This window comes from Liolophura sinensis, chromosome 10, assembly GCF_032854445.1.
Source record: "Liolophura sinensis isolate JHLJ2023 chromosome 10, CUHK_Ljap_v2, whole genome shotgun sequence".
Taxonomy (NCBI): Eukaryota; Metazoa; Mollusca; class Polyplacophora; order Chitonida; family Chitonidae; genus Liolophura; species Liolophura sinensis.
Window position 1 is genome coordinate 19,743,456 of NC_088304.1, and position 61,045 is coordinate 19,804,500.

A 61,045-nucleotide genomic window follows, 5' to 3' on the forward strand; every position below is an offset into this window, starting at 1 on the left:
GACCAAACCTATCACTGATCCACTCATACAGCCACCAGGATGTGATGGAAGCTTTATTATGGCGATCGCTCTCTTCGATGCCTCCTCTTGGTTCACATCTGTAAACCATGCATTACTTCCAAGAGTTTCTGGGAAGTCTTGAAATGGAGGAGAACGTTGTCTATTCTTGATCGTTTTGGTGTTAAGTTAACGGTAGTCTACGCAAAGTCCCAAAACACACAAGAATGAATGAATGATTATGGCTTATCATCACATCGGGAACTTTCCACTCATATAATGGCGACGAGCACACAAGAGACGAATATGATGAATTGGACACAGACCCCATTACAACTTCCGTTTTTAGGTAAGGACGATTGTAGTTCTGTGAATTTTAGGGTATAAAGTGTTTTTTTGCTCCCAAGCGTCCATTTTTGGTGCACAGGTGCATGCTTGGTATTGAAATGCTGGAAAATGTCTAAACTTTGAGGAGGTATGAGCTTTATTGATGAAAGTTTGAAATTCTGGGTGAGAGGACACAAGGTGTGAGGTAGTGATGAGGCTGCGAGTGACTTCCCCTTGGCGTTGCTAGGCACGCCTCCCAGCTGCCGGCATGGAAAGGTCCAGATTTTGACGGTCAACCTATGTCAAGATTTTTATGGCTTCTTTCTCACAGGCTGGGCCAGGTATGCGCCAAAGCTTATTGGCCACGGAATGTTTGGGACTGAGCTACAGCGCTAAACGTTAACATTGTCGCTTATGGAAAATTAATGGGGGTCCGAGGCCAATTACGTCTACATGTAGGCCCTAGTCAGCCATCTTTTTTCTCAGATTCTGGATATAGTCTCCTACTTCATAAAACGGACGGGGAAATCAAGCAATATCTCTTTGGAATAGGAACTTGGTCTTTTTAGAACTCGTCCACTTGAATACCCTTCACGCAACAAATCGCACAATAATTTCCAAATTAAACCCAATACATGTACCCCGCTGTGAAGAATGCCTAGAAGTCTTCCGGTCTGTTCCTCAGAAACAGTACGGCTATTTAAGTCGAACTGGCCGTGTCGCCCATAATTAGGTGTATTTATCTAAGGGGCTCTCATAAAACGTGACAAATTTATTTATAAGCGCAGACAGTTTATATTAGGCACACAAAACAGCTGGGTGGGTAACAGCTGGTACACTCCGTACCATTATTATCACTGTACAATCAGGCACATAGTGTGAGTGAACTGATGCAGGAACACAGTATTATCTCTCTGTACAATCAGGTACATAGTGTGAGTGAACTGATGAAGGAACACAGTATTATCTCTGTACAATCAGGTACATAGTGTGAGTGAACTAAAGTGTGAGTGAACTGATGAAGGAACACAGTATTATCTCCGTACAATCAGGTACATAGTGTGAGTGAACTGATGAAGGAACACAGTATTATCTCTGTACAATCAGGTACATAGTGTGAGTGAACTGATGAAGGAACACAGTGTTATCTCTGTACAATCAGGCACATAGTGTGAGTGAACTGATGAAGGAACACAGTATTATCTCTCTGTACAATCAGGTAACTAGTGTGGGTGAACTGATGCAGGAACACAGTATTATCTGCCTGTACAATCAGGTGCATAGTGTGAGTGAACTGATTCGGAACATGGTATTCTCCCTTTCTGTACAATCAGGTAACTAGTGTGGGTGAACTGATGCAGAACACGGTATTCTCTCCCTGTACAATCAGGTACATAGTGTGGGTGTAAGGTATAATGTATCACACTCAATTAAGGAAATGTGAATGAAATGAAGGGAGGAACACAAAATTCTGGACTTGCATGCCTACTTTATTTTGAAGCACTTCAAAATGTCATTTAGACCATGTCCAAGGTTGTCCAGCAGGCCAAAGTCTTTGTACAATACATATTTTATAGTAAAATAAACTTATAAAGTTTTTACATGTTGTAAACTGATCTGGAAATTAGTTAGTAATGGTGTCACTGCTATTATTTTTTTTAAAACCACAAGACATAGTTGATCCTCATTTCACCAGTTTCACATGACACATTTACTTATTTATTTGATCGCTTTATTACACTGTTCTAGGTTAAGACTGCAGACCTACAACTGCAGTGTACAAGGCTTTAATTTTAGCCCCTATTAAACTTAGACATGACAGGTAATATTGACATCGCTATTCAACAATTTGATGGAATTATATAAGAGGTGGCTAAAGTAAATATACAGTACCGATACCTGTGTTCTACTAAAAAGCTCACCAAGCCTTTGCTCAAGGTAAAATGCTTATGTATACCTACCTATTGGGAGTATAGTACTTATTAAACAGTTGTAGTCATATGCACATTCAACAAGTTTCATGACCCTCAGAACTCTGTCCTAAATTAACGCCATATGGTGACACCATTTACGGAGAAAGCTTTTTTTTTTGAAAGTGGCCTCTGAGAATCAACTCTGCTTCTCAGCACTGGAGCTGATTCCATATAGAGATTTTTTGAGAAAACTTCAGGGGCCCGTTTCACAAACTGCACGTAGCACTACGTGCACGTAACTTCCATGGCAACCTTTACTGGGGGTTATTACGTCGTCACAGTAGTGATGTGAAAGTAATGCTATGTGTGTTTTGTGCGAAGGAGCCCAGAACCTCAAACTGTGACACATTTACATTACCATGTGTTAGGTGTTCCCCATTTGAACTCCCGAGTTCCAAAAACTACAGAAGTTATAATTCTTGCCACTCCAGGAGTTGAATATAACTTTTGAGACTTAATTTCAATCAAACCATGTTCCCAATTTAAAACATGTTGATGAACAGTACCATATTCATTTCGTTTCTTGCATAATAAAACATGGTGATTTTCCATTGGTGTTTATGCAGAACTTTGACATGTTAATGTCCAGGGGCTGATAAACTCTTGTCCATGAATTTCCTCTTTACAAAGCACATCCACCACTGGGGAAGAAAAGACATCTGTATTAGTACAACTGAAAACATGACGGAAAGACACCAAACTCAACAAGTTTTCATATATAAGACTGCAGTCTCTCTGACAGGTACACAACAGCCTATCAAATGCCGGACAAACCACTGACTTTTGGCAAAAACATATATGCATGAGCTGGACTTGTGATTGCATTGGCGAAAGGCACCTCGGTCATTGTGCTGTACTAGCCTGGCAGACCACCAGGCGACGAAAACCCCATCATTACATACATATCATAGTAAATGATTTATCTGATGGGGTTTTAATGCCATACTTTCACTAATAATAAGAGTCATTATGTTTAAGGGGTGAGAAAACTTTGAAGCCCAAGAACACAATAACTGGTCTTTGCCAGGAACCTGACACACTTCAGAGATTTGGGATGTACACAATACAACGGGAGAGCATTTGTTGTCACTGGTGAAGGGAGAAACAACGACAGCAGTGATAGCAATGTGTTTGAATGAGTCATTCAGCAATATCTCCATATCACAATACAGGATTTCAAGAATTATTACAACAAATTATGGCCAATAACAAGGAGAATGAATGAATGATTATGGTTTAACGCCACATCGGCAATATTTCAGCCATATCGTGGCAAATAAAAAGAAGAGATCATATTACAGTGTACAACGGACTAACTAGGTGCAAAAGAGGCTAGTTTGGGATTTAATAGCTTTCAACCATGTTCATACTGTTTACATAGCATATGCAGAGGTAGAAGTGTTTTTTGAACTACCTGTCCCTGACACAATTTGAATCCAAATCCTGTTAAAAACATGATTAAAACGATGTTTGTTTTCACAGCATCCTGATGACAGACACACCTAACCAATGAAGTGAGGAAATTTGTTTTTATAGATGATTGTATGTATACTTAAGACTTGCTGTAATCTTCTTCGTTATAGCAAAAGGCCTTATAGTTCAAACACTTGATAACCAACTTCACTGGCCTCAATTTCAGTCAATATACACGTACTATGTCGGCTTCTAAAAACTGTAAATGTGGACCATTACAATTTTCCTTTCAATGCCTGATAAAGAATCAGTCAAAAAAGGTGGTTTGATAAAGACTGGACAAGTTTTCAACACAATAAATAAAAAATAAAGATTTTGTACCTTGCTTGGTGTATCAGTAGCTGGGTCAAACACCAGCTCACACAGCCTCAGACCTGTCTCTTGTCGCAACTGGAGAAGGTAAGCTCTCATGTTGTCTGCAAATAACAAGGTCAGCTTTTCAGAATTGAATAAAAGAAGTGGCATATTCCACAAGTTATTTGACAGAACACAATGCTTAACTTTGTGTATGGATTTATGGCACACATGTAGACATATTTATTTATTTATTTATTTATTTGATTGGTGTTTTAAGCCGTTCTCAGAAATATTTCACTTATATGACCAGCAATATGGTGGAAGGAAACAAGGTACATGTAGCTTTATTTGTGTTTCCTGGGCTTAAACACATTATTTTATCACGTAGCAATATGGCATCTCCTTTTACTACGCCACTCCCACTGCTGAATCTTCAGCTCTTACACCATTCTGAAGACACTAATCATGACACCTTACAACATGTATGCACGGGCTTTATTTATCTTTTCAGGGGATTATACTCTCCTCTACTAAGACACTAATCATGACACCTTACAACATGTATGTATGGGCTTTATTTATACTTTCCTCTGCTGAAGACACTTACCAGGACACCTTACAATATGTATGTACGGGCTTTACTTATCTTTTCAGGCGATTATACTTTCCTCTGCTACATGCACACTTTAAGTGTACATATTAACATGCACACTTTAAGTGTGCATATTAAACTACACCACAGTGTATAAACACATGTAAGCCAAACAGACTTCAACCTAATCAGGTCTGCGGTAGAGAATCCATGCATCAAATACCACTAAAGTTATCCCAGTGTTTTCAGAGAAAGCTTTTATGAGAAAATAAAGCAGAATATTCCTTCAAAAAATGTTTTTATTTATTTATTTATTTGATTGGTGTTTTATGCTGTATTCAAGAATTTGGCACTTATACAATGGCAACCAGCATTATGATGGGAAGGAAACCGGGCAGAGTCCCCAGGAAACCCATGACAACCCTGCAGGTTGTTGGCAGACCTTCCCACGTATGGTGGGAGAGCAAGCCAGCATGAGCTGGACTTAAACTAAACAACGTGTGTAATTTTTTGGTCACAGAAGAAAACAGACAATAATGTCTATATTACACAAGTTTTGACAGCAACACAATGTTGGCTGTTAAACTGTAATGAATGCTAGGCTTTTGCTTCTCACCTTCTTCGCTCCTGTCCTTAGGCTTGAGATACATGGCATTCAGAGGGAATCCCCTCTCCCCTGGTATACAGTGGTTTGACACAGCGAGTGTGTGCATCTCCTTCTGCCCATTATTTTTGGATGAACACTGAAAATAGGGTCAATTAGTTCTCCACTTTTTTGAGATGTTCTGAACAGCTTTCATCTCTACATCTGAAGGGCATTAATCTTCGTGTGAATTCTTTTATCTTTGTGTGAACAGCTTTGACTTTTCTGCATACCCTCAGCTACATGTCACTTTTGTGTTTGTGTGAACAGCTTTGACTTTTCTGCATACCCTCAGCTTCATGTCACTTTTGTCTTTGTGTGAACAGCTTTGACTTTTCTGCATACCCTCAGCTACATGTCACTTTTTTCTTTGTGTGAACAGCTTTGACTTTTCTGCATACCCTCAGCTACATGTCACTTTTATCTTTGTGTGAACAGCTTTGACTTTTCTGCATACCCTCAGCTACATGTCACTTTTGTCTTTGTGTGAACAGCTTTGACTTTTCTGCATACCCTCAGCTACATGTCACTTTTGTGTTTGTGTGAACAGCTTTTACTTTTCTGCATACCCTCAGCTTCATGTCACTTTTGTCTTTGTGTGAACAGCTTTGACTTTCCTGCATACCCTCAGCTACATATCACTTTTGTCTTTGTGTGAACAGCTTTTACTTTTCTGCATACCCTCAGCTACATATCACTGTTGTCTTTGTGTGAACAGCTTTGACTTTTCTGCATACCCTCAGCTACATATCACTTTTGTCTTTGTGTTAACAGCTTTGACTTTTCTGCATACCTTCAGCTACATGTCACTTTTGTCTTGTGTGAACAACTTTGACTTTTCTGCATACCCTCAGCTTCATGTCACTTTCGTCTTTGTGTGAACAACTTTGACTTTTCTGCATACCCTCAGCTACATATCACTTTTGTCACTGTGTGAACAGCTTTGACTTTTCTGCATACCCTCAGCTACATGTCACTTTTGTCTTTGTGTGAATATCTTTGACTTTTCTGCATACCCTCAGCTACATATCACTTTTGTCACTGTGTGAACAGCTTTGACTTTTCTGCATACCCTCAGCTACATATCACAGTTGTCTTTGTGTGAACATCTTTGACTTTTCTGCATACCCTCAGCTTCATGTCACTTTTGTCTTTGTGTGAACATCTTTGACTTTTCTGCATACCCTCAGCTACATATCACTTTTGTCACTGTGTGAACAGCTTTGACTTTCCTGCATACCCTCAGCTACATGTCACTTTTGTCTTTGTGTGAACATCTTTGACTTTTCTGCATACCCTCAGCTACATGTCACTTTTGTCACTGTGTGAACAGCTTTGAATTTTCTGCATATCCTCTGCTGCTTCATTTTATTAAAGAAATTGATTCCCGTCCCTGATTGCTTTATTTCCATGTTAGGGTCCGTTTCTGTTAACAATTTTGACGTTTAGGGGAACATCTTTGACCTTTTTGGGAACAGCCTTGCACAAGGTAAGAAACACATACTGGTATCTTGGAAAAACAAAAAATAATTGTACCACGGAAAATATAAAAAAAAAACACTACACAGCTAGGGCCAATGAGATATCCAGAATCGTGTAAGAAACACATGTAGTAGCCTCGATATGGCTAAGACGATGAACTGAGAGCCAACAAACCACTGTTAGTTGGACCGGTGGCACACGTATACCAGGAAGCAGCTCAATGAAATGAAGTGCAGACATCAGCTGCATGTACCTACCTTTTGCAATTTCTTGAGACATTCTGAGATGTACAGAGTGATGTAGATCAGAGTTCTGTCCCCTTCACTCTACAAACCAAAGCAGGGTGAAATGTACAATGTACAATGTACAGGTGGATGACTTGTGCATGTACATGTACAGTAAGTAACAAAAGCATGATTCTAATATATGTATGAATATATGCTGGGTTTTCACATGTACGTCGTGCTTAACAATTTTTCAGTCTGATGATGAAAAATTGTCACCAGGTGTGTTTACCTACATGTATACTATCTCTTCTCGTGGCACAGTGAGTTCATGCCAACAAGGTATCATGCCCAAGACACCAGACATGACACCCTAACCAGTCACATTATGCTGACACCGTGCTAACCAGTCCAGGGACCCATTTCACAAAGAGGTGAACGTTTTGTGAAAAGGGTCCCAGTTTCCATACTTTAAACTCTCAGTGCTGAGTGCCAAGCGAGGCAGCCACAAGTATCATTTTTACAGTCTTTCGGTATGACTCGGCCCTGCATGATTTATATAAAACAGGTCATATTGACTTGTCTGCTTATGCACTGGATTGAGCGTGTTCCAGATTATTCCACACCTGTGATACGAGACTCAGGCAAAACCAAAACTGGGAGAGGAAGCACCAAATTTTACCAACTGCCTGTAAGCTGCAGACAAATCAGCTGATAGCTGGATTCAAACAAAGGATCTCATTACGCAGGGAAGGGCCTTATAAATATGTTAGCTGGACGTAAACTGACTGACCCTATAAAAGAAAGGCCCTACTCTTTAGAAAGTTTTTATAAAGACATTCACAGAAATTTTCTTTATTTTTCTCCCCTTGTCACTTTCTTTAAAACCCTATCTACATGTATTTTTATACATGTGTTATAATAAAAAAAAGAATTTCCTTTCAACCAACAATTCTTCAGACAATCAGGTTACACCCAACACAGAATTTGTCAATGATGGCTCAATTGATCATGCATAGCAGGATTTTTGTACTGTATAGGTACCGGTATTACACAATCTCAATGATCTCAGCTGCTGAAAGGGGTGTACTTAAGACAAATAAACCAGGCAGCATGGGCCTTTAATACATACTGTACTTGTACTGAAGGACTGACCTGATTTATCTATTTATTTCATTGGTGTTTTAGGTTGTACTGAAGAAGATTTCACTTTTCAGATGGCAGACAGCATTGTGGTGGGAGGAAACCGAGCAGAGCCCAGGAGGAAACCCGTGATCATCCGCAGGTTAATGGCAGACCTTTCACCGCATGTCCGGAGAGGAAGCCAGCACGGCCTGGACGAACTTGCAGCAACAACATTGGTGAGAGGCTCCTGGGTTACTGTGCTTTAACGGCATGCAAACAACCTCAGCTCACAAGGACTGTTACCACATTAAACTTACATGCACAAACACGAACATAAATTACAAAAGAACTTACCTTAATTTCATAATTTCTGAAGAAGACATTTGCTTTGAAGAAATACAAGGCCTCATCAATGATATCCATCTGACTGGCTGCGAATAAAAAATATCACAATATTTTTTATGTAATTCACTTGTGTTCACTTGTACATAGAACCAAGTCACAGGAGGTCTTGTGAGTTAACGTCTTCATATTCAAAAGGCTGAGGTGACTGAGCTAAATGGGTGAAAGCTGCGGTAGATTTCAGCTGGTTAGTGAAATTAGAAAATCATCTCATACATCTATCTCAAAACATGCAAATTTTGTTAGCATAACTACTATTGGACAGTCATGTAAAGGAAACCACCAAAATTAACAATCACACAATCTCACTTTTACATTAATGCACGTACGTACATGTATTTTATATACACTTTCAATCTACACACACATGTAGGCACTTAGCAAGATTTGTAAAGTTCACAGCCTCCCAAATTTAGTGAGTTACAGTAATGCCAAAGTATTTTGTTCTTCTTCAACCTTTTCGCATGTTTGTAAGGTGTTTATTCAAGCATATTCTGAAGGCAACAGTCTGTAAAGACTGATAAAATTATACTTTTTGTGAAGTCCTGAAACTGGCCAATCCAACCAATGTTGTTTTGTCTCCAAAATCACATTAAAAAGTGCATAAATTGCACTGAAAGTTGCTCTTTCATTTGCAGAAAGGTTATGGAATTAGGGCACATAGCACTGCATTAACAAGATCTATAAAGTTTACAGGCTAAATATCATCAGATACCTTCTTTCACTTTGAGAGAACAAATGAATGTGTAACATTTACCCTGCACAGATTTAGTTAGAATTTGAAACCATGGTGTCTCATTTCCAACTTTCCCTTATTTTCCCTATCTCTCCCAAGATAATTTTGCAAACATAAGGCATCTCAAAGACAATGAGACACCCCCCTGGCTACACACGTTACCCTGTATGTGGAGGTTCGTAAGAGTGCCAACAAAACATACTATTTATTTACTTGATTGGTGTTTACGCCATTCTCAAGAATATTTCACTTATACTATGGCACATTATGGTGGGAGGAAACCAGGCAGAGCCCGTATAAAACCCACTACCATCCACACACTGCTGACAGTCCTTCCCACGTACGGCCGGACAGAAAGCCAGCATGAGCTGGATTTGATCTCACAGTCACTATATTGATGAAACTTACTATCTTTGGGAGCTGGTCCCTTGAACTGTGTTCTGAGGGGTAGAAGCGCCATGTTCCCTACCCTCAAGTTGGCCTTCGTGAATTGGGAGTGGTAGGCCTGGAACCAAGAACATAACAAAATCATAATCTGCTATCGAAATACAGTTAGCAAGTTAGTAATAAAGCTGACAACTCATGCAAGCTTCTGAAGCCTAAACTTGTCGGACATGTGAAAGAGATTTGACTGTGTCAAGGCACTCATGCACTTTCTGATTTTTTGGATAAACTGTATTTTGGACAATAAGAGGAACCCATGACATCATTAGTTGGATATGAGTAGAAGATTAACCAAAGAAAGACATACCGGTAAGATTACCTGTCAAATAATATTGAATAAAACTCGAAATACAAAAAAAGGGGCCCAGCTTACCAGTCCAAACTGTCCAGTGTTATCATACTGACCCAATAAATGTTCACAATTTAGTGCTTATTTTCAAATAATATTATACTGTAATATTTAAATTTTTTTTGTCCTCAGACTAACATTAAGTCCTGTTGCTTAAAATAAGCAAATAATTGTGATATACTTTAGATTTTAAAGATTGGGATCAACATGTTTAAAAATATATATTTAATGTAGGTTTAATACAAGTTTATGGTGGGTTCGTCTAAAAGGTTTACGGAAAATAAATACATGTATATAATAGTCATTGATTTAATTTAAGGGGGGGGGGGGCAAATGGGGGTGGGGTATGGGTTACAGAATCTAAATACAGAAGGAAAGGGACAATGTGTTTTCAAGACTTACCAACGATGTTGCCTGTTTAGTAAAACATAGATACATGTAATATTAAGAGACTTAGGTGTGAACATAAGAAATAATGAACTAAAGTCAATGGGAAAAAATGTGGTCTATATCCTCTTCTTCACTGTCCTGTCAAAAATGTTACAAAAATCAGATATGGAATATGTTCTGTATGAAAATATGTAAGAAAGATTTAGTCTCTTATAGAAAACACAAGTTTCTTGAACAGCTACTATATGAGCTAATTTGCTTTGATACTTTGGGGAGATGTGAAATAAACAAGCAACTGTTCAAGAAAATCAGGATCTATTCGTCAGAGGTATCCAGATATACACTAAACGACTTGACAAACAAAAACAGTGGGAGTATCACTAAGTAGACAACACAAATTCAAATTAATCCATGAAGTGTGTCTGACTAAAGTTGGCATTTCTTCACTTCTGACTGGAAATAAATTTCAAGTTGGTACAGGATATGTTGGCAAATCTTCCACTTATTCACACTATTAATAAAGTTACAATGTTATTTACATGGCAGTTTTGTCCTGAACCAAACAGCTGACTCCTGTCAAAACACTATTTGTTGCAGGACATTGTCCTTGTCCAGCTGCTTATTCCCAAACTTGACTTCATGATGTCTGAAGGTGCATATATTCACTGGTAACATACTCATTAATATGGATTCACATGGTTCCAATTCGTCTTATTCATGAAAATGGGCCACCGTCTGGATGCGACTGTGGAAAGTTGTAAAGCTCAGCTGCCATTGTGTGCCCACTATTCTCAAGAAATTTTGTTTAACAACAATCACATACAGAAAATAAACTCCCTTATTATTCACCCCATTTTTATTTCACCTTTCTTCACTCTGTGAGATTGCTTTACCATTAAGTTGAGCAAAATTTTGTTCGACAAAGGATGGCCCCAAACTACCGTTTTGCCACAGCATTTTGTCACGGCATTAGCAACAAAAATTATTGGTCAAATACTTCTCCATGACTTTAATTTATCGCAAGCACAACACCAATCAGTCATTTTTAAGGCTGCATCATTTCAAGATTATTTGGTAATGCTCAAATGTTTTTATATGGAGTACGCTCAGACGTTGGTTTAGGTCCTTGGACAAAATAAAATTGCCAACCCAAACTTCAGAATAGTCCAAGATTGCTCAGCTGTAATGTTCTAATAGAAATAACCGAGCGCTTTAAACTGACTGACAAAAACGTAAGCAATAAGTGTGACTGCAAACCTAAGGCCATAAAACTGTATTTGAAACATGATCTTTCTCTCAACAAATAGTCATGGCAACTGCATCTGGTTTTTTTAATGGAGCACGCTCTGAAGTTGGTTTTGAACCATCCTTGGCGGAAACAAATTTTGCCAAGCCTAATGTAAGAGCAATCTCGGGACTACTTTCTATTCATCACTGTATGAGCTATTTTAACTTTCATCTTTCATCAATGTATGATATCATGGATTATAGTTTGTATACCTAAATAAAGCAAATAACAGTATGAGACTCTGACAAAAGGTGTGACAATAAACACTTCCTCATCTCGAACTGTGACAAGTGAGTGAATGATTTAAGCCGACCCCGCCCACTGGATATACACAGAAAATTAAACATAAAGGCCAAAATAAGGCAACCCCTCGTAACAACTGAAAGGACACACGTAACGACCACAATTATGCATTCTTACCGGCATGATCTTTGGTGAATTAGTCCCACAATTTAGTTCTGAAACTTAATTATTTTGTCTCACTTGGGCTTATCCCGGCAGTGAATCAGACAGTCACGTGATCGTCAAAGATCCCTTCTCACGTTACTAATTCTCAGTAAAGGAAATTCTTTTATCAACATTAAGTAATTAATTGTTGATTTCTATGCATGTATTCTTTGGGGAAGCAGTTATTTTTCGCTAGTGAAAGCATGACATTAATCGTTTGGTATGTTGACAGGATTTACATTGAGCTAAGAGACAGTCACGTGACTTTCAAATTCACCGGAAGCACATGGCGATGTTGTTGATGAAAACCGAAAGGGAGAAGAAACTTCAATCAAATTTGAAGCCCATTCGTTGTTCTTAAGAGGAGCGTCATGCCTAGATACGCTCAGTTAGTCATGGGGCCAGCCGGCAGTGGCAAGGTATTGGGCATCACAACTGTCTGACATTTACTTCAGAAACTTGAAAGAAAGAACTAATTTTCATTTCACAGTGCAATGTATTGATAAGCTCGATCAGTCATGTTTCTGTTGTATAATTCTGGGACCAGTTTCACCAAGCGGCGTACAACATTTTTTTTATCGTACATTTGTCGTACGATATTTTGTACATCACTGTTACCATACCATTGCCCTATATTAGCCCCGAAAGGATCTTGATCCAGTTGGCTACTTCAACTCCTCTTGTTATATTTGGCTGGCGGAGTATCGTAGCCACAGGGGGAACCAGTGGTAAATCACACACCGGTTCACACCATGTCTGCTAAGTGCTCTCTAAACAATGGCTGCTGTCCAAAAGAGGTGTCAACTTTAGCTCTTACCTCTCAGCTCGCCTGCACACGTAATGCTACCCCATGTGCGCACAGATGCTCAACAGGGAGCGTATACTGTGGAAGCCTTTATGGCTATAATAAAGCTATTCTAGATTGAGTGGCGTTGGTGACGTGGGTGTGGAAAGCAGATCTTTAGGTTGGTGCCTTTTATTTGCGTGAGACTTGTTCAGTAAAAAGGATAATCGGCTTGGACCTTCGTTTAGTACAAAATTAACATTGTAACATCAAGACTCCAACGACACTGGGCCAGTATAAGAAAAGTTGGAGTCTTTCAGGGCTAGTCCCATATAAGGGATTATCGTACATGTGCAACATCGTTGTGAAACTGGGCACAGGGCTGTTCTGTGGACAAGGTTCGGGAATTTGATAGTTGAGGCTGCCGTCATGTGGTAAATTGATGTCAGTTCATTGAAGAACCAGTTTTCACAATAAGCATCTGAAAAGGGGCTCATTGACTAACGAGTTAAAGGGATACCACGTAAGGCTCTGACGCTAGCGGCTAGGCCAGTATAAGAAAAGGAGTACTCTACCCAGCTACTCGACTCTGCTCAACTCTAACTTTGTCTTTGCAACTCCCCATTTTTGAATCTAAGGTTGTTGTCATGTTAAACCCCAAGCATACATACATGCATACTTAGATTTGTGCAGTTTTTAATCAAGAAGTTCAGTACGATTAAATTCTAGATTTTCAACTGCAACAGTCGATCATCTCTGTAATTCAGTATTTGAAAACTTTGAAAATAGGCCTACACAGATTTAAAGAGATATTTGGCAAAAAATTGAATGGATCAGAACAAATCTAATGCAATTTTTTATATAGTTTTAGAATAGCACAAATAATTACCTTTCATAAAATATCCCTAAAATTAAAAAAAATTACTGTATGACTTTTTCAAACTTTAGAATTGTTTTAGCACTATATGCATGTCAAACAGGAGTTTTGATATGTAGTCAAATGCATTGATTGGAGCTATTTGTTGTATTTAAAAGCAGAAAATTTGATTTGATTAGTAAATGAGGATTTTTTTGGCAATAATATCCAGCATAGTCTCTTTAAGTTTTGAATTATTGTTGGATAATGATAAATAGTGCGGGGCCTCTGTGGCTCAGTTGGTTAGCGCGCTAGTGCAGCGTAATGACCCAGGAGTCTCTCACCAATGCAGTCGCTGTGAATTCAAGTCCATTTCATGCTGGCTTCTTCTCCAACCGTACGTGGGAAGGTCTGCCAGCAACCTGCAGATGGACGCGGGTTTCCCAGGGACTGTGCCCGGTTTCCACCCACCATGCTGACCGCTGTCGTATAAGTGAAATATTCTTGACTACGTCGTAACACACCAATCAAATGAATAAATAGTGCTGATATACAAATTTTTGTGAAGAAAGTGTGAATACTTGTACGACAGTATTTTGTTTTGAGCTCAGATAAAATCAGGGTATGTATTAAAGGCGTGATCTGGATTTGATGCAGATTTTGAAATGAAACTGTGGTTAACTAAAATAATTCTGTTTGATTTGCAGTCCACTTATTGCTGTACAATGCAGAAACACTATGAAACTTTAAAGAGGTCTGTTCAAGTGGTCAACTTAGATCCAGCTGCAGAGGAATTTAACTACTCCGTCTTAGCAGGTATTGTCTCAGTACTATCAGTCAGTCAGTGCAAATCTGACAATTCTTGATGATGTGCACTGATTGGTGAACTATATGTATTTATTTATTTATTAACACCTCCATCCTCAGGTTCAATAAATACATGCAAGTCACGCTTGATTGGTCACAGCGAATTTGATTGTCTCAATGTGCATTGAGCTGCGACATCTCGGTTGTGCAACATCACAAAAATATACTGTAAAGTAATTAATTTTTCACGTGAAACTAATTTTCGCGAAATTCGAGGTCCATAATTTACCGTGAAAAATAATTCCAGCAGAAAAAATTCCAGTTCTATTATAGAATGATATACAACAGGTACTCGTAGTAGTATTAATGAAATGAAATCATTCTTAACGCAACTCCTGTCAGCCCAGCAGGCCAACTAAATTTTAACAGCAGGGAGGGAAAATTAGGCTTTATACAGAATACAAGACAGATATAAGACAAAGTGGGAATTCATTCTTCTTTAGTTTGATCAGTCTTCAGTATGCCGGTGAAGGGAAGGAAAAGTAGATACCAACACGTGCTGGCTTCCAATGAATGTTGCTTTAATACATGCTGTCTTGTTGGCTGTGTCTGTCATGTGGACCATTGAGTCAGCTTCTAACTAATTGTGACTGTGTACAACAACACAGTGGCCGTTTAACAGCTACTTCAATGTTAGTGGTTTCTAATTGTCTACGAAGGACGATTAAAACGGAAATCTAATCATGTTGCTTGATAAAGAATGGATTACTGGCGACGATCATATTGAATTCATCTGCTTTGTGATGAACTGCTGGAAAGGTGACATATCACTTTGTCTGTTGCTCAGAGGAGCAAAAAGACGTGAAACCTGTTTGAATATACTCTTCAGAGTAGGTGCAAAAGTAACCTTCTTACATAGTGATAATCCATTCCCAGTTGTTTTCATCTCTGATCCAGATTATGAGGATTAGCGACACCCCATGAAACAAAAGAGGATTAAAGCTAACCTTAATAATACCTGTTTGACGTGCTTGAGTTATTTCGGCCATATCATAACAACTGAAGGAAAATTAAACAGATTTTTTCAGCATTGGCTTGCTTAAATACGCGAAAATTAATTCCCGTGAGCATATTTTTTTAGTAAATCCATGAAAACAAATTCCAGCGAATGATAAGTAGTTTACAGTAAATTTGACTCTTCAAACTTTTTGAAGGATTCTTCATTGATGCATATTCATACATGTTGTCAAGTGTTGTCTTTCTTTCAATGTAGACAGGCATAGTGCATATAGACCTTTTGCACACTTTTTCAAAAAGTTTTTATCAGTATCCTGTATGTTGGAAAGTGTTATACATAGTCCGATTGACTGGCCGGCCGATGATCTTTTAGGCTGACAGCTGAGAAATGATAAAGGCGTATCTTTAAGGTCATTTTTATCTCTCAAGAAGAATACTTGTATGAGTCAGGCTTAATCTTATAGAGTACAAGAAATATTATATTTCAAGAATCTTTTGAGGTAGAGGCTAGAAGCGAGAGGTAGATTAGGACCTGCCTTAGAGTGTGTTTCTACGGACATGCAGTTGCAATTAGTGATCCAATATTTCCTCCAAGAATGGAAATTAGATAAGTAAAACTGGAGTGTTTTCACTGACTGGGTGCAATTTCTTAACACAGGCTTTAACGCAGAGTGAATGGAACGTGTCTCAGTTTTAATGCAAGGGACAAGGATTTATTGCTGAGGTGGCAGGTTATACAGTTAAACGCATGGGCCTCTTCGGGAACGGTTGATCCTGGGTCAATCCTGGGTCGAGTCACACCTAAGACTGTAAAAGAGGAAGTTGTAACTTCCTCGCTTGGCGCTCAGCATGAAGGGGATACTGCAGCAACTGGTAAACCTAAGGACTCGTTCATTGTCGCATGACTGAAAAATTGTTAAGTACGATGTTAAACCCCAAACACTCACTCACTCACTCACTAAATGCATGGCCTGTAACCGATGAACGACACAGTGGCATGAACTAATGCAAACGCAATCGCATGTCTGCAGAAACAAAGCTATAATGTGGAAACTACCCTGAATGACCTCAAATTTTGTCCATGACAAACTTGCCCATTTTTCCTGATTTCAAGGGTTCTATTGAATTTAGAAAGGTGTTTTGAGGTTTGCTTGGAACATAGGATGGTATTCTACCAGAAAATTGTAAGTTTCAGCACCAAAAAAAAAAATTTTATGACATTTATTTGCCTCTTAAAATGCGCTTTTGCTGCGAAATTTGAGATCATTTAGGGTAAGTGGAAAAGGACAGGTGGCTTTTATCTTATTCTTCCTACTTACAGATGTGCGAGAGTTGATCAGTGTTGAGGATGTGATGGAGGATGATTCGCTACGCTACGGGCCAAATGGAGGACTGATATTTTGTATGGAGTGAGTATGTTGTTACTGTAAACTACTGTGCTCAAACTTTTACGCTCAAGAAGAAAAAAAGTACATCTATAGGTAGCTTCCTTGACTCCTGCCCTTTTGTACTTTGCTCCCTCTCTGCATTGCACTATTAAGGCATTACAGTCTATCTTCATCGTTTTTCTTTGTTCAGTACTTGTTCAGATAACATTAATGTATCCAGTACCTCCAGTAATTGGACTAGCCTAATTGTTATGGAAAGCCTTGGGAGAAACTATTTTCGGAGTTTCTGGTAGGATCATTGGAGCGGATAAAATGTTTGGCACAGGTTATTTGACATACATCGAAAAGTACTTGATTATTTAAACCTAGTTTAATCTGGTACATCCTATGTTTGAACTGGCCCCAAATTAAGAGATCCTTTGGGGCGGTTAATATGTCTGGCAAGTATGTTTTTTTGATTTGATTTATTTGAGGGGTGTTTCACGCCGTACTCATGAATATTTCACTTATACGACGGCGGCCAGCATTATGGTGGGGGGAAACTACAACCATCCGCAGAATGCTGGGAGACCTTCCATGTACAGCCAGAGAGGAAGCCAGCAAGATCTGGACTTGAACTCACAGTGACCGCATGGTGGGAGGCACCTGGGTCATTGTGCCGTGCTAACCACCTCGACCCCAGAAGCCCCCCCGGCAAGTTTGATCTGCTTTTAATCCTGCATATGTGCTCTGTAGTTGTTCTGACTGATATCTCCAATATCTGAGTAAGACCCATTTTAGTGGCCCCTACGGATGACGCCCAGCAGAATTCCATTTCAGTGTATTTCCGGTGGCAGCCTAGATTAACTTAGATATGCTCAGATATTGGTGTCTTGTTTGTTTGAGCTCCAGGCCTTAGGCTCCCAGTGTAAACATATTCTATGTGTTTATTCTGAAAGTTTAACCATTTTAAGATGTGAGTTTTATCAATGCCTTTATTTCACTGTCTTTCTTTCTTTCAGGTATTTTACACAGAACTTTGACTGGCTGTATGAGCAGATAGACGACATAGATGATGATTATATCATATTTGATTGCCCAGGTAAGAGACTGGATGTTTGTATAATGACAATATCTCTCAGGATCTGTCAAAATGTGTAACTTTGGGCAACCATGGGTGACGTCGTAAGTTATTTACCATGATAATCAATGACCTTGACCTGTGTTTTTCAGGACAAATAGAGCTGTACACACACATCCCTGTGATGAAGAACCTGGTTGACCAGCTACAGCAGTGGGATTTCCGTGTGTGCGGCGTCTACCTTATAGACTCCCAGTTTATGATTGAACCCTCAAAGTTTGTGTCTGGCATGCTGACTGCTCTGTCTACCATGGTCAACCTAGAAATCCCCCACGTCAATATCATGTCCAAATTGGACCTTCTGAGCAAGAAGGCTAAGAAGTCTCTGGACAGGTAGGTTGCTTTCTGTAGGTGGGGAGTGCTCACATGTATCTCACACAGAAAGCTGTCAGTGATGAAGTGAAATGTACATCTCATTCAGCAGGTGACCTTCATGGCTGTGAAAAAAAAAAAACCAAAAAAAAAAACTGATTATAATTTAATTCAAAAGCAACAGAATTGACGTTTTGTTTTTCTATAGAGGGCTAACTTAGCCTTGTGGTTAGTGTGGTAGCATAGCATAATGACCCAGGAGCCTGTCATCAAAGTGTGTGATGTACCAAGTCCAACTCATGCTGGCTTTCCTCAGGGCTTTGCCCATTTTCCTTCCACCGTAGTGCTGGCAACCATTGTATAAGTGAAAATATATATATATATATATATATATATATATATATATATATATATATATATATTAACAAATGAGTGAAGAAGTAAAACACCAATCAAATAAATATAAAATAAAAGATATAATATAAGTAAATACTTTTCCTGGGCTGTGAACTCATACTGTATTTGTCTCAAATTTTAAAGTCTATGCATTTATCGTTTTCGGAAAATTTGATTTACCTTAATAGAAATATATTTTAAAGTTGATTTGGAAGGTAGGCTGACACTGAAGAAATGTGAGAAGAGGTTTCCAAAAGTAATATTTTCTGACTTTTATTGGTCTATAATTGCATTTTTTCAAATTTTTGGGACAAAAATACATGTGGTTATATTAGCAATAGCACTAGGGCCGGTACAGGTACATACAAATTGTTTGTCTTGCATCCTGAACTTGACGTTTATTTTCTGAAATTCGTTGTGGATCAAGACCTGATAGAATGTCAAAAGACAAAATTTGGCTGACGAGAAACTGATAGAGCTTAACAGAAAAACCGTCTGCTTCATTTTCACAGATATCTCGAGCCTGACCTTCTCAGTTTGCTGAATGAAGATCTTGATGAGTCGAATGTGTCAAAGAAATTTGCCAAGCTTAATGCTGTCATAGCACAAATGGTAAGCTCAGTAAATGGACAAGTTAATTTACAGCATTAAATCCTCGTGCTGCTCTCTTTGGATAAAGTCTCTGTTGTGTTTTGTTTTTTTTAGTCAGTAGTTATTACTGTATTTGAAAGGCAACTGAAAGAGTTCAAATTAACTGCTTATATTGGAGACATTTTCATTGGCTTAAATAAAGACAGGTTAGGAACCAAATGCTATTAATTTTTTCCTGTGTTTATGCCTTGAAAATTTTAGGTGCATTTAGTTACACCTGCCACTGAACCAAATTATATAGGAAAGTGGTTTTTTACTTCAAGCTTGATATTTCAAAACTTTATTTTGCATTTGGGGCCCTCCATGGCTCAGTTGGATAGCGTGATAGCACAGCATAATGACCCAGGAGTCTCTCACCCATTCAGTCGTTGTGAGTTCAAGTCCAGCTCATGCTGGCTTCCTCTCCAGTCGTATGTGGGATGGTCTGCCAGCAACCTGCAGATTGTTGTGGGTTTCCCCCGGGCTCTGCTGTTGCTGGCAGACCTTCCCACGTACGGCCGACAGTGTAATGTAATAATACGGCTATGTTGTGTGGATTATTGGGGATTGCCCAAAACTTCATTTATCATCCTTCTACCACTTCAGTGGCCTAATGGTTAGGTGGAGGGTCTGTCTCAAAGTAGAGAGACCTCGGGATCAAACCTCGGGAAGGTCATACCAAAGACTTTATAACAGTCCTTGCTGCCGCCTCGCTTGGCGCTCCGCACTGAGAGGTTAGAAGGATGAAATAAGACCTGCATGGACTCACCCTGCCACAAGAAGACACAGTATATATGTATTCCTCATCATCATATGATGAAAACTGTTTAAGTACGATGTTAAACCCCAAGCATACATACATACATACGTACATCTTTCATTCTTCAGTACATCACACAGGTTACTATAATAGACTAAGTGCTGGTTCAGTAAGTCATTTCAGTGAGGCAGCACTATAAACTTCAACATACATGAGATACAACTCAACTGGTCCTTGTCAGCTGGTTCCAGATGCGGATGGCCAGATGACTTTGGATTGAACCACCATACACATTCACAACTGGAGTATACACAAGTACTTAAGACACAACGCAATGCTGAAGTTGAGGTAAGTTGGGTTTTGAGCATCCTTGCATGTGAATCTGCCAGCAATTAGACTGACCTGCTACAAGAACACATGGATATGATGTGGCTAAAATACTGGTGAAAACTGTTTTTAATCATTGTATTTTTTGTTTTGTTTTTTTTCTGTTTTGGACAGATTGATGATTACAGCCTGGTGAAGTTCTTCCCATTGGATCAGACAGATGAAGATTCTGTGTTAGACATCAGTCTGCTGATTGACAATGCCATACAGTATGGAGAGGATTTGGAACCCAAGGAACCTAAAGTAAGCCAAGCAATAAAACAGTAAGGTGAACTATAAAACAGTGAGCCCTAAAGACTATAAGGTAAACCTTTAAACAGTAAGCCAAACCATAAAACAATAAGGTGAATCCTAAAGCAATAAGGTGAATCCTAAAGCAATAGGGTGAACCCTAAAACAATAAGGTGAGCCCTAAAACAATAAGGTGAATAATAAGGTGAACCCTAAAACAATAAGGTGAACCCTAAAACAATAAGGTGAACCCTAAAACAATAAGGTGAATAATAAGGTGAACCCTAAAACAACAAGGTGAGCCCTAAAACAATAAGGTGAATAATAAGGTGAACCCTAAAACAACAAGGTGAGCCCTAAAACAATAAGGTGAATAATAAGGTGAATCCTAAAACAACAAGGTGAACCTTAAAACAGTAAGCCAAACAATAAGGTGAATCCTGAAGCAATAAGGTGAATCCTGAAGCAATAAGGTGGACCCTAAAACAATAAGGTGAGCCCTAAAACAATAAGGTGAATAATAAGGTGAACCCCAAAACAATAAGGTGAACCTTAAAACAGTAAGCCAAACAATAAAACAATAAGGTGAATCCTGAAGCAATAAGGTGAATCCTGAAGCAATAAGGTGGACCCTAAAGCAATAAGGTGAGCCCTAAAACAATAAGGTGAATAATAAGGTGAACCCCAAAACAATAAGGTGAACCTTAAAACAGTAAGCCAAACAATAAAACAATAAGGTGAATCCTGAAGCAATAAGGTGAATCCTAAAGCAATAGGGTGAACCCTAAAACAATAAGGTGAGCCCTAAAACAATAAGGTGAATAATAAGGTGAACCCTAAAACAACAAGGTGAACCTTAAAACAGTAAGCCAAACAATAAAACAATAAGGTGAATCCTGAAGCAATAAGGTGAATCCTGAAGCAATAAGGTGAATCCTGAAGCAATAAGGTGGACCCTAAAACAATAAGGTGAGCCCTAAAACAATAAGGTGAATAATAAGGTGAACCCTAAAACAATAAGGTGAACCCTAAAACAATAAGGTGAATCCTAAAACAATAAGGGGGACGAGAAAACAGTAATGTGGTTGACATTAAACATGGCTAAAACAGGTAAGTGGACGCTAAACAGTAAGGTTGACCCTAAAACAGTAAAGTGGACCTTAAAACAGTTGGTGGACTGAAAACAATAAGGTGCACCATTATTGTGTCATGTGGACAGTGTGCATGTGGCTGTTTGCTCTGTCTGAAGACTTGTCTTCCACCAGTATGGTGGACAACTGTGTACATCACTCCCCAGGGAGAGTTCGTCAGCAGCTTGCCAAAGGTCAGCGGCGTACCCCGGGTACTCTGGTTTGTTCCACCCATAATACTTATCACCATCATATAAGCAGAAAGTGTGGCATAAAAAAACAATGAGTTATTTTAATATATGAATTACAGAATGATAAAAGTTACGGTTGTTTTCTCTTCTTTGAGCTCTGTGGTGTATTACCACTGATTTCTGTCTTTTTATTTATCCAGGATTTTGGCGATGAGGAAGATCCAGATGACAGCTGACCCCACACCGAGGATGCTGTCAGAAACAACATGTGTTACCATGGTTACCCCTGAAAACATGTACTGTATCCCATGAACAGGCGGTCATTTATTGTGCATATTAGTGAAGAGAAGGACCCTAAGGACAGTTGACTCCATTTCTTAGGATGCTGTGAGCATCAACACACGTAACCATGGTGATCCATGATAACATTGTGACTGCTTAGCAGTGTCATTAGCTCTCCGGCCATATGTGGGAAGGTCTTGCAACAACTTGCGGATGGTTGTGGTTATGGTTGTGGCTTCTCCCAAGCTCTGTCAGGTTTCGGGGCCTCTGTGGCTCAGTTGTTTAGCGCGCTATCCCCTCCAGCCATAAGTGGGAAGATCTGTCAGTAACTTGCAGAAGGTCGTGCGTTTCCCCTGGGCTGTGCCCGGTTTCCTCCCACCATAACACTGGCTGCCGTTGTATAAGTGGAATATTCTTGAGTGCGGCGTAAAACACCAACCAAATAAATAAATAAATTGTAGGTTCATCACTAGAGTCCACTGTGATGAAACTCTTTCAGTCAGTTCTGGTAGCTGTTTGTTTGGACTGACCCCTTTCATTATGGCACTCCAACATGGTAAACAGTGGCTTATGTTTTCAAAGGTGGTTAGAACATTATTTCTGGCAAAATTTCCTTTTTCCTAGTGAAGAGATGTTCATTTTTGTAGCTTTCTATCCCTGACCTAAAATAGGCCTCTCAGCTGGTAGGAAGTCTTTATTTACATTTATATTTAAAAGTAGATCCATGCACCGAGGAGACTTGACGTTGACTGTAATTCAGTTCGCCGTCTGATTCGTAAGATGACAGTTTGATCATTTGTATATTTATGCAAATAACACAAAAATATTAAAATTTTTCCATTTGGGATGGAAAACTTATAACCCCAAATAATTCAGTATTGTTGTTAATGTACAGGAAATTCTGCTTGGAAATGTCTTTCTCAGAAGCCATTGTTTTATCACTTATGATGATTGGCTGGATGTAATAGATCTTAATGCTATATGCTTACGTATGCTTGGGGATTTTGCTCATACTTAGCAACGTTTCAGTCATATGGCGATGAGGAGTAATTTGGTGGAGGCATAATATGTCTACAGGCAGGGAAAGTATATGCCGCCAAAGTGCTTCCACCAGTGAAATACCCTGCCGAAGACACCACACATGACACCCCACCCAGTGACATTATACTGACACCCTACCCAGTCGCATTATACTGACACTGGGCCAACCAGTCATGTTTCCTTGTTCTAACATCTCAGTACTGAGTGACGGCTGCAAGGTACGTTTTCAAAGTCTTTGGTATGGCCCCACCCATGTTTGATCCCAGGGTCTCCAGACTTCAAGGTGGGTGCTCTGACCAGTAGACCACAGAAGCTATCTCTTAATGTTATAAAAGGTGTGTAAATGCATGTACACTGCAGTTAAACCCATTGTGATATAAATGTTGGGGGTTTTTGTCTTTCCTTTGGGCAATAACAGTTCTGAAAGCACAAAATTGTGTGTGCCAATTTCCTTATAAGGAAATCTTTTGCAATCTTGGTTAAGGATAATAGCTTGAGTTCCATATTTGTGGACACACAGAATTCCGGGTTAGGAGATACAGTATATCTTGGTGGTAATCCAAGACTGAAGCATGGTTTCATGAAGCACTCTTAATGTTACGTTCACTTAACTACCAAGCAACCAATACTGTAGGCATTACGTCGTCATGGTAGTTGTGAGCTTGTAACGTTAAAGAGAGCGTTATGAAACTGGACCCAGGAGTTTTTTTTTTCAGTGATTCTTAAACTATTTTTCAGGCAAGACACAGATCCATACTTTTCTTTTACGTTAGATATAATACCTAGCAGTGCCTGTTGTACCTTTTTTGGTACTTGTATGATTAACGGCAGCCATGCAGTAGTGCGAGAATTTGTGCATAAAGCTGTCATGAAGGTTTGCACTCTAATAGTGCCTTGTAGTTTATTATTTTGATGGAACACCGCAAGCTTGTTGGCCATTGGCCATTCCATCAAAAAAAGTCCTTAAAGGTTGAAGATTTATAGTCTACAGTTATTTCAGCAGAAGCTTGCCACAGACTCGGTAACACAACGAAGACAGCGACGACGAACTACAGCTCATTATCTTCAGTATAATAATCCTTTAATTCATCATAACAATCGGTCAATCAGATTTGTGTGGGACACACCTGTGAGATAATACAGAGGTGTTTGTAACAGAGAACACAACTATACAGATGACGTGAAAGTACATCACAAGTGTTACAGGAATGCATATCACAACAGAACCTATAGGAGGTTCTCATGGATTATGAGAGCCCGTCCAAAGACAGCTGCAGTTGCAGAATTTTCTACACGACATTTCAGGCCACAATTACCATGTACCTGAATTTATTTGCATGAAGTTATGCTGTAGGTTTTAACATATACAGTGTATATGCATTGAGAAACTTATCTCAACCTAAAACAATTATATATATATTATGGACACTGGAAATGGTATGTTTAAGCCCAATATAGATATTCCAAGGGAAAGTAAGAAAAACAACACGTATCTGACGTGGTTATATGTGAAAAGGCTTAAAATTGAAGAGGTGCATGTAAATCCATCCTCTTCGCTTTCCCACAGTCATCTGCAAGTGCTATCTGGATTTTTTACTAGAGATTGGAGTCAATATCATGTCATCCAACAATATTTTGAATAAATTTGATAAACTGCAGGTTTACTCTGCTTCTGGTAAAAGCTACTATTCATTACTGAAACAGACCATCCCAATAGAGGAGTCCCAGTTCAACCGCTCTAATCCCTAAAGTTAAATAAAGTCTTTGGTATCATGTGACTTGTTGAAAATGTTAGGCAACTATTTTTTATCGCACTGTAACATTTGATTACTGTAACATGGGTGTGTGAAAAAAAAGGTTTCACACAAGGTACTTCACAGCAGATGAAAAATGGCGAATTTTGAGGAGCTGAACATTTGTGAATTTCAGGAGTCCTTAAATAGGAAAGATGAGTCATTTGTGCCTCCTGAACACGGTAAGACAGGTGATTAAAGATTCAGCAGTTGCTTAAGAATTTTGCCAAGTCACATGATACCATGAGACTGTTTTTACCTTTAACGACGAAAGAGCTTGAACTCAAAACCCATTACAGAAACAAACAGCTAATTGCATTCAATTTTCGAAGGACACTTACAAACTACATGTACAGGCTACATGTTTTATTTACCTGTCCCTTCTGTCTTTGTGAGTCTGCACAAGTCTTATCACAGACTGTCAGCAGATCGCAATGTAGTACACAAGCACACCCTTGCTTACTACATGTACAGTAACACATTTCCTCAGTCAAATATTACGTTAAAAGTATCTGCAGGTCTTTCATTATACTCAAATCTGCAGGTCTTTCATTATACAAGTACATTGTCAGTGTGTTTTAGATATTGTTTTAAAAGGGCAAATACAAACCTGCATTCGTTAGTGTCAGTTCATGTCCTCATGCAAGAATAAGCCCAGTCCTAACCTACATGTACCTGTTGACATTTCGTGGGAACACAAGATAAAACTGATTATTAGGCTTTCACACGAGCATAAAACACAACAGAATCAAACGGCAGTGGCATATTATAAACATGTAAGCACACGCTTTACAATTAGAACTGGACAGGATTAAAAAAAAAACTGTGTACTATATGCTCTAGGTTAAGATAAGTATTGATAACAAATGTGACTGATTAGGTGCATTGAACGCATGTGTACAGTAGTAAAAATCACAAACCAATAGAAATTTGTTGCAGGTTGACTGACAGATGACATGTAAATACAAAGAACAATACATGTATGTTCACATCTTGCAGGTTGCTGCCTTAAGAGAGTCGCACTGATGAAAATTGCATACACTTTAATCATTAGACTTTTTTTTTTTTTTTTTTTTTTTTAAGATTTTTTAAGCTGGAAGTGTGTTACCTCCAACAGGATTAAAATCTTGAAAGTTCTACACAAAAGTTTTATTACAGTTAATAATAAATGAAAGACAGACAGACTGCTGTCAGCATGGGAATTCTGTTCAGCAAATTGAACCTGTCATAAAACTAGTAGGTTCAAAGATATTGTTGGCAAATACTGAACTACATTATCAAATGTGGCAGGGTTTCTTAGAATTGTAAAATATTAGTGGTCATAAATGTATTCATCAGGGCTTCTATGTCATGTACCACACAAAATATGAAAGATGGCATTTGCACCACTGACAAGTTTGAACATAACCCACTTACAGCATGACCTAGTACATGATATGGCTCTCTGATGCCACCTACCAACAGAACAGCAAGATTTTGAAATCTGGGGGTCTCAGTTATTTCTCCTATCTTTATTGTATCAGTTACATGTTCATATCCATGAATATTCTAGAATAATCATTCCAATTTCATATTCACCCTAATTTTGTGCTAAGAATTGTGACCTACATGCATAATTTTACATCATCTTCAAACTTCATCCCAATTGTTTACCATGAATTGTTACTGGTACCTTTGTTTAACCAATCTCAATTCATATTTTTGAAATGATGTCATAGCCGTTCTGAGCCAATCATCTGCATGCTCTTTAGTCATGTGACTAGAGTACTGGAATTGAAAAGAAACCAAATTTAACCCATAACAGATAGGCCTCAGAATAAAATTTGAGCATGAATAATGAAAAAAATGTAGATTTTATGTAAGAAGTGGACTTTTAGCTTGTTGGTTCTCAGTACCAACAAACCACATGCATGCCAGAGAAATGATTGGCTGCCAGACATACATGTAACAGTTCTACAGCTACACTACAGCACTGAGGAAACAAACCACATGTATGCCAGAGAAATGACTGTCTACCAGAGATACATGTAACAGTTCTACAGCTACACTACAGCACTGAGGAAACAAACCACATGTATGCCAGAGAAATGACTGGCTTCCAGATATACATGTAACAGTTCCATAGCTACACTACAGCACTGAGGAAACAAACCATGTCGAAAGATCAATTATCCCCTGGCATATCCTACATACAAAGCAAACAGACGTATCAAAATGCGCATGCACGCCACAATGGTGTTATCAATGTGTATTTATACTTTGTAGCCCACAAGTACACACCCAAACACTAACCCTTCCCTAACTACACTAAAAAAACAAATCTAAATGTAACCTTACAAAAAATGTATCACCTTCTTTCGATGGCAATTTTTCATAGCTTTTCTCACAAATCTTCTCCCTTACAGCATTAGAAAAAGCTACCAGAAACTGGTTTTGCAACAAAGCCAAAAAAACATAAAATAAAATAAAACTGAAGCCTGACAGCACTTGTCCCCTGAGTAGACAAGAACAGTCAAAACCAAAACAGAAATAAATCACATTTTCAAACAGGTTCAGCACATGACTCTTCATCCAGCCTTTTCATTTCTGTTTTTAAAATTCATATATTTGTGTATATTTAACCAAAAGCTACAGTCCCAGAGTTTGGATTGCTATAAAATAATACTAATTCAAATAAAATAACTTTATTTCCTTAAAAATTCTTAGTTTTGATACGGAGAAGTTCCATACTGACCCAACCATTTATTTTTTACACAAAGGGGGTATATGACATGCCGACTGCTTGAAAGTGGAGAAAAATATTCAAGAGTAGTACAAAACTGTCAAATTTGCACATGGCCCCTTTCTACAGGATTCTACATTCCATAGGAAAATATCTACGCCATTTTCTAAAGAAAATACACACATATATACATGTATAAATATTAAAATACATGTACAAATATTAAAATACAAGTATTGATTGACCCCCCCAGTGCTAGTACTTGCGCCATACCAGTACTTGAAATATACATGGATGTCCATGCTATTAAGGCTTGTACATTAGTTTAATTAAAAATTTAATTAAAATTTAATTATCAAAAGACATCTTCGACTTGATTCAAAGATGTTCTTGGCATCTTGAGGTGCCCAGGTGTGATGTGTCAAACTCTGGTTGTCAATTCAAAAGTCTCATTTACCTTAGATTAACATCAATATATATTCCCACTCATGGACTGGTTCAAACCCAAAAGTCACTTGCATTTTACATGTATGTACCCTGCAATGCTTTCATAACCAACCTGACAATAGCGACAGTGTAATAATGGAGATGTAAAATGTTTTCTGTGATGGACATGTTAAACGATGAAGGTGTCAGCTGTGGCGTCCACGCACCGCTGTATGACGAACGCGCTTTGTGGACATTGTATCAGGGGTGGTGCTGTCAGCCTTGCGTTTCACACCCACCAAGCTGCGTAATACTCTCACCGGCGTAGCTGAAGAGTCAGTATGACTCCTGGTTCTCACTAGACTTTTGCTAAAGGGGTTCAATCGCGTCTGTGCCACGTTTGATCGCACATTCGAAGCGGATTTAGAGCGCTGATGACCTCTGACAGTTTGACTATTGATCGCCATGGGGGATTTATGTCTCGCCACTCGGCGTCTAAGCTCTGAGGAAGAGTTGTTGATCTGCTCCTTGCCCGTCAGTTGCAAATTTTCAGGCGAAGTCAGACATTTCACTCGACTCCTACTAATTTTATAGCTTCCCACGAATCCTTTAGGAGAGTTTCGTGTTTTCACAGAGGTAACAACGCAGTTCTGTTCACAGTTTTTGTTTTTCAGCACCTTACCTATAGGAATATTTCCTACGGAGTTCGAGCGCTTTCTGTCCATCTCAGAAACACTGACTTCTGCCGCTGGTGACAATGGCTCCTCACCTCCTTTTGTAGTCAGCACGTTTGTCAAACTCAAACTTCTCTGTCTGAAATCAGGCAAATCTTCTATGTCTCCTTCAGCTGTTGCGCCCGGCGCTTTAAGAGCTTGCTGTCCTTTCAGCTTCTTCAGTTTGCGCTGCGTTGCCCTGTTAGTCAACCATTTTGCCCAGCCACACTTCCCACTGGAGGAGTTCGAACAGGATGGCATCGACACCTCCCCGAGAAATCGCGACTGTCGAAATTCGGACGTGGTCGGCAGAGCCTTGTGTTTCGGCTTGCTCTTCTGTTTCCCAGACCTCTTGTGTTTCTTCATCAAGTACTCTCTAATGATGGTTACATTGAACCTCTTGGTTTTGCTGATGATCGGTGGGTCAGTATCCCGGAGCTTTGAGGCCATGCTTACCGTCACACTGTCTTCAGGCTTTTTCTTCATCAGGTACTCTCTCACTATTTCCACCTTGTCACCTGGGTTGCCAGGCAACAGCATCTTGGGTTTATGCCTGACCTCGGGAGAAGGCGGTGACGTTAAATATTCACGAACAATCTTCACAGCAGGCTTGCCTGTAAATGGATTAATTCTCTGCGGGGAGTCGGGAGTTTCTAAAAAAGGTGAGGCTAAGAGAGGAGAGTCGAGACACGTTGATAATTTCTGTGGAGATCCACCTAGCTTCTTTACCTGCAACTTCTGAAGTTTACTTCCGCTTCCACACCCACTAAATGCCGTCACATTGGCCTCTGTGTCTTTACACTCCTCGTCCATCTGCAAACTGGACGGAGGGGTGCTGGAGAATGTCATGAAAGATGGCTGAGATCTCAGCAGAGGAATCGTCGGTTTGGAATTCAGCGGCGATTTGAAATTCATTTGCAAATTCTCCTCCATGATGGACCTCTCGATGTCATCCAGATCGCCATTGCCCAACTGAACACCGCTGAAAGTTTTAAGTGGCGACATGCTGCTGTCTATCACGATCTCTGAGCCAATGGCAGGCAGACACGAGTTGGACACTATACTCAGATCTCCGTCCACTTCATCGTAATCCTCCTCCATTGGCTCATACATGTACGGCTGGATACCGTCGCGCTTCAAGGAGGCACTCTTTGGTGTTGGAGGTAGGTTGACTTCCACTGCGTTAATAATAGGTGTAGGAGCATTACGATCTGGCTCAAGGTCAATATCTGGGCTCTCAAGGTCATCTGAGTCAGGAGTCAAAGGTAAAGATGGGGACACATTTCCATTGGCTCTGTCCTTTGGGCAGTTCAGATTGATCCTTGTGAGGTGCTCTTCGCGTTTTTTGCGTAGCTGGAGCCAGCGACTAGGCCCCAGGGGGTCAATCATGACCACCATGGAGCTTGTGTTGTCAGCACGCATCATCTTTGACTTCCACTTATGCAGGGCCAGTCTGACCAATTTCTCAGACACATTCACCCAGTGGTTCAACTCGACACTCTACAACAAAACACAAATGTTGCTTAAGTGGAAATAAGTTGATCTTTATGAGTTAATGCGCATGCCATTGATATCACCTTAAGTTTTAACCCTGTAAACATGCACAGTCAGATGCACACTAAAGCCTTAAAATGATGCTTTTGATGCCAACACGTAAGTTTTCCTGATAAGAAAGTAATCAAAGTTCATCGTCAGTTTATCAGTAGTTGGTACACACAAACACTTCAAAAATAGTCTATATCACACGCTTCTCCTCCAAAAAATACGTGGATTACACCCTGAGAGGTAATAGGAGATCTACAGAAGGCAATAGTATTATGCTGATAAGTGAAGAGTCTAAGTGATGGGGAGTGGTGAACACATACTGGGTCTGACACTATCTTCTTCTCCACCTCCTTCTCCACCAGCTGAACAGTAAGACAGGCTTCTGCGGGGGTCAGCATGTTCCACAGTCCGTCACTCCCCAGGATTAGGCAGCGGTCTTTGCGGGGGAACAGGTGACGCACAGACACGTCAGGCTCAGGGGACACCACAAACTCCTCTGTCTTAAAGTCATAGCTCCATAAATCACCTGAAGAGCACAGAAATCAAGATGTGAATACTACGATTAGCAGCATGCATTTATATAAGGAAGAAATGGGAAAAAAATAAATAAATAAAACAGCCGATGAAGGCTGCAGAAAGCTGTCTCCTGGCCAACTACTTTGGTCATGGTTTACATTGTGTCCGTGTAACTCTAGAGTGTCACGTCACAACAAGGGATTTTCAAGTTCCAACAATGCCATATCACAACGAAGCCGGTCTTATTCAAGGACGTCTTTTCCCCATAAAAGCACCATCTATAAAAACCAACTTTTTCATAAGGGATCACTGCTGACAGCAGTTTTTTTTTCCTGCAAAAAGATTTTTGCAGGAATTCACCAGATTACACTGCATCGTGATATTAGAACTGTCTTCAGTTTCTATTAATGAACAGCTGAAGGGAGATCACTTTGGAAACACTGAAGAGCCAAAAGTTATTTCCCCTATCTCCACAAAGCACAATAAACTCCAACTGTGATAATCCCATAACCCACCCAATGTCAATATTTCAAATCTTGAGTTGAGTGAGTGAGTGAGTGCTTGGGGTTTAACGCAAATCTAGCACTGAGACCAAAATAAAAACTTGTTCGTTCAGAACTTACCCAGAGACCTAGCCACAGCCAGAAATGGAATCTGGTCAATGGGAGTGCTGCGTCGCACCGGGCCCTTGTGGGCATTTTTGGGGCGGTTCCACACCACCCGGTTGACACCAGCCTTCCTCATGACACTGCCTCCACTCTTCTCAATACGTTTCCTCTCATCTGGACACTCTGGCTTGTGGTCCTATAAACGCAGAATATTTAATAGCTTAGAGCCGACTTGATACATTTATAAGTACATGTTGATGGCTCAAAATGCAGAGTGATTCTACCATGTTTTGCTATTCACATGACAAGGTTTGATTGCAAAATATGTGCTAGTGTGTCCTGCTGAAGAGAAAAAAATTTCACTTGTCATAAATCTTCAAAATGTTTAACCTCTAGAGCACTTTTTTGCAGTGGAATTCTGTGCGAGCTTCATAAAAACGAATTTGTTGAGGATTTGGGCCAATCATAAGAATTTTATTATGTTGTAGTTTACATCCATACGTAAACTCAGTGTTTACACCCATACATAAACTCAGTGTTTACATCCATATGTAAACTCAGTTAACCAGAGGTTGATACTCTCCAGGCCCTCAAAAGGGTAGCTCCTTTACACATACAATACAAAGAAACTGAAAATCGAATGGAAGAATAAAAAAAAAAAAGAAACACATTGAGTGTGGGATAGCATGTCACAGTACTTTTGAGCATTTGATTACTTTCTTAAACTTTCATCAGTGACTTAAATCAGTAAATAGTGGATGCTAGTTTCACGTCATTATGAGGAGAGTTCCTTGGAACTGACAGACTATGACAAAGGCTTCTTGTACTGTTCACTTAGAGGACTTATCAAGATTATTTGAGAATTAAAAATTTATTGATGGATCTGATTCACAGGAAAACAGCTGTGCCGTCACATAATTTTGAAAATGGACATTTAGTGACTTGTACACATTTAAATGGACATTTAGTGACTTGTAAACATTTAAATAGACATTTAGTGACTTGTAAACATTTAAATGGACATTTAGTGACTTGTACACAACAGTGGCTTTGTTATCATGAACAAGTACATGTACCTTCATCCACTGAAGTTTCTGAAATGTAGACTGGTTCTCAGAGTTGTCATATCAGCATTAAGTGCAAGTCTGATATGTGTAATTTAAAAATTCTTATCAGAAGACCCCAGAGAGTTAGACAATTACATATATGTGGTAATCTACAGGAGTGCAGAGCTTCCGGACAGGAAGCTTTCGCCACAATGGCTAACAATACTTGGAGTGTGTTACGTTATGTGATTGGACAGGAGGTCCAAATGAACATGAACAAACCACTCAACCACAAACAAAACAGGAAGTTGGACACTTAAGGGGATAAATGCATAGACAATCCAGGTCATAACCACGGTATTCATCTGAGTTTGCCTATAATATTCTATATCTATGCACATGTATATCTGAAGAGCACCTGCTGTCCTTGGAAATTGTCAGAGTGACTTCCCTTGGTCCTTGTCTCGCGATTTAACTCCACTGGGACAAGATAGGGCTTGCTTCCTGAATTTAATTTACTGAACAGAATATTTTCTAACTTTGTAACAAAAGTAATATACTTTTGAGCAGGCGTTTATTTTTGCTTTTGAACAGGTGTGTGCGTATCACACTACCCTTACTGAACACCTGCGGTGTGATTTTCACCCATCAATTCACACTCCTCAGTCTACCCTCAGAAGCCTGTTTTAAAAAGCCATTTCCAACTTAATAAGAGTTAAAAATGCCTGATTTGCACACATGTGGTTTTCAGAACATAATAATGCTTGCTGCCGTGGTATATGTACGGCGTAAAATACCAATCAAATAAATAAATAAATCAAAGAAAAGACAACATATGAAATCACCTGAATTATTCAGAAAGAGGAGTGGAAACAGGTCTAAATATATTTGGTAACATTGCTAACCCACACACATACTGCTGTATGGTTAAACGGCAAACCATTAAGTGGAAACAGCTCCTTTCTCCAGGTTATAGAGACAGCTTGTGTCAGATTGATCAAAACTGATAACCTGGCCGCACTTCCAACTTTCTCAAAGTGACCGATTTTACAGCTACATCTCAGTTACATGTATGTAACATCACAAAGAGAAAAAGTTGTCCTTTTTTATTTATTTATTTATTTGATTGCTGCGTTGTGCCCTAGTCGAGAATATTTCGCTTAAACTATGGAGACCAGAACTGTGGTAGGAGGAAACTGGGCAGAGTCCAGAGGAAACCCATGACCATCTGCAGGTTGCTTTTTAAACTTCATGTGGGATACTTTATCCATTTATATATACATTTAGACTGGGGATGTCTTTCCAAAATTCTGCATTTTGCCTTGTGTAATAATTAACCCATATGCTTAATATATACTGGCCACAAAAATCTACATGTGTGATGGTAGTGAGAAACAAACAATTAATTATCAATGGCCTAGGGGACACACTAAACCAGAACAAACCTTTGTGAGCCTGACAGCAGTCATGGGGGCATTGGCGGTGTTCTGTTGGCCCAGGACTATGGCAGAGTCTCCAACATGGCCTATGTACAGTTTGCAGTTCTTGATGAAGGCCACGCTGGCTGTGGTACCCGAGGTGCTGGCGAACCCTGATGATGTCATCGGCCATTTGTCTGAAGAAATAAAACATGTTAAATGATATGAAAAGAGAATAGACATCTAATACATGTAAGTATACACATCTAGCATCACTCAAGTACATGTATATATTGCAATTTCTAACCTTAAACTTTGCCCTCCTACATGTAAATCTATGAAGGGTTAAGAATACAACTGGTCAAAGGAAACTAGAACCCAAATGGGTGCACTTGCTATTCTTCTATTTTACTTTTCTTGTAACTAATGACAAAATTGTCTTCTAGTACAATCCATTGGTCTTCTCCATCCACAAAGAGTCTATCAGTTATTCTGTCTCATGGAGAACCCGGCCTGACTGTAATGAAGTCAATGTTTTTCAGCTTAAGAAGAATATATATATATTTTTTTTCTTAAGCTGAAAAACACGACTTCATTACAGATCTCTCAACATTTCTAAGCCACTAAAGGGCTGATATGACTCTTTTTTTGGCATTCTGTTGCCTAGAAAATATTTCTCTCCATCATGATATAACCTACACACGACTTGCTTTCATAGATGAGGTGCCACTTCTCGTAGTATATCACACTTCAAAACTAATATCGGGTTAAGTCATAGTCACTGTCGTGTAGCAATGGAGCTAGTTCAGAGCAGGCCTATTAATTTCTACATGCAGAGTGCAAAAAACAGGTGAATATAAGCACTCCACATTTCCAACGCTGCGTTTACTGAGGACATGTGTATAGAAAAACGCCAGCATTGCCGCAGTATTGTAATTCACAAGTAGAAACACACTTTACAGTGATATCTACAATGGGATACATAATTATCTAAACATAGCTTGGATACTAAAAACTCACAAATCTGAACTTCATTGTCAAGGTTATTGTGTTCTTATCTTAGAGGGGTGAAGTGATGGCTGGGTGGAGGCACAATTTCCCTGTATTGCAACAACTATGACTTTAAATACCTTAGCCAGCTGTGATAAAGTTCAGAGGGCCCCCAGTTCAGTGGTTACAAGTATGTTCAAACACCAGTTACATGGGTAAGTCCAAGAAAAGGGGTAACTAAAGTGAGACATACGGGGGTCAATTTATACTTTCTTGAAGGCCAAAAATCCTACTGTCTTCTAGCACTAACCATGGGTGTAAGTGAGACATAAATATCAACATAAATCTACATAAACGTCAACATAAATCAACTTAAATCTTAATGTGTGACATACAATAAAGGCACATGACCAGATACCAAGTTGTTAGTGTAACATGGACACAAAGATGCAGACAAAAAGTAAAAATAAGAATCAGCAGATGTTAATTAAACACTTTTCTCCTCACAGGAATGAGTAAATCTAAGGAATGCATGTATGTATACGTGTAACCGTCCAGTGGTCCTCCAATCAATCAGACAGTCAAGATATATGAGCCAAAGGCTATATATGCACATGTAGCTGCACAGTGACATGACCGATAGCTACATATGTTCAACTGTTACAGTGACATGACAGATAGCTACATATATTCAATTGTTACAGTGACATGACAGATAGCTACATATATTCAATTGTTACAGTGACATAACAGATAGCCACATATGTTCAAATTGTTACAGTGACATGACAGATAGCTACATATATTCAACTGTTGCAGGATTATGGACAACTTCAAGCATTTGAACCACATAAATTATGTGATAATGGGGAAAATCAGATTTCTCTAATGAATGCAAATTCCAGGGTCAAAATGATTTTTTATACTAAAACTGGCTTATTTTTTTGTCTCCAAGGCGAACATTAGCAACACTGGGAAATGCTATCTACATGTATGCATGTTTATGTGTAAGATTTACTTATTTCACTGATGTTTTAGGTCATACTCAAGAATACTTCACTTATATACGACAGCGGCCAGCATTGTAGTGGGAGGAAACCCAGAAGAGCCCCAGGGAAAACCCACGACCATCAGCAGGTTGCCGAAAGACCTTCCCATGTACGACAGGAGAGGAAGCCAGCATGAACCTGACTTGAACTCACAGCGACCACATTGGTGAGAGGCTCCTGGGTCATTGCGGTGTCCTGGTATGCTACCCCCCTCGGCTATGGAGGAACCTTGCCTGCCCCTCTGGGGGTCATAAATTACGCAGTACACCCAAGTTCTAAAATTTAAATAAAAACAAGAAAGAAAAAAGAAATGGTTTGAGGAATTGGCCCCATAAAAGCCCACATCAAGAGAAATTGGAAAAACCTTTTTAAAAAATGTGTAAATTTTCATTAACTTGATGATAGTAAGGTGTGATTTAATAGTGTTTTTCCATGGATATCCAAATAACATATTCAGCATATGAAGCATGTGAAGGCCTTGGGGAAGAACAGTTTCATTGTAAATTGATTGAGCTACCTTCGATAAATAAAGCTGTTACTATTGCATATAATATTAGACAATTCCACCATTTACATGTATCAAGTTTCACCCTAATTACTGGGCTCAAAGGAGGGCCCAAATTCAAAAGCTGTATTTGACTGAGTTACTTTAGGCCTCCTGTTCAACGGAGGCAGGTCACAATAGATAGATCGGTCAATACAGCTCAGAGGGTAATCTAAAAGACTAGCAGTCAACCCCGATTTGATGTCATCAAAGAGCAGATAAATCTATTTTAACACGGCTGACTTGCACCTTTACAAGCAGAAGGAGACCAATGGCATTCACGGACTGACCTCAATGACCACAAATATTTGTCCCTGAGTGATATCCTGAGTGATCCAGGCTTCTTCAGTAAGGTTATTTGCCCTTACATCACCTTACAAGTTTTTCACCAGCATAAACTCACACGTAGTATTTAATTAAGACCCTCTGCATGTACCTGAAATTACCTAAAATTTGATCCATGACTAAGTTGCTCTTTTTTCCAGATTCTGGGAGTTATATTAATTTTAGAAAGAAGCTTTGAAATGTGTCTGAAGGTAAGATGATATCCTACTGGGAAAATGTAAATTTTAGCACCAGAACTAGTATCTCAAGACATTAACTTGCCTCAAAAAATGCTCTTTTGTGGTCGAATTTTTAGGTTATTTAGAGTATATGTACTTTACAATGTATAATACATGTACATTGCCAGCAACCTGCTAGAAAATTTTCAGGGACTTTAATAACTCAAGTCAAATTCATCAGACAACATTCTTAAGAGTTTGGGCTTGTAAGATAATGTCTACTGTGTGCATATCATAATTACCCTCTACATATAAACGTACTCAAGTCTCTAGGTATTAATTATCATACAACTGGAACATGTACAGTATCATTTTAACAGTATTTATAACAGTGTTTGATTGGTTTAATTCGACTGTTTTGGATGTTTAATGCTACCCTCTACATATAAACGTACTCAAGTCTCTAGGTATTAATTATCATACAACTGGAACATGTACAGTATCATTTTAACAGTATTTATAACAGTGTTTGATTGGTTTAATTCGACTGTTTTGGATGTTTAATGCTGTACTTGAGAATTTTTCATTTACTTGCCCCTTTCTAAGTCTCTCCCACAGGGCCACAGAAAATGTGAAAACCATGCATGCACATATGTACATGTAAGTGTAAACAAGGAATTTTCCATTACTATGTACATTTTCATTGGCCACTACTCTCCCTCAGTACCCAATACTCCGTGTCATTACACGCAATCAATGCACATATAGAAAAGAATAACACAGCGAGCTTAACATGTCCAAAACAGAAACCATAACTTCAGCAGTATAGTCTGATTCAGAGTAGAATAAATTAAATCAAACCTTTTGTAAGAACATGATTTGCACATTATGGCACACCATTGTTCAGGGATACCGGGTCAATACATTTATTTATGGACAAGCTATGAAATATCTGTAGAGAGACAAAGCCATGTATTGCACTGGTCAAGCTATATATAGACCTGATGCAAGCAAGGCAACTGGCAGACAACCAGCAAATGACCAAGCTGCAGAGGTGGAATGCGTGCAGATTCACAACACATACAATGCTAGCAAAAGCAAATCTTAAACTGATCAATACAGATACATGTATATATCAAATGTACATATCACATGTACATATCGATATTTCATTGCAGTACTGAAATGCTAATGCTAATCCTGTTAATGGAAACATAGGTCAAGTTCAATGTACAGCATACTGGTACCCTTGGATGGTACTGTTACTTTTGACACTATTGTAAGATTTAAACGGATACACATCACAGGTAACCACAAAATTAAGACGTCAACATTTTCAGCGAAATGCCATCAATGTTTTACTGCATTCAAACTTATTGTTACTTATTGCAATAAAAATATGTCATATGATACATTGTACAGGTATTTATTGTTATCTTTTGAAGATGATGTTATGAAAACCCACCATGGATGACAGCAAGTTTATATGTTATGTGACACACATTTCACTAGCCAATAGCCATACAATTGTCAGTTCTGTATATACAGTAAGTTATCTGTGTTAAGTTATACAACTATCACTAAAAGAGCATTACCTCTGACTTTAAATGACAAAGCTTTAAATGTAAAATACACTGCACATGGCAATGGGTACACGGGTAGCATCGTAAACATAGATCACTAAAAGAGCATTACCTCTGACTTTAAATGACAAAGCTTTAAATGTAAAATACACTGCACATGGCAATGGGTACACGGGTAGCATCGTAAACATAGATGTCTGATGATTATGGAGAATAATTTATTCTCGGCAAACATCACTATCCACTAGTCTAAGGTCGGAGTAATAAACGAACCAATAAAAACACTGAGCCAACTTAGCCCAAACTGTCACCATTTTATACAAGCTAAATGCACACAGATGCATGTGTGTGTATACATAATATATATGTTATGTCTTCTATGGAAAGTAGTTTCCTTCCACCGTAAAGCTGGTCACCGTTGTATAAGAGAAATATTATTGAGTAAGGCATAAAACACCAATCAAATAAATAAATCTATGGCAAGTACTTCAATCATTCAACGAATCCTTATTAAAATGATTCATATACATGTACACCAATATATCTGAGGATAATATTTTGATTTTTAAACTGTTATATCTTTGGTTTATCACAAAATCCTTCGTTTCATGTTAGATATGTGCACATAAATTATAACGTAAATACATGTAACTCTTAACAGAAAATGACGTGCATATAATGTAATCCTGTGTACATGTAGATGTAGATCTGTCTTTCATTAAGGCTCAAAACAATAAGTTTATGTTATCCTGAGCAGATATACCTGGAAAATAACATGTAGGGGGTGTAAGGGAGGGTCATTATTTACAATAAACATGTATAAGCAGGGAGGCAACAGAAATGCAGGTATCCAAGTGCCTAAAATACTTAAATCTGTTCTGAGAATCTGTATTTGCTCCTGAAGAAACATTAAAAAAATAAAACGATTATACTTTTAAGTGCTGAATAAGATCTAAACTTCTAGATTCAGAGTTGCATAAGACACTTGAGGAAATGCATTTAGAATCTATTAAAATTTGATGAAACAGAACCTTAACAATACAGGTCAGTCTCACATTAGCTTGGACATCAGATCAGTTGCTATCAGAATGATAGAACGGCTATGAGGTACTCTGACAGAATAGCTTAAGCGCTTTTATCAGGAGCTTTTCATTTATAAATTTTAACTTACATGTAATGTCTACAAATCAAAAGCCTGTGCATTAGAAAATGGAAGCATGCAACAAAAAAGTGACAACTTTCTGAAGAGGACACTGCCTGTTGGATCCTGTCTACAGGTAGCCACATTCAGCCCATTATGACAGGACTAGCTCCCTCATTGTCCTTGATGATTTTTAGTCTAATCTGTGAAGCAGTTCACATCTGAGAGAAGTGCACACGGCTCGCAATCTCAAGTCAGACTAGCATGTCAGCCGTTATCACATGTATTTATAGTCTACCTGGCTGTCAGATCCGAAACATGTCCTAGCTTGTTTCATTCAACACGGATCATGTGACAGCTGGCAACGGGTCAAAGCGACGTCATCGACATTCAACCTACATGTAGGTCAAAGTTCAACTACAAATACATTCAGACCTTTCCTTTGCAACAATCGATCTAACAAAGTACACGTCCCCACGTTGATCAACAATCGTTCACAAACACCAGAAAGCTGTTATGATAAGACTAGTAGTGAAAGTCAATCATAAGCATCCGATCGTACGACAGTGAAACCGTTATAAAAGGATCCGGGTAAAAGTAGGTCAACTCTAGCTACATGTAGCTATCGCTCGCTGAGCATGGAGCCTTCGTGCGTAGTAAACGCTGCGCGCGTAATTTTTATCTGAGGCATACACAATGTAACACTTCTCCATTTCAAGACATAGCACACCACAAAATTGAAAACCCCATTGACTGATAGGGGAAACTGATGCATTTTTGTGTGAATAAAACGTTTATTGACCCCTGGTTGATTTCGCCAGCGGGTAGCAGCGATCGACTCGCCTGTCCAGTCGACGTAAACACTTCTGCCGAGGGCCACAAAGATCTAAGCTTTTGCACGACCACAAAGATTAATACATTGTCAAAATACACTTACCACGCTCTTTCCACATCGCTTTATGGGTATCCAAAAAACCCGCTTTAATTGCTTGACACACATTTTCGTCGTCATCCGTCCAAAACTCGTCGTATTTTGTTATTTCTTCCAGTAACCGGTCTCGAGCAAACTTGGCTGCTTCTGCTCCACCGTGTCCGTCGAAAACACCGAAATATCCAAATTCGACGACGCCCTTTTCATTTCTTTCAAAATGTACAGCATATCTATCTTCCATATATTTCCGTCCACCTTGATCACAACTCTCAGTAACTCGTAAATTCATCCCTATTTGAGACATTTTGATGAGAGACGCACGATCGCGCCTTCTCCTACAGTGGGAGTTGTAAATTTCACCCGCTCTATGAACATCTCAAGTCTGCTCTGATTGGCTAGTTCGAAGAACGTGACCTCTGATCAAAGTCTGCATTTCTTACGCCGTCCTTCATTGGCCCAACTGATGTTAGTCTCAAATATCTCACCCGATCTAGGAGCGAAAAGTTGTGACATAATTTCAAAGCGGAACATGCACAAACATGTATACCTTCAGGTATAGGCGCAGTTCACACTTGCAGTCAAAACAGTTCACTCACGTCAGCCTTTACAATGAAGCACAAAGAACAGTACTTAGCGACTCTCAAGCAGAGATATGCGATATATTCCGGTCTCTCTTTCGTCAGAGTTAATTCTAGACATGGGACTAAAGACATTGGACACATTTTTTCAACTCGTTCTGTCTGTCTGGACAAATGTATAATAGAAGTCTATTGTTAAAAGAAAACAAGGGCTGTGAAAAAGTCTATATAAAAGAAAACAAGGGCTGTGTTTTAATTTGTGAGTAACGAAAACTTCAGTTGATTAAACCCCGGCCTTGTGTTAGATGGATCCAAACCTGTTATATTCTATTCGACACCAGGGCCTAGGATCATGAATCTATCTTAGGCTTAAGTTAGAATTTCAATCACTACATTTCTTATCTTCCATTCCTTTATTTTTGCTAAAAATTGTTGTAGAATAACTTATGCAGAATTTGCGTTGCCAGGCAATATTTTGATTTTGTTACATAAGAAATAACAATTCCTCCCCGGCCGTAAGTGGGAAGATCCTCCAGCAACCTTTTGATGGTCATGGGTTCTCCCAGGCTCTGCCTGGTTTCTTCCCACCATAATACTGGCCGCCATCCTATAAGTGAAATATTCTTAAGTACGACGTAAAAAACCCATCAAATCAAATCAAATACTTCACATTGTAATACTCCACTTTGTTATATGCTTCTTCTCCTTTCAGATGAAAACCAAATTCAAAATGTATTTAATTCCTTAAATTTGACAAAAAAAGAAAAATTTGTTGTGAACCAAAGCAGTCGTATTTTCTGAATTCCGCTTGATTACGTAACTGAGCGGTACGTAATACCTGCTGTGATTACATACACATTTCTCTGTATGCTAAATGTTTATTGCCTTCTGCTACCATTTGTCTGTATAGACTGCACACCACTGCTTACTCTGCTTACTCTTACTTCTAACGCAGAAAATCAGGTTTTGGTCAGAACTGTCAAAACAAACCACCAATTTACGCTTTCATGTTGAAGCTCTCTATAGGTTTTTAAATTTTACATAATTATAGCATCTAGATTAAAACTAATTTGCAAACGAATTAATGACGATTGTTTTGTCACACAGGAGGCTTCTCCAGACATTCTGGTCATTTTCTACTTTTGAGACAGTCGTTTGCCCAAATCTTTCGAATTTTTGGAAAGTTTTAACTTTAAATGATCATTTATGACAAATCTAAGATGAATATTAAAAGTCTGTGGGTGTTTGGTTAGTTTAAATGGTAACTAATAATTCCTAATAGCGAATTAGTCCGTAATAAGGAACAGACTGATTCGTTAGATCGGAGAAAATGCAAAACGTCATCAATCAACCAATGATTGTAAGGGAATTCATGTCTTCATATATACATGTGTATCATATATATATATAAGCGGTGGACGAGGCTCGTGTGACTTTTTGGACAGTCTGTATAAACGTTTGTAAAAGACAACTTGTCCTCCACCAATACGGGATGTATATCTTTTTATGTCTCAGAGAGTAAAGTTCATTATCTTGTCTAAAATTAAAATAATTATGTGGTTTGTTTATGACAATACAGAATCTGGCTAAACGCTTGGCACAATTTTGTTTTTGCTGAAACGTGTATAGATAACAGGGCACGTTTTCTTGGCCTTTAAAGAGACAATTGATTATGATACCTTATCATTCAAATTTGAATTTATTTAATGTCGAATTAGTTTGCTCTGAAAATCTACATACAAGGTAGAAAGCAGCATGTAAACCATCGGAGCCACGGAGGCCTCGCCCATAAGATTAGTTCACTGATAGGGATTACCTGCATGCATGCTGCGAATAGACATGCCTCCGTTAAATGTTTATTGCCTCCTGCTATTATTTGTATATACATTGTGTAAACCTCTGCACATGCTGACCTCATAATTATATATGTTAACACAAAGACCGGCCTTAATCACAGCACCGCAGTGGAATCATTGGAATGATTTTATAAACATATGTATTCAAGCAGGTTTTGCAAAGAACTGTTAAGATAAAGCACCAATTTTCATGGTACATTTATATGATGTTTAATATTTGACACAAGATCTAATCACATTTTGACTGAAGCTTAGGCGCGATAAGTCTTAATTAAAATCAATTTGCGAACGAATTAATGATTAATTTTGTCAGAAATGGAGAAGGAGTTTTGGAGATGGAATGCTTTTATTTCTCGCTTAATTTTTGACATAATCCTTTGAAGAGGTTCATAGATCTTTGATATATTTTCTAGATTTAAAGATATTAGTAAAAGAAATTCAAAGTGTCAAGGGGGACTCCGTGGCTCAGTTGATTAGCCCACTAACACAGCGGAATGACCCAGAAACCTCTCACCAATGCGGTCGCTGGGAGTTCAAGTCCAGCTCGATTTTGCTGGCTTCCTCTCCGGCCGCATGTGGGATGGTCTGGCAGCAACCTGCGGATGATCGTGGGTTTCCCCCTGGCATTGCCCGGTTTCCTCCCACCATAATGCTGGCCGCTGTCGTATAAGTGAAATATTGTTGAGTACGGCGTAAACGCCAATCAAACAAATAAATAAATAAATCAAAGTTTCAAAAACTTTAGAAATTTGTGAAAGTTTTAACTTTAAAATGTCACTCAGGCTCAGGATATTGAAACTCTGTGGTACCGTTATTTTTTTGTTTAGATACAGTGACGTATAGCACATGCATGGACAACAACATTTTTAAGATGCTAAAAATTGGCAAAATAATATAGCGTTCTTAAAACAGCTCTGATTTTTGTTTCACAAATTTTTCTTTATTTTCACTATAATGCAAAAGTTAGAAACATTTTGACATCAACAGTCCCTTAACTCTCAGAATATATTCACGTATATGCCTATAACTGTGTGTTAGATGACTATTTTGGGCTACACACAAGTAGACAAAATGGGGATGTCCACGTATAGTGAGTTGGGTTATATTAGACTTTAAAGCTGGTACGCGTTGCTGCCTGGCTTGGCGCTCTGCACTGATAGGTTTGAGCAAGAAAGCAGAACATGGTGTCAGTATATTGTACAAATAGAGACATACAGATGACAGGTTGGGGTGTCATGTCTATTTCAGTGGTGTCAGCACTTAATCGATAGTGGCCTGGGGCCGGTTTCATGAAGTTTACTTAGTGTTAAGTTGTCCTTAGCTATGTGCACTTTATATCTCTACAACGTACTTTGTCATGGTAGTTAAGCTCTTACTTAGCCAAGTGAACTTCATGAAACCGGCCCATGGTCTCGCCCTGCCACATTGTATATCCGCAAGTATATATGTAGCATGGTAGGCTAATAAACAAATTTAATGTATTTTGACATAAACTCAAATGACTATAGGTACGTTGTTTGGAACAAACAGTAAAGGGTACAAAGCAAATGGTGCGTGTGAAAAGGGTTCCTAATTGAGGAATAGGCCTCCGGCAAACATATATGAGCATAAGTATATTGGGGGATGATTTTTGATCCCTGTCTCTTCTGGGGTAAAAACAGCGGACACCATTAGAAATAGACACAGCACTTGCAACACAGATGTGGCAAAATAATTCTCTACAATGTTCGAGCTTAAGTGGCTTCTTTTTTTTCCACTGCGCAATGTATAATGTAACAGTGCATGTATGTAGGCCTACAAGGATAAAATGGTATGCAAATTTTAATATTGCAAACTTTCATTTGATCATGTACATATTACACCAGATCAGCTGCTGTCTTTACTTCAGAGGAGCTTTAAGTTGTGAAACAGCGTTGCATGCTAGTATGTTTTAATTTGACTAATTTGACTAATTTATATCAAGCGTAAATACATATACTTTGTACCTTTCAAAGGACAATACATGTTATGATATAAAGACTGCCATATGTTTGAATAACAAGTTTGTATATTTACATGCACATGTAGTTCTTGATTTATTTAGGCTTTATGATTATAGAATTACATGTATAATAAATTTATATACTAAGGTGAGTTAAACTTTCGATATTATGTAGGCAAGATTAAATAAAATCCTCAGTAGTTATGTCCCTTTGATTGTTGTAAAACCAAGTGCACATTCTGCAGTTGTTGAATCAGCCTGCCGAACTCGTCTGAACGCGGCTTATGTAAATTATCCTATCTTCATTCCACGTGTCGATTTCGACAAGTCGATACGACCAGTCGCGTCGTGTGAAAGCGGCTTTAAGACACAGCTTGTGCGTAGCCTTGATTGGTAACAAGAGGATTTACGGTGCATTCCTTGTGACTGAAAGCTTCAGCTAATCAAGTACACTTCCATAAAATTGTCAGTACCTTATTTGTTTATTTATTTATTGGTATTTATTCGGCCCATTTACAGATAAGTATGATATTTATAGGCAAACAGAGAAAGCTGGTTAGCTGAATATTATTATATTCAATGGGACATTTTTGCAATTTCATCAGGGATTTAGTCTAAATACTCCTCTGTCACGCATATTTGTCGCACATAGTTTTTTTTTTAGAAATTACTTTAGTTACTTATTTATTGGATGCTGGATCATCAGTTGAATTCCGTTTCCACACATGCTCCAAGTTTTATAATTATAATTGTTCTGCGCAGAATGGTGCGCAGATCGCTTATTTTACTGCGGTTTCCGAATACACCGACGATCAGCGAAGCGTGAAGGTAAAATAATTTGTCAACAACATATCTGACAAATTTTATTCATTAACTAAACTGTCGTATGCATTAAGGAAATTGTATGCGGCTTCAATATTTAGCAGGTTAGATTTGTTTTAATTTGGCGTTCATTTTTGACACGATGCAATGTCTGTACAGGGTGAGATTGTTTCGATGTGCTCGCCGTGTGGTGGATTTTTCTGACCGGTAGCACTTACAGACGAAACTTATTGTTATGATTCTATGAATATACATGATTTCCCAACACTGCAACAACGCAGAATAACACCTTTCTGCTTGGTTGACGATGTGTGACAGACGTGTCGGCCTTCACACCTCTAGGTGCCTAACTTCATTTGCCGATTTTGCCATTGTTGACATGAAGTCCTGGGATAGGGAAAGACACTGATGGAATTCTCTGTCTATTAAATGTCAGAATATCAGAATGAAAATGCTGGCATCATTGCTACAGCTTTTGTTCCTGTCCAAATTTAGATGTTCATTGGTGTATCATTCATTTACAAGGAAGAATTTCTGTATTTAAAAGTTAAGTTTAAGGGTAGCAACTAGACAGTAAACCAACGTACTACAAGAGAGAAATTGAACAAATCTACACACTTAGCTGCACAGTGCAGATACAGAGTAGAATCCAGCTGCCATGGAAAGAAAAATTGCTGATTAATACTGAGATAGGTATGGAACATACCACCTGACAGCTTTTAAGTGTTAGGCAAAGCAATATTGCAACCCCCATATCCTGTGCTTGTATTCAGGTGAGCCGTCATATGAAGGTGAGAGATAGATTGGTAAATTTCGCCCCACTTACACATTTTCATTGTCTTACATTGTTTGCTGTAGGGCAATCACATGGAAATACTACTGAAATGACATTACATGTACAGTCATAGTCACAACGGGTGATTGTGTACCTGTATCAGCATACACAATTTATGATGGCCTTGAGGCGTGAAAAACGTGCATTGATGATGGATGCAAAGTTTGCAACACCAACCTGGATCAATGGAAAGTAAAATTTACACACAGATAAACTGATCACAGGATAATAAAGAACGGCATAAGGATTTCACAGGAACAAAATAAACCTGAAAGTGACTTTTCCCAGAGTGAAGACTAGCACTGTTAAACAGTTTATTTTATCAGCAGCTACATGTGCATGTAATATTACTTTGCTAATCCAGGCCAGAAATAATATCTGCAAATGTACATGTGTCTTTTGATTGTGTAAGCATAGCGTTGTGTTGTTTTGCACTGTATGTACTTACTGTAGCTGTGTCAAACCACCTAAAATAATATTTTCAAGAAAACTTTGTGCATTTAAAACAGTTATTTCAACTGGTAGAGTAATATTGAAAATCAGCACTGTATGGACACCTTGTATTTAGCACTCTTAACATTGGAGAAATACAACAAAATAATATGAAAACACTCTAGTGAAACAGTCGTTGTGAATGGTTTCAGAAAGGGCTGTTTTCTAAATTCTGGCTAACCAAGCCCCCCCCCCCCCCCCACTTCCCACCCACCCCTCAGTCACTATAAACAGTACCTGTTAAATTCGGTATCATTTTCAGATTTCGACTGTTGTCAGATTTTGAGTAAATGCTTTTTGCTGTGAAATGTTACATCAGCAGTAGGACCCTCAGTGACATGAATATTGACTATCCTGCCAGGACCCCCACTCTGCACCCTCATTCACCTGACCAGGTCATTATGAATGATGCATGCTTCAAAGACTGCACGATCAATACCCAAGGATATACTAAGAAATAATACTGTCTATACAAAGTCTCAGTCCTGTAAGGTGGACTTGGAGCTTCTCACAATGGGAGAATTCGTTTTCATTTTATTATTGCCTGAGTATAAAGAAATAAATGGTTTCATGAAAATGCGTATATTCTTCCTATGGGTAGCTTTTGTGTGGCATGCAAAATTCCAAGTCACAATAACCTTTGGTGCAGTTGAATTTCACTAGTCATCTCTATTTTACAAGTCTGACTATTCTCAGTTTTAAGGGTTGGTATACATGTACACATACAGCTGTATGTAAGTATGTTAAGTTTGGTTTGCATAATGCATTAAAATTTTTTGCAATAATTTCTAAAGAAATGGAGTTCCTTTCAGATTTCTCCAGCTGTTTAATCTGGAAAAATCTGAAGTCTTTGTGAACAATTTCTGTATTCCTTGTAAATCTACATGTAGATATATGTTAGTCAGGTACATGTATGTTGATCATCCAGCCTTTCAGCCCTGTGTAACAATAATAAAAACGACGGCAAGGCATTACCAGGTAAATGTAACAAAGGTTTCACAAGCTTTGGATCCACATGCCGGGATCATTATGTTGTGAAACCTTAAGTACATTTACGTGGTGATGCCTTGACTTCATTATTATTATTGAACCCAGGTACAAGTGTGAGTCTTAAGCAGTATATAACTGTTTAATAATGTTTGGTGATGAACAAGTTTGTCAGTTTAGTAGATTTTAAAGTGCCTACCGTTGATCAGCCAGTCAATCTGAGTTTTAGTAATGTGTGATAATAAATGAGTTACGGCTAATAATGTGTGATGACAAATGAGTTAAAGTAAGTGATATATGATGACAAACGAGTTAACATTAGTAATATGTGATGACAAATGAGTTTTAGAGGTTAATAATGTGTTATTAATGTATGATAACCAAGCAGGTAATCAGGTGTAGTAATATTTAAATTATAATTACCAACAAGTTGAATTCTCTTTTATAAATGTGTAATTGTGAACCAGCTCATCAGGTTTAGTAGTCACTCTGTGATGCATTTTTTAGCGAAGTTATCTTCATGAAACCGACCCATGGGCTGGCCCTGCCACATTGTAAATGTCTATGTATATATGTAGCATCATAATAGACAAATTTAATATATTTTGACATAAACTCATATCAGTATCGGTACAAACAGTAAAGGGTACAAAGCAAATGGTGCGTGTGAAAATTGTTCTTTAAGGAATAGTTCCGGCAAACATATATGAGTATAAGTATATTTTGGGGTAATTTTTGATTCGTAATGTATGATGATAAATGAGTTTTAAGGGTTAATAATGTGTGATGACAAACAGATGGTGCTAAGACGGTTATTGAAGTTCGATAATGTGCAATTGACAACAAGTTTCAGATTTAGTAATGTTTGATAATCAAGCAGGTATTCAGGTGCAGTAATATTTCAATTATAATAACTAACAAGTTCAATTCAGTTTATAAATGTGTAATTGTGGACCAGCTCATCTACATGTACAGTAGTTAAAAATTATATTAAAAATGTTTGGTAACCAACAATTTAGTCAGGTGTAATAATGTGTCATGAGTCTGATAGTCAAACCACTCTGTCAGGTGTAATAAGGTGTGATGACCAACTAGTCCAGTTTTGTAATGGTTTTCCTCAGGAGTAATTGTGTGTGATGTCCAACCAGTTTGTCAGGTGTAATAATGTGTGATGTCCAACCAGTTTGTCAGGTGTAATAATGTGTGATGTCCAACCAGTTTGTCAGGTGTAATACTGTGTGATGACCAAACAGTTTGTCAGGTGTAATAATGTGTGATGACCAACCAGTTTGTCAGGTGTAATAATGTGTGGTGACTGACCAGTATGTCTGTAATAATGTGTGATAGCCAACCAGTATGTCAGGTGTAATACTGTATGATGACCAAACATTTTGTTAGGTGTAATAATGTGTGATGACGAACCAGATTGTCAGGTGTAATACTGTGTGATGTCCAACCAGTTTGTCATGTGTAATAATGTGTGATGACGAACCAATTGGTCAGGTGTAATACTGTGTGATGACCAACCAGTATGTCAGGTGTAATAATGTGTGATAGCCAACCAGTATGTCAAGTGTAATAGTGTGTGATGACCAACTAGTTAGTCAGGTGTAATAATGTGTGATGTCCAATCAGTTTGTCAGGTGTAATAATGTGTGATGACTGACCAGTATGTCAGGTGTAATAATGTGTGATGACCAACCAGTATGTCAGGTGTAATCATGTGTAATGACCGACCAGTTTGTCAGGTGTAATAATGTTTGATGACCAACCAGTTTGTCAGGTGTAATAATGTTTGATGACCAACCAGTTTGTCAGGTGTAATAATGTGTAATGACCGACCAGTTTGTCAGGTGTAATGATGTGTGATGACCGACTAGTCCAGTTTTATAATGTTTTATCACTGATGACCAAAATTTTCATGTGTAATGATTTGTGATGATCAACCTGTTAATCAGGATTTCAACTTCGTTACAATGTGGGATGACCAACTAGACTTAGGTTAAATTATCATTTAACACGATCCATTTAACAAAAAAATTTTTTATTTAATTGTGGGCTTAAGGAACAGCCTACATGAACTCCTGAGTGGGTGTGGCAGTGTCATAGAATTTATTATACAGATACTTCATACATGTATGTAAATGTAAATTTTAGTGCATTCAAGAGTACAGAGAGATTCCAGTATTCAATTCAACCTGAATTCAGTGCAAAATTTGGAGTGCCTTTTGAACAGATACATGGAAATGTAAAATGAAGTGTTAGAGTTAGGGAAATACCCTCAAAATATGTCTTATTTCCGAACCTTTTTTTACAGCGCTCCTCGACCATTATCATTCTCTTCATCATGAACTTATGAACTTGACATGCTTTATATGTACATTCAGACATGTAAAACTATAACACAAATGAAAGGGCCGAAGAACTAGGTAACCAGTGTGAGTATGAAAGAATAGTAAAGGTTCATCCTTTTAAAGGATCTGATACAGTTAAAAGGAGTGGACTCCAGGTAACATATTGTGTAACCCACTCAGGTTGACCCTCAGCTTACTTCCTAATGTGCTTATCATTTCTAGCAGTTTTTAGACTGTACCTTTATTGACACTGTTAATTGAATTGTTTACACCTGCCCTTGGGAGGCTGCCAAGGTGAGACCTTTGGTGTTAATAACATGAATAATAAAGCCTAGCATAGTGTCAGCCTCAGGGAGGGAGTTACACCACTCACCCCATAGACCTTTGTAGATGTTTGTATGAGAGGTGTGGTGGCTCTGTGGTATGGAATAAATTAATATAAATATTGCACCATTTCTTAATACACCTGTGGAGAGACGGACAACATAACCTGATTTTGATATGTTGGCTTAGTACAGGGGAGCAGTTCAGTAGTGTAATACATTTGTACTTGGATGCATATGTCCACTTGTACATGTACACTTATATATTATTATATATATATTATATTATATTATATTATATTATACATGCATGTGCTCATATACATACACTGTAGGCATGCATGGATACATTCATACAGAAACTGTATATTTAGTGTCATGAGAACAGAGTACAGAAACAGTGTATACTAAGTAAGTATTTGATGGCATGGAATGACATGTACAAGTACATGTATGGTGTACCTGTGATGTAGAATTGGTTTGAATGGACTAAGACATGCTGTAGTAACTAATGAAGTCCAACCCTGAGCAGACAAATTGTAGGTAAGCATATTAAATAAGAATGTCAGCCAAGTTTTTGTAGAAGTTAGGACCCCATGTGAAGGCAAAAGGTGATGGGATAGACATATTGAAAAATGCACAACACTTTATTCTGTGTGTGATTACATTAAACTGTTGACATGTAAAACTATTGCTTAAAACACACATCGGTAAGTCTTACAGCTTTTTCTTGTTTCCGCTGACCAATTTGAGGTGGAACGGGGAGCCAGTTTCCAGCCAGAATCCTGCCCATAAATTTCCTGGTTTGAAAAGTCTTGCAAGGGACAATAAACTCTCTTCCAGTGAGTGACCGAGATCAAGTGCATGTCCCGCTAGCGCGACTTTGTGATGAGATTCTTCAGACACAAAAGATTAAGCCCCGATCCTAAGTCATTGACCTCATAATGATCAAAGCAAAAACAAAAATTTATATGTACACACACAAAAAAAAAAAAATTTTCGTGGACATGTCCAAATCCAGTTAAGAAAAATAGATCAGTAGGGATACTAGTAAAAACTTGTAGAGTACTGCCATTTTTTGGAGGATCGGTTGGGTTATGACCAACAAACATATATTTAATGATAGCCTTGTACATATACCTTTTGGTTTAATCCATTAACCATGTTGAAAGTCTATTTTACATGATCATAACAGTATATAAAATAATATGATGTTTTGCATGTTTGGGGTTAAGAGTGTATAGTAATGTGATGGTTTATGTGTCCATGGCTAACAGTGTAGAGTAATGTGATGGTTTGCATGTTCATGGCTAACAGTGTAGAGTAATGTGATGTTTTGCATGTTCATGGCTAATAGTGTAGAGTAATGTGATGGTTTGCATGTTCATGGCTAACAGTGTAGAGTAATGTGATGTTTTGCATGTTCATGGCTAATAGTGTATAATGATCTGATGGTTTGCATGTTCATGGCTAACAGTGTAGAGTAATGTGATGGTTTGCATGTTCATGGCTAACAATGTATAGTAATGTGATGTTTTGCATGGTTATGGCTAACAGTGGATAATAATCTGATGTTGTGCATGTTCATGGCTAACAGTGTAGAGTAATGTGATATTTTGCATGTTCATGGCTAATAGTGTTTAATAATGTGATGTTCCAGACCTCCACCCACAGAATATGATCCTGAAATGGCAAATATTAATAGGCCTGCTGGGTTAGAGATGGAGGATCCAGATAGCTGCGTGTGAACTGACAGTAGAACAGGGAGGCCAATCATGGGGAAACCTACAGTGCCCGTCTCCCAGCATCAGGTAAGCAGAGAGATTTTGTTTGCAGTAAAACTTTATCAGTTAGATTCTTGTTTCAGTCAGGCTTAAGTTTTATACATTGTTGAGATTTTTTTGTGACAAATAACACAGAAAGTCTTTTATAACATGGCTTTCATATAAATTTCTCTGCGAGTTTTATAAGTGTAGATCTTCTTCATGTTTATTGGACGATAGAATGCAGTTCTTCACTGAACACTTCTTCAAATTTGAGTATTGGAATGTAGATTGTACAGTTTTAACATAGATGCATTTTTGGCAGTTGAGCAGTCTTAACACGACTTATTCCCGGGGGCTTGAACTTTTAACTATCAACTGTGATCGGAGATATTAGGTTTTGCAAGGCTACTTAAACACAAAATTTGATGTCACCGTTTGTGTTCACACACGAAGAAACTGCTGTTTCTGTTGTAATTCACAGACATGCCTGCATCAGATGTCAGTTTTACTTTTTGGTAAATTTTTTTTTTTTTTTTTTTGCATGTTTAAGTTAGAAATTTTGACTTAGTTTCACAAACAAAGAGGAAGCAGTGGGACTAGTTTCCTTACAATTAATAGAAGAATAATATGTATATGCAGATATTTGTGTCCCTACAGACATGTAGGACGGTTGATGTCCAGTAAAAATGCACACGGGTATGTCTAGGTACGTGTACATTTACAACATTAGAGTTTAACTTTACAGGTCAATTTTCTCACGACACAAGTGCACAAGGCTTTATACAGCGTATTTGATGCCATAATTCGTACCTGTTTAGGATAAAAGCCTGTTAATTAAATCCTCATCTGAGGCTAATCGTGTTTCTGGCAGACTTGACAAATCTCGTCAAATTGCCTCTCTCCGAGATTGGCTACATATCTAAGGGGATGATGTATTATGCCTGTCAAGTTTGCTTTCCAGCAAAGTTTTTTTTGTAGCGTATTTGTTTATTTTGTTGTCTCTATCAACATATTTGTGGCTGAAATTCCGTTTCACTTTTTCTGTCATCCACGATACACGCGGCGAATTAGAGTTTGTAGAGTTTATGGTTTTATGTCCGTAATTGAACTTGCTGTCACGGTAATGTGACAAAAGCTCCATTGTTTTTCGTTTGCTTCAGTCACCCTGGCTACATTTGTACTTGTCAAATTCATATATTTTTTTTTTTTTAGTATGCTTCATTGACTTTTACGGGATCATGTGACATATAGTCTCTAAAAAGATAGTGTGACTTTCGCAGACAATCTACATGCATTTTAATGCCCGTGTGTAAGTAATTTGTACATGTGTGCAGATTTAAATCTAAAAGCAATGTACTGGATTGAACCATTGCCTAGTTTTTTATATTGAAATATATTTTATATTTGCCTATTGATCACACAAGATGTGGGTTCAAAGCCGGCTTTGGACAGTACATTTGTAGATTCCCCTGCTCTTGCTGCTTCTGAGTTTTTTGTCATAAAGGAAGGCCAAGGACGTTTCTGCGGCCATTAATTGTCTACACAGTCTGTGTCTTCTTGTCATCCACCAATATGTTGTGCGTATCTGTATGTCATATGTGGGATAGTTTGTCATTAACATTCCAATGACCAGTGGTTTATGCTGGACAACATGATAAATATAAAAAAAATTTTGAGTATGGAGATGAAATTACAATCAAATAAGTAAATGAAAGCCATGTAGTGTACAAATTTACTTGTGGATCATTCAGTCATGTGAGCGTTTTTCTAGTGTATTTAATCGTGTAACTGTATGACTGAAGAGGAAGCCAGCACATGCTGGACTGGAACTCGCAGCAACCACATAGGTGAGAGGCTCCTGAATCTTTGTACTGTGTTGGCATACTAGCTGATCAGCCATGGTGGTTCTTGTACTGTACTAACATTTACATATGCAAAGGTTATCTTTCTTGTTATATCATGCTTGCTCCCTCCCCGGCCGTAAGTGGGAAGGTCTGCCAGCAACCTGTTTATGGTCGTGGGTTTCCGCTGGGCTCTGCCTGGTTTCCTTCCACCATAATGCTGGCAGTGATCGTATAAGTGAAATATTCTTGAGTACGGCGTAAAACCACAATAAATATTTCTTGATATAGTGGGTGATTCTTATTGTGTCTGTGCAATACTCATCGTTGTCTCATCGGAATGTTGTTAACGACCAAGACATTGTGTCAATTCCTAATTTGGACCGTACTTAAGTTGCAAACTATAGACCACATTATCATCATAAACATTGATTCAGGAAAATATGATACGTGTAAATTACAATATTTGCAATAATTACAATAATCAGTGCTGTTGTAGTTTAGATGAACTTTCACTCTCCTGGTGTATAAATTCATTTGGTTCAAAAGTGGTTGATCTGTCATGTCCCTACAGTCTACATGTTTTAAATTGTCAAATGTAGACGTGTAATTTAATGAAAAGATACTCATTTACATGTAGTATCATTAAATCACACTTCGTGGGAAGGTCTGTCAACAACTTGCTGATGGTTGTGAGTTTCCCCCGGGCTCTACCCGGTTTCCTCCCATTTTAATGCTGGCCGCCGTCGTATAAGTGAAATATTCTTGAGTAAGGCGTAAAACACCAATCAAATAATAAATAAATAAATTAAATCAAACTTGAACTGCCATACTTGAATCAGTAAATATGAATTTATTAGGCATAGACTCTTTTTCCCTCGAATCACGGAAGTATCAGTGTATACTTAATAGGTTAAACTAAATAGGTTTTATGTACGCATAACATGTATGTATGAACTTAACCATGTAGGATTTGAACTTTGTACCTGTATAAACTCATAGGTATAAAGCCTCATGTATGACCATTAAGGTTGTAAGATATTAACTAAACTGAAGACATATGGCTGTTCATGTACAGTAGAATTGCAAGTTTAATACAGAACCAAACTTGCAATGGTTTGTTATATTATGTAGAATAAAATATATAATATTTTTATAATATTTTATATATATAGTTATCATGCACTGGTGTTAATACCTGTACATAAACATCTGAGTGGTATAAAGTTTATGGTATATGTAGCTACATGTGTCATGGCTGTGTTGGCCGCCAACCCTGCCATGATACTTTTCTGTTGACAGGAATGGTTTTGTTTTGTTTCATTCACACTAGACCCAGGAGGTCAATTTGGACCCATCAACAGGAGAATATTTTAGAAGTAATACGTACAGTTCTCTGGCCAGATGGTGTTTTTAACCACATTATATATGTTAGGTTTTATACACTTATCTCCTTGAGGCTTAAGGTATTGTCCAGGCTGTGTCAGGCTTTCTTCGTTTATAAACGTGGCTACTGTCGTAAATAAAGGGAAGTATTCTCAAGAATCAGTGGTGTTGATAAACCGACAGATATATCTATCTGTGTTGCCTGCATGTTCATTCTCACTGAACTGAAGCTTCACGCGTATTTTGTACTAAGTGAACGGAGATGAAATTAAACACTGACTCCGAGCTGACTTCTGGATATGTTGAAGTTTTTTTTAGGGTACTTACATTCTCATGTGAAACTCGTTAATCAAGCATATCGTTTGTTTATTGTCATCGCTGAGATGGTGTGTGATTGGGAGCGGTGGTACATGCAACCTGCCTGGAGGGGTTACACGGCTCTCTGTTTACGGTGAGGTGGGAGGCAGAGTTAAACACTGTGTTTTTACCTGGTACAAGGACTGAATAGTCCAACGTGACTGGAGTCAGGAAGCTATGTGACTGTAGCCGTCACCATCAGCATGGCAGGGAAGTTGGTGAACCATCTACATCGGTGAACTATTCTGTGTTGTCTTGAGGTACAGGTATCTGAAGACTAAACTTACCTGTGTTTTACCTGGTACAGAGATGAAATCACGAAGTTATTTGACTGTGGCTGCTGCTATCTGCGTGGCAAGGAAGTCTTAACGAGGTTTTATCAGTGAACTATTCTGTGTGCTTTTGAGGTACAGGTATCTGGATACTAAACATACCTGTGTTTTACCTGGCGTGACTGGTACAGAGCTAAAGTCAGGAAGCTGTGTGAGAGCATCTGTCAGTGGCTAGGTAGTCTAACGAGGCTTTTCAGTGAAAATGTTGCTTGTTGTGTTCAGGTACAAGTGGGTGGTTTACATCACCCAAGTCCCCGTCCCTGCCTTTAAACTCATTGAATTCTCCAGTTTACCTCACTGTTAATACTATAGGTCTGGCATATACAGCAGAGGTTCAAGCAGAAACATTTCATCATGCTGTATGGATGGAGAAACGAAACTCTGATCACGCCATGCTGAACAAATGCAGTAGCCGTAGGAAACAGAGAATTGAGATTCCACATGCCCTGTTTCTTTGTGAAGAGATGTTCTTAATAAAAACAGGTTGATGTGTTATGTGAAGAAACTTGATAGTTTACTTGTAAATTATTCACCTTGAACACCTTGAGACAGTCCTTCCAAAACGTTCAGACTGCTAGCTTAACATCTTCAGATTTGTATGGATGATACGGCTATGTCCGTCCAGCTTTAATTCTACAAGTTGATTGCAAAAGGATCACAAGAAGTGTACGAATCTGCAATGCCTGTCTGTCATTTCTCATTGCTGTAAGCTGGAGAGAAAATGTTCTGTATGTGATTTGTGTGCAGATTTTTTATTTAAGTACGCCAGGTAATTCTACTTTCACCTGCTATCCAATACCACCTGTAGAAGCTTAAGGTTCAGGTGTAGACCAATGGCATTAAGTTTACAACTTACATTCAGCATGCTCAAAGAGGCATTGAACTGTAGATTGATTTCTGCCTGGCCATGGAGTTAAGAGACTTTAATGTCAAAATCAGCTGTGTACTGTTTATTTTCACGTTTGTTTTCTCTGTCACCAAGATTGGAAATCATGTTATGGACGGCCATGATGGGCAGTGTTTGTCCTTTAAAACAACTGAGTGATCTGCTATATGTTCTATAAAAGACATCATTAGAGGCTTCATCTTCTGACAATGGAATTTTCCTCAGCTTCTGTGAGGGCTAAATTCTTGACCCTATAATATGTACTTACTGACTGGGTCTGAGGCCAGCTTAAGCCCTGGATTAGTATAATCTGTAACAGCTGAGCACAGTGTAGACCTGAACAACACTTTGTACCACTGAAAGTGGGTACTGACAGAAATGATTTTTATATAAACATACATAGATGTAGTTGTGTGTTACTGCACTAGTAGGTGTTGGTACTGTCTGTTGACATTTAGATTTGCAAAGATATTTCTTCTTAAACATCACATTGTGTGCATGCGTATGAGTTGGGTAGAGTTACTCTTGACCTTCTGTATACATGTACATGTGCAGTACAGTATCCAGTTACTGTTGTTTTGACCATCACACACAGTGTACCCTGCTCTACAGATGTTGAAATTTCACACATGGACAGTGGCTTTCAGTATGGCTACACATGTAGGTTTTGAAGCCAGTGTTGCAGATAAGTACAGTATCTGCTGTATTTTGTTCTGCTAACTATTTTGCCTCAACTTGTGGCTGTTTGTGGTTAATCTTCAAGTTCTACTTGAAGCTGACTCTATAGTGAATGTCAGAGGGAATCCCTGTGAAGCCAGTCATGTGGTGACGCTGGAGGTGGAAGGAGGAAGAAATAATGACAGTTTCCCACCTACGTTATAGCCTGCGGAGTGAAGTTATGGGCTGACATAACTGATGTTCAACACAGAATTCATCCTGCTTCTCACATGGGTTGTACATGTAAATTGTGTGCGAGGCACCTGGATTATGCTGTAGTCTGTAACCGAAGGAGCAAGCTAATGTGTGGTGTAAGGTTTCAAGAGTTTGTTGGATGATCACGAATATCCGTGGACATTTTTCCTGCTCACCATGATGGACGCAACTGACAGAGAAGTGGAATCCATCTGCTTCCAGGCTTTCCCATGGGAGGTAATTTACATGTGATTTAACCAGTATATTGATTTAAATTGTGATACACAGATATCACATCTATGGTACACTACATATTGCATTTCTACATTACAAAAGTGTATGAAAACTGGAAAGAATGCTCTGCGTTAAAAAAGCAAAAAGTTCATTACACAAATGGTACTCCAAGGTAATGTACTTCTCAAACCATATACATGTTTTATGTATCACCACCACAGTAGACATCTTAGCATTGTTGCCACTACAATCGACAGCTCAGCAATATTGCCACTACAATAGACAGCTCGGCAATATTGCCACTACCATAGACATCTCGGCAATATTGCCACTACCGTAGACAGCTCAGCAATATTGCCACTACAATAGACAGCTCGCCAATATTGCCACTACAGTAGAGAGATCTCAGAAATATTGCCAATACAACAGGCAATATTACCACTGCAACACACATCTCCGTAATATTACAACTGCAACACAATTTCTGCGATATTGCCATTACATCCATCCATGGCTTCCTGCCTAGCACGATGCCTAGTTAGCGAGTTTCATTATAGCTCATGCTGGCTTCCTCTCCAGCCATAAGTGGGAAGGTCTGCCAGTATCCTGCAGCTGGTCGCCGTTATATAAGTGCAATATTCTTGAGTACGGCGTTAAACACCGATCAGATAAATAAATGAATCGAAGGTTTAATGTCATTGGTGAATTATTGAATTGAACACAGCACTGATCGGGTTGGGATTGCCTCCTGCCAGCTGCAGTAGGCTACTTCCTCTTACAGTGCCTCCTTGCTACAGGTACCTTTTAATATATACAGGTAAGCTGTTTGATTATGGAGATAATTCATTTTAGATGTACCTGTCGCGTGTCTCATTGACGGACATATATGAGACATGTGTGCATATTCATACAAACAATGCCTTAAGGTAGAAGGAACAGACCGCTTGACAGTTTGAAGAGGTTAAGTGATTACTTCTGTTGACATAAACCTCAACGTTCTGTGAATTGAAGTTTTTGACCCACCCCTTGAATTACTTACATCTTAAAATTACTTATATCTGTACAGGGTTGGTACAAATGGCAACATAGAAATGGCTTTAATGTGGTGGATTTTTTTGGGTTCGTAATTGTTGATTATCTTCCCTATTGATTTGGCTGCTCATCTTGTGTTGTAACACCACACATGGATATGCAGTTACATGTACCTATAAATCTGTCTGTATATGAGCTTAAAGATTGCATGCAGTTACACGTTACATGTACACATTACATGTACACATTTATAACCAAAATTTATGTGTAATTTCAAATTGTCTCGAGGAAACTTTTCACCTTGAAGTCTTGAATTTGTTTTAGCTCTCTCAAGCGTTGCAAAATGGCCTGACATTGTCAGACATTTTGTGACACTTAATGTTATGAAACGCTGTAAACAAAAACAGATTTGGCTTTAACATGCAATATTTAGTGGTGTCTTTTTGTGTGTGCGCTCAGTTAGCCTTTGTGTGCGGTAGCTGATGCGTACCTATGTGGTGCCCTTTTGTGAATGCAGCACCTTAAAAACTCTTTGTCCACTCTGTAATAAACAAAAGGAGCATTTAACAACAAACTTAGCTGTCAGCACTGATGCGAATCTGAATTTGTAACAAAAAAAACGTAGATGTGGCCTGTGTGAGTTTAACGCGTTTTGACAGTAGAGGTCGGGGTGAAACAAATGTACATGTATAATTTGTGATATATGTGTGTCTGTGTGTCTGTTAGTATTGCTGAAATAGATTAATGAAACTAAGCTAGGAATCAGGGTGCAACTTTATGTACAGCTTTATTATTTTATGCTTGTCTGGTTGTCAAATGGACAAGTTATGTACAGATTATTCATGTTGACTCTGTATTTTGAAAAAAGCGTGTGCAAAAAATTCACTTTAGTTTGTTAAATAATATGAAATAAAAAGTGAAGAATTTCTGCTGAACTCTCTCAGGAATTCAATGTCACACTCGTGTGAGTTAATGTATTTTTGCGTCTGTCTTGACCTATTTGGGTTTATGGTAGGCTCTTT

At 38.5% G+C, this 61,045-nt stretch overlaps 3 protein-coding genes across 3 annotated transcripts; 1 reads left to right on the forward strand and 2 right to left on the reverse strand.

The window, feature by feature from the left end:
• Positions 1-1,714: 1,714 nt before the first annotated feature.
• LOC135476254 (actin-related protein 2/3 complex subunit 3-A-like) lies at positions 1,715-12,259 on the reverse strand. The gene is made up of 7 exons (XM_064756216.1): positions 12,163-12,259; positions 9,680-9,776; positions 8,488-8,564; positions 7,042-7,110; positions 5,276-5,402; positions 4,092-4,186; positions 1,715-2,938 (listed from the first exon to the last, which is right to left on the reverse strand). The coding sequence occupies exons 1-7, from the start codon at positions 12,166-12,168 to the stop codon at positions 2,876-2,878; spliced, it is 534 nt and encodes a 177-aa protein (XP_064612286.1). The 5' UTR covers positions 12,169-12,259; the 3' UTR covers positions 1,715-2,875.
• Positions 12,260-12,474: 215 nt separating this feature from the next.
• LOC135476695 (GPN-loop GTPase 3-like) lies at positions 12,475-24,168 on the forward strand. Its single transcript, XM_064756808.1, has 8 exons — positions 12,475-12,608; positions 14,537-14,645; positions 16,975-17,062; positions 18,043-18,122; positions 18,254-18,494; positions 19,382-19,481; positions 20,761-20,889; positions 22,399-24,168. The coding sequence occupies exons 1-8, from the start codon at positions 12,561-12,563 to the stop codon at positions 22,432-22,434; spliced, it is 831 nt and encodes a 276-aa protein (XP_064612878.1). The 5' UTR covers positions 12,475-12,560; the 3' UTR covers positions 22,435-24,168.
• Positions 24,169-24,996: 828 nt separating this feature from the next.
• On the reverse strand, positions 24,997-41,397 carry LOC135476354 (uncharacterized). The gene is made up of 5 exons (XM_064756353.1): positions 41,056-41,397; positions 34,336-34,505; positions 31,860-32,040; positions 31,041-31,246; positions 24,997-30,675 (listed from the first exon to the last, which is right to left on the reverse strand). Exons 1-5 carry the CDS (start codon positions 41,351-41,353, stop codon positions 28,669-28,671), a joined length of 2,862 nt encoding a protein of 953 aa, XP_064612423.1. The 5' UTR covers positions 41,354-41,397; the 3' UTR covers positions 24,997-28,668.
• Positions 41,398-61,045: the final 19,648 nt, after the last annotated feature.

Bases quoted from the DNA above. Each gene is read 5' to 3' on its own strand.
- LOC135476254 (XM_064756216.1), bottom strand. The intron at 5,403-7,041 runs GTAGGTACATGC...CCCTATTTTCAG, and splicing joins GTCTCAAGAAATTGCAAAAG to TGTTCATCCAAAAATAATGG. The intron at 2,939-4,091 runs GTACAAAATCTT...TTTCTTCCCCAG, and splicing joins CTACTGATACACCAAGCAAG to TGGTGGATGTGCTTTGTAAA.
- LOC135476695 (XM_064756808.1), top strand. From the start codon at position 12,561: ATGCCTAGATACGCTCAGTTAGTCATGGGGCCAGCCGGCAGTGGCAAG. The intron at 17,063-18,042 runs GTGAGTATGTTG...TCTTTCTTTCAG, and splicing joins GGACTGATATTTTGTATGGA to GTATTTTACACAGAACTTTG. The intron at 18,123-18,253 runs GTAAGAGACTGG...TGTGTTTTTCAG, and splicing joins TATCATATTTGATTGCCCAG to GACAAATAGAGCTGTACACA.
- LOC135476354 (XM_064756353.1), bottom strand. From the start codon at position 41,353: ATGTCTCAAATAGGGATGAATTTACGAGTTACTGAGAGTTGTGATCAA. The intron at 32,041-34,335 runs GTTTGTTCTGGT...CTGCGTTTATAG, and splicing joins CTGCTGTCAGGCTCACAAAG to GACCACAAGCCAGAGTGTCC. The intron at 31,247-31,859 runs GTAAGTTCTGAA...TGTGCTCTTCAG, and splicing joins GGCTGTGGCTAGGTCTCTGG to GTGATTTATGGAGCTATGAC.